At 25.7% G+C, this 72,089-nt stretch overlaps 9 protein-coding genes across 9 annotated transcripts; 5 read left to right on the forward strand and 4 right to left on the reverse strand.

Moving 5' to 3' along the window:
* Nucleotides 1-3,924: 3,924 nt before the first annotated feature.
* Nucleotides 3,925-5,082, reverse strand: OCT59_003681 (uncharacterized protein). Its single transcript, XM_025315316.2, has 4 exons — nt 4,828-5,082; nt 4,636-4,747; nt 4,357-4,550; nt 3,925-4,280 (listed from the first exon to the last, which is right to left on the reverse strand). Exons 1-4 carry the CDS (start codon nt 5,043-5,045, stop codon nt 4,226-4,228), a joined length of 579 nt encoding a protein of 192 aa, XP_025183097.1. The 5' UTR covers nt 5,046-5,082; the 3' UTR covers nt 3,925-4,225.
* A 2,755-nt stretch (nt 5,083-7,837) lies between these two features.
* Nucleotides 7,838-9,883, reverse strand: OCT59_003682 (uncharacterized protein; the record flags this gene model as incomplete). The annotated part of the gene is made up of 6 exons (XM_025315315.2): nt 7,838-8,133; nt 8,224-9,002; nt 9,094-9,398; nt 9,488-9,539; nt 9,624-9,722; nt 9,806-9,883. 6 exons carry the CDS (start codon nt 9,881-9,883, stop codon nt 7,968-7,970), a joined length of 1,479 nt encoding a protein of 492 aa, XP_025183096.1. The 3' UTR covers nt 7,838-7,967.
* An 11,232-nt stretch (nt 9,884-21,115) lies between these two features.
* OCT59_003683 (uncharacterized protein) lies at nt 21,116-22,698 on the forward strand (the record flags this gene model as incomplete). Its single annotated transcript, XM_066147806.1, has 6 exons — nt 21,116-21,132; nt 21,208-21,433; nt 21,512-21,623; nt 22,058-22,384; nt 22,464-22,583; nt 22,676-22,698. 6 exons carry the CDS (start codon nt 21,116-21,118, stop codon nt 22,696-22,698), a joined length of 825 nt encoding a protein of 274 aa, XP_065996474.1.
* Nucleotides 22,699-24,489: 1,791 nt separating this feature from the next.
* OCT59_003684 (uncharacterized protein) lies at nt 24,490-25,179 on the forward strand (the record flags this gene model as incomplete). Its single annotated transcript, XM_066147807.1, has 3 exons — nt 24,490-24,583; nt 24,755-24,879; nt 24,946-25,179. The coding sequence occupies 3 exons, from the start codon at nt 24,490-24,492 to the stop codon at nt 25,177-25,179; spliced, it is 453 nt and encodes a 150-aa protein (XP_065996475.1).
* A 3,341-nt stretch (nt 25,180-28,520) lies between these two features.
* On the reverse strand, nt 28,521-30,370 carry OCT59_003685 (uncharacterized protein; the record flags this gene model as incomplete). Its single annotated transcript, XM_066147808.1, has 6 exons — nt 28,521-28,683; nt 28,768-29,546; nt 29,712-29,932; nt 30,003-30,054; nt 30,126-30,224; nt 30,293-30,370. The coding sequence occupies 6 exons, from the start codon at nt 30,368-30,370 to the stop codon at nt 28,521-28,523; spliced, it is 1,392 nt and encodes a 463-aa protein (XP_065996476.1).
* A 17,379-nt stretch (nt 30,371-47,749) lies between these two features.
* Nucleotides 47,750-48,364, reverse strand: OCT59_003686 (uncharacterized protein; the record flags this gene model as incomplete). The annotated part of the gene is made up of 2 exons (XM_066147809.1): nt 47,750-48,007; nt 48,131-48,364. The coding sequence occupies 2 exons, from the start codon at nt 48,362-48,364 to the stop codon at nt 47,750-47,752; spliced, it is 492 nt and encodes a 163-aa protein (XP_065996477.1).
* Nucleotides 48,365-50,070: 1,706 nt separating this feature from the next.
* On the forward strand, nt 50,071-51,445 carry OCT59_003687 (uncharacterized protein; the record flags this gene model as incomplete). The annotated part of the gene is made up of 3 exons (XM_066147810.1): nt 50,071-50,166; nt 50,427-50,694; nt 51,078-51,445. 3 exons carry the CDS (start codon nt 50,071-50,073, stop codon nt 51,443-51,445), a joined length of 732 nt encoding a protein of 243 aa, XP_065996478.1.
* A 33-nt stretch (nt 51,446-51,478) lies between these two features.
* On the forward strand, nt 51,479-51,871 carry OCT59_003688 (uncharacterized protein; the record flags this gene model as incomplete). Its single annotated transcript, XM_066147811.1, has 1 exon — nt 51,479-51,871. The coding sequence occupies one exon, from the start codon at nt 51,479-51,481 to the stop codon at nt 51,869-51,871; it is 393 nt and encodes a 130-aa protein (XP_065996479.1).
* A 211-nt stretch (nt 51,872-52,082) lies between these two features.
* Nucleotides 52,083-52,466, forward strand: OCT59_003689 (uncharacterized protein; the record flags this gene model as incomplete). Its single annotated transcript, XM_025329652.2, has 1 exon — nt 52,083-52,466. One exon carries the CDS (start codon nt 52,083-52,085, stop codon nt 52,464-52,466), a length of 384 nt encoding a protein of 127 aa, XP_025183086.2.
* Between the last annotated feature and the right edge of the window lie 19,623 nt (nt 52,467-72,089).

Genomic DNA, 72,089 nt, shown 5'->3' on the forward strand with positions numbered 1-72,089 from the left:
TATCAGGTAATATTTATTAAAGACTTTTTCTATTGCAAATACTTAAAACTATTTTAAATTATTGGGAGCTTGAAGAAGGAGTCTGATCCTATTATTTGGTCTTAAATTAGTATCAAGTGTTGAAAAAATATATCTCTCTCCTTCACGTTGGAATATTTATTCGATTTTTGCTAAAGATCAATATGCTTCTCTAGAAACATGTCCCTTATCCAATGATTTAACTACTGCTTCAACTCGTTTTATCTTTTCAACTTTATCTAATTGCCAAAATTAACATTATATACATTTGAAATGTTACTTGCTTAAAGTTTATTTCATCTGTCTTATGAAATATATTTTTCTTTTTCTGATTCAACAACATTTAATATGCGTTGTGATAGTGTTACCAGTATATTATCGATCGACGATAATATTGCCGGAAATTGCTCAAAAGTAAGTGTTTAACTTATAAAATTAATAGAATCTAAAATTTCTAAATTTCAAATTTTTAAATTAGCCAGAATTACGCATAATTCTGGCCGGAATTAAGATTGCGCAAAATCGCATTTTTTAAAATGAGCATCCTTAACTTACAAATCATGTGTACGATATTAACGTACGCACCGGCCGGAAGTTAAGTTTAACGTTATCACGTGTAAGTGCATAACTCCCAATCTTGGGCCAGTGCGTACGTTAATATCGTACACATGATGCGTACATTAAGGAACCTCTTTTAAAATTACATGCCTCTTTTTGAATCACTAGATCAACCACTTTAACTTATATATTATATTTGTATAACAAAATTTGCATATTTGACCGATGAATTAAAATCCGCCGATATGTTGTAATGCTGTATTAAATAAAAGTTTTATATTTATACGAATTGTATGTTTATTCATTCAGCCTTAAATAAAATAAATTATAAAAATATATGATTTAGAAAAATTTATTACTGTATTGTATAATTAAATTCTTATATATTTTATTTAAATTTTTACGAATTTGTAATTAGTGAACACAAGCCAAGATTTATCATGTGATTTGTCATTTGTAAGAATAAATAGGGTCGATCAAACTTTGTGCGTAAAATTGTGTAATACAAATTTCTTTTTCTTAAAAAATGTCCTTTGAATATTCTCAAGAAATAATCAATGATTTGGAAAAATTATTTGAAGCAGAAGAAGAATATAATGTTATTATCTATTCTGGTGAAAATAAAAATATGAAAGAATTTCATGCACATTCAATTTTATTACGCATTAGGTCTCAATATTTTCGTTCAGCATTCTCTAAGGAGCGGTCTGAGAAGAAGGATGGAAAATATGTTTTTAATTTTCCTAATATTTCTCCCCAATTTTTTAAAATTATTTTAAGGTAATGAGAAAAATAAGTATTGAAATAATATGTATTGATATAAACTATCACGATAACTTCAATATGTATATTTTTTTAATATTTAGATTTATTTATTGTGGGAAGATCGATTTGTCGAAATTACAGGGACCAGATATCCTAAAACTTTTGATAGCGGTGGATGAACTAAAAATCCAAACATTAATTCTTTGTATTCAAGAATACTTGATTAAACATCAACATGAGTTTTTACAACAAGATCCTTTAGAAATTCTTGAAACTGTCTACCAACGTGAAACTTTCACAAATTTGTGGAATTATTATCTTGAAGAAATTTGTGCTAAGCCAGATACATTGTTTAAATCTGATAAGTTTACAAATTTAAAAGCACCTTTATTAGAATTACTTTTAAAAAGAGATGATTTATCATTGAATGAAATTGATATATGGGATAGCTTGATCAAATGGAGTTATGCTCAGCATCCTTCTATTCAACGAGATGTTAAGAAATGGAATAAAGAAGAAATTACAATTATGGAAAGAACTCTTCATAAATTTATTCCTTTAATTAGATTTTACCATGTAGATTCGGAAGATTTTTTTTTAAAAGTATATCCTTTTAAAATACTAATACCTGAAGATATACTTGATAATGTACTTGCATTTCATATGGCACCAAGTAAGAAATCTAGTCTTAATATACAACCCCCTAGAAAGTCAAAAAATGTATGTGATTCTGTTATAATTGGACCACAACATTTTGCTATTTTTTCTAGTTGGATTGAAAAGAAAGATGCTTCAAGAAACATTCCTTATAATTTCAATTTACTTTATCGTGCTAGTAGGGATGGTAACACAGCTGCAGCCTTTCATACTAAGTGTGATAATAAAGGAGCTACTATTGTTATATTAAAAATTCCAAATTCGGAACATATATTGGGAGGTTATAATCCACTTCAATGGGGTTCAAATGCATGGAAGTCTACAAGGGATAGTTTTTTATTTTCATTTACGAATAAAAATGATCATAACAGTGCAAAAGTGGGTCATGTTAACACAGATTATGGTAATGCTATATATTGTCGTCAAAATTGTGGACCAGCATTTGGCGGTGGTCATGACTTATTTCAAGATAGTGATAGTAAATGGAAAAACTATCCAGGCTTTTGTTCTTATTCTAAAGTTGATATGCCACAAAGTTATATGTCGGGTAGTTATAATTCTTTTGATGTAGAGGATTATGAAGTTTTTCAAGTTATTAAAAAATGAATAATTTGATTATTGATTTTAGTCCAACCGTTTTATGGAGGAAATATTTTATTATTTGTTTAAATAAATATAAAAATCTACAAATTCCAATAATTATTCATCAAGTTAATCTGTGTACTTAAAATCGCAAGTTCGCATTATTATAAATTTAATCAAAATTTATTATATTATTATTCTTTTAAGTATATTATTATGCCGTGAATAAGTTTTGAACTAGCTAAAAATTTTTAAAAAAAAGCAAATATTCACGTATGTTATTATTAATATTGACTGACTGATAGCTTGTTAATGAAATAAGCGATAAAATTAAGTTTCAAAATATATCTCAATTTTTTGAAGTTTGTTAATTTAGTTTTCACTTTTATTAATCTATAAATGTGACGACAGACCAGAAATAATCTAATCACTAATCATTATAGCTTAGTGCTTACTAAACATTTCATTTGAATTCTGTTATAAAGACTATAGAGGCGCTAGGTAAAATTATAATAAAATACTTACATAACGTATGTAATAATATGATCCAGTAAATTTTTGCTCAATGTCAATTTACAATAATGAATTAAAGTTATACATTGAAATCTATCGAACATCATTTTTTAAATATAAAATTATGAATTTAAAAATTTAAAATTAATTAATTAATTCATAATTTTAAGGTTGGTTACTGGACAAGTATTATTATTTGAAAACAATTTTTTTTTTTAGAAATTTGTTATTTGTGCCAATGAATAAATTATTAACGCTTATTATTTTTAGGAATGCATAAATCAACCTAGATAAGCGATTACTACATTATATCCATCCATCTTCAGTTTCAATAAAATTTTTTTTAATTTATCTATTTTTTGTATTTTTTTTATTTTTTTTCCTTTTTTTTATTGAGTTAGAAAGAGAAATGAAGATATGTTTTGGAGACGTGCAAATAAATTTACTTTTATTTTCAATCACGTGATATAATTATGTTAGATTTGGCCGCAGGCGCAGTAATGTTGTAAGATCGATCAGCGTCACTAGCCGCAAGTTTACTGCACCTGCGGCAAACTGCAAAATAATGGAAACATTTCCACATTTGTTAATCAGTATGGGTGATTATTAAATGAAATATTTTTATTGGAGATTATCCAAAAAATTGTATAATTAATGGGTCTCTTCAAATTTCTACTCCAAGTCTCTTCATAATGCGCAATAATCTTAACGAAACTTTTTTAATTTTTCTTTAAATATGGACCGGATATTTGAAAACTAGTTCGCAAATTACCAAAAGATTAATTAAAAAATTATAATAATAAAAATAAATATACAATATACCATAAATATAATTTATACGACATTAAATTTAATTCGATGAAATTTTTTATTACTTTTAATATTTACCATTGTATATGACGTATTATCAATTTGTAACAATACATATACAGTATATACATATGAAAATTAAAAAAGCTTTATGATATTAAAAAGGTCAATGAAAACCTTCAAGTTTGTACTTTTTTTTTTAAAAAAAATAACTAAAGAAATAAATTTTTCGTGTCAAATCTAACACTACTTTCCTTTCACTTATAGAGTTTAAAAATTTTTTTAATATGATTTAATTCCTATACAAAAATATTTAAAATATTTAAAACGGATTTCTGCGATTATGATCAAAAGTAATTATGATTTTTGCGTTACGCCTAAAATAGAGAGAAATTATTATTATTAAATAATGATAGGAATACTTTCAATGCTGACACAATAAAGTATACATACTTTGTATCCACTGTTCCTCCGATACTAAAAAAGGCTCCGTTATTGTATGTAGGCCACTCGGTTTGACCTGCATTTCTTTTATGCAATTCCTTGTACAAGTTATACTTTTCTTCTAGAGACTTATTTTTAAGTGGATGGTCTTCATATTCAAGGACATCGATACCTATTGAATTACTGCCTCCGTTTAATTTTACCTAAGCATATAAATAATGATTAACTATTGTTCAAGCGTAACATATTCAATAGTCGAAAATAATAAACCGTCCGATAATTACTTACTTTCCATGTAACTATAAGATATAGAGGACTCCCATTTGGTCCTCTTTGTCCAAAGATTTCATATGTTATCATTCCTTGTGAAGTGAACTTACCGATTTTAGCAAAGAATTTTCTACAGAATGTTTGTATTAAAAAAATTTATTGTTTAAATGCACACTCTTATTTATTACGAAAACCTATAACATTTCTTACGATGGTTTTGGTGTCTCTCCTGGGTTTATACTCCAGTCCAGTGGGTTTTCGATTTCTCCAGGTGAGAAAATTTCAGGGGCGATAAGTTTCATTTCTCTATGTTTGTTATTAATTGTAACGGTTGCACTTGTTTTAAAACCTTTGAATTTTTTTGCAAATTGTCCTAAGAAAGTGAGAATTAATGGGATAGCAGTTTTAGCGACCACGAGTTCCGCCATTATTAGTATTATTTTATTCAAGGAAATTTCTAATTTTCAGATATTCAGGAAGAGAGAGATTACTATATATATACAGTCCATATCCACATAATCAAATGTTACAATAACATAAAACAGTACATATCGGGTAATCTTGAAAGAAATGACAATAGCCACTTCGCAATATCAATTCCGATTTTTATGTACGATACCATGGTTTCACATTTTTGACGTCGCACAATAACATAATTTTACATCATATTGATTAACAAATAAACTTTTTAATACTTTCATAAGCTTTAGATCATGAATGAATAACTTTTAGAATTCTTTTGCTCCTTTCTTTAAAATTAGATTCAAATTTTAATATTAAATAGTCGTATAATTTTACAATTGATGATAATTAATTCGCATTTTAATCATCACGCTACTGCGTATTAAGCAATCACGCCATTTTAAACGAAATCCGCTGTACGTTTATTTACAGTTGACTTAATACAGGAACGAGTGTTTCAAAGTTCGGTGGCTTTAATTTTGATTTATTCCCTTTTCAGAAATGATTTCCATGCAAAACTTGTAATGGACATACATGATGCGCATGATTTTCATTGATTTTGGATACAAAAACAATTATTACAGTACACAACATCATTTCAAGACCATATTTATAAATTTCATTCATAAATATTTTCGTTTTATATAAACTTGAATCTGATGTTATCAAACGGTCAACGGTATCGAGACGATCAAATAAAAAATAATCCATTAATAAAAAATTCATTTTTAACGTTAAAACATTAATTTTTTTGAAGATGAGAAATGGTAATACACGCAACTATCACACTTTCAAAAGTGATAATAAAGAGGTTATTATATTTGTGATATTGTACTTGCATAGATACTACATGCGAATAATGTAAAATGATTTTTATATTATAATTTATAAATTTATTTATTTATTTATTATTTTTTGTAACGAAAAAGTAACTTTGCTTTTTCTTGTATTTTAAGTTTTTCGCATTTTTCGCAAATATAATAATATATTTATTTTAATATTTATAATTTTCAATAAACGCCAATATTTCAATATTTATACTATGTATAGTGTATACAGTATAAGTTGTAGGTAAGAATGGAATCCGGTGGATTCCGAATCTACATAATGTGGATTTCGGATTATATCATATCATGTGGAAATAGAATATTCCGTTTCCACATAAATTGTTTAATTAATAAAATGCAAAACATTACATTGGATCCCAATTGTAACTGATAATAAGACCATAGTCACAACTCACGAGGTTCCTTTTCAAGATATTTATTAGCTAAATCATCATAAAGTCTTTTTTTTAAAAAAAAAGAAAATATTCTTCTGGTTTGACATGGAAAGAAATTATGTGTCAAACTTCCAGTACAGTAAATACTGTAGGTTGGATCGTATGATATTCTATTTCCACATGACTTGATATGATCTGACACCACGTGAATTCGGAATATACCGGGTTCCATTCCCACATATATTATTATAAACGAAAAAAAGTTATCTTTAATAACCTGATTCCTTTAATCCTCTTCGCTGAATTATAAACGCCCCAAAAATATACCGAAAAAATTAATTGATTAAAAGAAAAATATTTTAGTTATTTTAGTTTATTTAAAATTTTAAATTTTCTTTTGAATTGTATCGTATTAAGAAAAAAAAATGTATTGTTGATATATATTTCTTAAAAAAATTTCGTATTTCAAAAAAAAAAAAAAAAAAAAAATTTATTTTCTTAGAAATCATTTATCGAAATTCTTGCACATAATCAGAACGAATTATGTAATTTAAAATCTTATTTTTATTTTATTTTTTTTTTTAAATAATTCGCGTGAATTCTAATTTAAAAAATATCAGGTTTATCGATATGGCGAAAAGAGACCTTTAATTTAATAGTTAATTTGATTTTAGTTTAGGATTTACATATTTAGTTTAGTTTTTTTTTATATATATATGATTAGTGAACCTTTAAATTAGAATAGTTTTAGGATAATTTTAGGATAGTTTAGATAGTTATAAACTTAGTTATAGGGTTTAGTATTTCGATACTTTGCTCTAAGTATTTTAAAATTAATTATGTAAATTTTAAATTTAAAATAATTAATAAAATGCGTTACTATTTCTTTTTTTTTTTAAAAAAAAAAAGATATGGCGAAAAGAGTACGATGCACTGCAAATCCATTATAATCAAATTTCAAAATAGTTATTATATTTATTATATGACAAAAATAATATATTATAACTTTTCCAACTTTAAGATATCAGAAAACAAATTTGAACAATACATTTTTGCGATTTCGATAAATGAGTGTTGAAATATTTTCTGATTATATCAGTTAACTTCAGCCGGAATCAAAATTTTTATAATTCTGGCCAAAATTAAGAACAATTGCTCCAATTTTATTGGTTCTCGAACCATTTTGATTAAGGTCACGTTTGATCCGATATAGCGAATATCCGTTATGTCGAATAAAATTCTGATAATATAATTTTAGAAATATAGTATTATATCATAGTTGTAGAAAAGAATTTAGCAAGATTTTTTAATTTTTAAATTATATAAAATTTTAGATTTGTTTGAAAAATTCTAATTGAACGTACGAACGAAATTATTTAAAATTATTTACGTCTAAACTTTAATATATTCTTTACGAAAACTTAATTCCTCAATATGCAGTAACTGCATATTTACTAACAATGTAGTAACAATGCAGTTACTGCATATTAAGAATCGTATTTCCATAAACAGATAAAGGTTACTATCGAAATTTTTCTATCAAGATTGTTTTCTTTTTATTAAAAAACAAAAATTAAGGCGTAAAATATTTATATTAAATGCAAAAATACTTAATGAAAAGAATTAATTAATTAAAAAAAAAAATGTTGATGTATATTTTTCACAATTATTTTCTTTTTTCAAAAATAATTCCAGCATCGCTTGGACGTTTTACTGGACCAAATATGTTTGGTCCCTCAATTTTACCACTTTCAGTACGTAAATTATATTTTAATATAATATTATGTAAAAAGAATTTAATTTCGTTTACAGCAAGTTGTCTTCCAGGACATCTAAATAATTTAACGATAATTAGGTTATTTTATATTTGCAAAAGATATTTTTTTTTTAAAAAAAACAAAATTAAATTAAATGATACGTACGCGTGTTTACCACCTCCAAATATAACAAAGTTTTTACCGATTTTTGAAGCCGAAGCATTCGTATCTACATGTCTGAATGGTTCAAATGATTTTGGATTTGGTCCTTGTAAAGATTCATCTAGGTAAACATCATTCACATAAAGAAAGACTGGACGATTTTTTGGTACTTGTAATCCATTAGAGAACGTATAATCTTTTAATGCAATATGTGGAATTGTTGCAAAACCATCAGATAATCTTAAAGACTCTCTAACAAAACTGTCTAATTTTTCCATATTATTAAGTGCTTCAAATGGAAGTAAACCATTTTCATCTGCTACTTTTTGAACTTCCAATTGTTCTTCATATAATTCTTGTACATATTCAGGTCGAGATGCTAAATTCATAATAGCATGTGTACAACTATTTGATGTCGTATGAATCGATACGAAAATAAATAAACATAATTTATCTGATATTTCTTCATAATTAATATTATTAGGATCAAAACTTTCTTCTTCCATAATATCTTGAATGAAATCATCAGGACGTTTCCAAGAATTTCCATATTTTTCTTTCTCTTGTAACCGTTTAGTAATTTGATTTTTAAGGTGTTTAATAAGTACCTTTCGATGTTTAACTGCTGGATTATATAATTCTAAACTTAACAAAATATGTTTGACGAAATATTGAAGTCCTGGATAGATAAAATCAAGAAACGGTGGAATTCTCATAATTTTTACTGCATCAGTCGTAAATTCTGAAAATGTACTTATAACATCATCATATTGTGATTCCTCCTTTATAAAAGAAATATATATAAAAAAATGTAAATTTATAAAATTTTTCCAAAATAAAAAAATATATATATTAAATTATAAATATACTTACTTCACCAACAAACATATTTGCAATTGGATTAGCAATAATTCTAGTCATTAAAGGATATATATTTCTAATAACTTTTGGTTCATCACAATCACCGATATATCTTTGAGTGGCCAAATTGAGACATTTTTGCATACGTCCAGTATAAAATTTTAGTTTATTTATGATAGATTCTTTAAGTACTTTTGTCGAATTTGTAAATTTAATTAAACTTTTAAGCAATGAAGCTAATGGTAAAAATTTTTCGAATGCTCGTCCAAAATCAAATGAATCATCTCTTGTTAACACTTCTTGTATATGTTCTTTTCCTATAAGATCGTAAAAGAAATTTATTAATTCGATTATAAAAATTTGTTTGTTTTATCGTTGATTTATCATAAAATGACATATATCTTACCAACAAATGTATTTACTTCACCCCAAATATATAAACTGAAAATATCACCGTACTAATACAATAATTGAAAAGTTAATTAACGTTAATTAAATTTTTTGACGCCAAAAAATTCGTAAGTTTACAGAATTTAACAAACCTCTTTTCTACATTGTTTAAGGAGTCCTTCACTATTGGTCACAAAATCATAAGTATGTCCAATAATTGGATATTTATAACGAACGAGTGGTGGCATATCCTAAAAATATATATATATATATAAAATAAATAAAATAAATTAAAATAAAAAATAAAAATAAAATTCGATAATTTTTATCATACCAATTTTGGATCACGCATACGCTTCAAAACGTAAAGCGTTACCAATAGTACAGATCCTAAAATAATCGTTTGATACATTTTTTTTCTTTTTTTTTTAAAAAAAAAGATATTTAGGAAGAGTTTAATTTTTTTTTTAACAAAAATGATACACGCTTTTATATATATCTGATGTTGAATTTTATCATCAAATGACGCAGTAATTTCTCATTGCTAAATGAGAATCTAAAAATAACGCCAAGTAAATAAGTAAAGTTTTTTTGTTTGTAAATATAAGGAATAATTAATGTTTCAGCATATTGATTCACCAACTCCTAAATACGGAAAATTCTTTCTATATTTGGATATTTCAGGCCGAAATTTATCCGTTATTAATCACGTGAATATATAAGAAGTTACATTTTATTATATTATAACCTAATTCGAATAGTTTTATTTCCCAAATCCGGTAAGTAAAAATTACTGCGAAATTTGCGGACCGCATGATTTTGATCCAATAACATTCAGTTATCCACTATTTGAATATGTATTAGAGTATATAAATATAGGAAAAAACTCGAGACAATGGGGTGTATCATCTACCATCAACAACCTATAACATGATAACCGCTTATTATTATGCTATTTTTAGCATTTAATAAGCATTTAATTATTATCAAATCTTTTATTACCTTTTTATGTACAATAAATTTATTTTTTAAAATAATAAATACAATAAACTATGCGTTTATTAAATGCTAAATGTTATATCACAAATGTTAAATAAGCGGTAAATTTTGCGCAGATTTGTCTAAAGTATCATAAAAGTTTTATTATTGGAGATTTTTTGACGATCACGGTTGTCTTGCTTCATTAGTCATTACGTAGTTCGAAAATTATGCGCACGTCTACACAGTACAATTTCTAGTATAATTTAATTTATTACGAGTACCTCGTGAATCAAATAATATAGTCGCTCCTGTTCAACAGCTCATAAAAATTTTTACATAAAATAATAAAAAGTTATAGTTCGAAAAATGTATTCGCAACTGGTTAATTCTACTATATCCGACAAAGAGATAAAATGAGAGAATTTACCTTTTAATATTACTAAACGTGAATATTTTATTATAAATATATTATAACCGGGATTATCAGACAATCTTGTTGGCATAAACGTATGCAATTGCACCATCGGTGGTTTCAGTGAAACTAGATAAATCTATTGTACTATATTCCATACAATTTCTAGTCATACCTTTCGGGATCTATGTCTCAATGAGTATATAATATTTACACCATAATCTCGTATACTTTTGTATAATTTTATTCTATCTTAAAAAAAATTTTTTTATTTTTATTTCTATAAAGTTATTTGATTCTATCTTAAAAATGTGTATAGTTTTAATTTATCTCATTACATTGAATTATTTTCTGACTATGTGTTAAATATTTTCGTAAAAATATTATTCCTTATTACAACAATGACTATTTCCTGTTCCATAATTTAATTTTTTTGTTCCAGTGATTGAATTTTTCCTTGTAACGAGTTTATAATAGAGTTCGTTGTATTCTTATTTAAAAAAAGTAACGCCTTCTTGTTTCAATTCTCTTCCAACGAGTTAATTTTTGAAAAGAACGGCTTTGGAATGAATATCTGTTGACACTTGACATATTAGAGAAATTAGTCGTGTCAGATGCAAGGATTGTTGATGATTGAGAGCGTTCGCTTGGAATATTATTTGTCATTTGATCAATTAATAAGAGTATAATTAAAGATTACAGAAAATATTTACTTTAATATACTCATGTGCACAAAAATCGTCTTTACCACAGTCTCTTCTTCTATTTAAATCCTACCAGAGAAAAACAACTCTAATATTATACACCCGAGAGATTCTTTGGTAAAAGCTTCAACATCTATATTAGGTACTACTAATATATAAAATATATTAGCCTTTAACATTAAAATATTTTGTAACTTCATTTTCATATCCGTACTAAGGATTCAATCTTATGAAAAAGGAAAATATAAAATAAATTACATTTGCACTTTTAAGCTTCATACAAAGATTTCAAATGTACCCTGTAAAAATTTGGTAATAAATCTAGAAATATGTATATATAATTACCTAAAAAAAGAGATACCTAAAGAAAGAAAGTTCATTGCTTTAAAGATTTTTAGATTTTTAAAAGATACTAAAGATAATGAAAGAAATAATTTCCAGATTAATGGATTTGTATATATAATAAACGCGTGATTAAAGCCCTACTTTGACTTGACTCTTAGACTAATTCGATTAATAAAAAACATCAAAAATGCTTTTTAATAGAAACGACATTAGAAATCTAACTTTTTTTAGAAAAAAAGCTTTTAAGGTCGATTTTAGCCAAAAAAAAAATCGATCGGAATTATCTATCCATTCTATCCATTAAATTATCCGCAAATCAAATACTTTAAAATCGCTTTTCTTAACCATTACAAAAACATGTGATATCGATTAAGCTTTTTCCCTAAAAAATGTCAAAGAATGACGTACATTTAACACTGGAAAAATGGGTGGTACAAAAAAAATTTTGGGCTCATTTTTGACTGTTCACTAATAAATTTAGGGACTTAAATAAAATTTGTGACTAAAATACTGTCAAATATTTATTTAATTTGACATGACGGGCGAGGCATTTCATAAATCCGCCGTGATGAGTTTTACTTAATTAAAATTTAAAAAAAATGCATGTTAACGTTATATTAACTTAACGTTAACGTTAACTTTTTGTTCATTTCTTAACGTTAAATTAACCATCCACCACCCACAAGCCACAAAGGCCACAATACCAAAGATCTTTTTTACTTTTTAATTAATAATTATTAATAAATAATAAAAAAAAAATATCAAAAGAAATTACCATAGAATTATTTCATAAAACAATTTGATCGGTAAATTTATATTGTAACAAGATTACCAGGTTGAGCTGGTGGTTTTAATTTTAATCTGTCCTCATGTTTCTAATTTTGACCTCCACGATTCTCTTTATGTAGTAGTTGGTGGGTTCTGGAAGTAGAAGCTGATCATGCTTGATGTTTATCTTAAGACTTTTGGTAAGACTTTTGCTGCCCCGCATCGCCAACGGTTTTGAGACATTATGAAGGTATCACGTGCTTGATATTTTTTATCTGTACGTGCTTTGATGTTTTTATCTGTACGTGCTTGATGGTTTTATCCGACCATGCTTGACATTTTTATCCGTCCGTGCTTTATGTTTTTATCTGATGTTTTTGTCCAACTGTGTTTGATTTAATCCAACTATACTCGATAATTTTATCTTTGTCAAAAATTAGTTTCTTTGTCAGCACAGGGTTGATATTTTGTCGGTCACATGTTTTTAAGTTTAGCGTAGTTTTAAAAAAATTTTTTTGTTTGATAGAATTTCTTTGGGAGTTTTTTTTAATAGGTGAAAGTATATTTTGACGGAGAATTTTATTAGAGAATTTTTTCTTAATAGGGGGATTGTTTTGATAGAGAATTTCGGTAAAGATTTTTTTTTCTAATAGGAGAGGAATTTTTTTTTTGATATAGAAATTCTTTTTAAAATTTTTTTAATAGGTAAGAATCTTTGAATTTTTTTAATAGGGAAAATGTGTTTTTTTATGGAAGATTTTCGTTAGAAATTTTCTTTAATCGGGGATATTTTTTTGATTGAGATTTTCATTAGAGAATTGTTGGTTGAAAAGTTTTTTGGCTTGAAATTTTTTTTTTAATAAAGAATTTCATTAGAGATTTTTTTTTTATAAAAAATTGATTCATCTTATTTCCCATCACTTCTTTTCATATCGGAATGTCGATCATTTTGGCCAAAATTAACGTCTCCCATCACTCCTTTTCATCTCCCATCACTTCTTTTCGTCTTCCATCACTCCTCTTCATCTTCCCATCATTTCTTCGTCTCCCATCACTCCCCTTCGTCTCTCATCACTCCTTTGCATCTCCCATCAATTCTTTTCGTCTCCCATCACTCCTTTTATCTCTCATCATGTCCTATTTCTCCTTTTGTTTCCTATCACTTCTCATTACTATTTTTTACTCCCTTTTATCTTCTATTACTTTCCATTACTCCATTGTTATTTCATTTTTTTTATTAGCATCTTTCCCCTTGATCATTGTAATTTAATTATCTTTTATTTGTAATTATTGTTTCTTTTATTTGTACACTTCAATAAAGTGATTTTTTTCTTTAAAATCGTAAATGTGTGACTTGAATTTTGATATTTGCAAATAAAATTTCATTAAATAAGATTATTTTGAATAAATATGTTTACAAAAATTTTTTTATAAAATATCTTTTGAAATAATAACCGATCAAAAATTAGATACATCAAAGTAGGTGTTTAAAAAGCCAATTATTTAATATTATTAATGATAAAAAGAAAAAACACTTCAAACAAATTTCTGTTATATACTTTTTTAAAATTTAAAAACTTTTTATGTAAATTTGTAAAAAAATTTTTATGAAATTAAAAAAATATTAAAACTAAAAAAAAAAATGTTAAAAATTAAAGTTAAAAATGGAATCAAGAAAAACCAAACTAAAGAAAATTATTAAATAAAGTAAGATAAATTTTTTTAAAAAAAATACAGTCAGACCTCCATAATTGCACACCCCTTGGGACCATATGCATAATTTTCAAATAGTGCATTTAAAGAGGGTGTGCATTTATAGAGGTAAAATAATTAGAGATCATAGTATAAGCTTGGGACCGAACTAGAGGGTGCATTTAGGGAGTGGGTGCAATTATGGAGAGTGCAATTATAGAGGTCTGACTGTACCATAAAAATAAATTCTAGAAATTTGAAATTATTAAAATGAAACAAATAAAAAAAAAAAAAAAATACTAATGATTAATTTTTATTTTATTACTTTGTAGGCGAGCCATCTTGAGCTTTTTTGAGCCGGCATCAAGCCAATTTATTAAGTATGGCTCGGCTTGCAAGCTGGCTCGGCTCAGTATATAAAATTTGCTTAATTTACTATGCTATTTAGGATTCTATCATAGTTTTTTTTTAATTTTATCTTAATCTTATTTATGTTATTAAATATTTTAGTCTCTAATGAAATTCTTTATTAAAAAAAATAAATTTCAAGCCAAAATTCTCAATACTCTTATTAAAAATAAACTGTTTTCAATAAAATTTTCTATTGAGACTTCTAACAAAATTCTCCATCAAAAAAATAAAAAACTTTTCAACCAACAATTCTCTAATGAATTCTCAATCAAAAAAAATATCCCCGATTAAGAAAAATTTCTAACGAAAATCTTCCATAAAAAAACACATTTTCCCTATTAAAAAAAAAAATTCAAAGATTCTTACCTATTAAAAAAAATTCTCAAAAGAATTTCTATATCAAAAAAAAAATTCCTCTCCTATTAAAAAAAAAATCTTTGCCGAAATTCTCCTAATAAAATTCTCCGTCAAAAAATACTTTCACCTATTAAAAAAACTTTTCAAAAGAAATTCTTTATCAAGGAAAACTCCCTCCTATTAAAAAAAAAATTCTTACCTCATTTGTTAAAAAAATATCTGACAAAATTATTTTTATCAAAAAAAATCAAAAATTCTCCAAAGAATTTTCTGCAAAAAAAAAAATTCTCAATGAATTCTCTATCAAAAAAAAAATCCTGTTAAAAAAAATTGTTCCAACAAATTAGGTATATGTCCAAAAAAAAAATCTTATTGGAGAATTTTTTTTTAATAAGATTTTTTTTTTAATAATATTTTTTTTTAATGAAATTTAAATTTTTTAACGAAATTATCCATCGAAAAAAAAAACTCAGAAATGTCTCTATTAATAAAAAAATTCTCTAACGAAATTTTTTATCAAAAAAGTCTTTTATTAAAAAAAAAATTCCAAAAGAATTTTATCAAAAAAAGCCTTTGCCTATATTAAAAATAAACATTCTCTACAAAATTTGTTTTATAAAAAAAAAGCCAATAAAATAAAAAAAAATTCTTCGTGTAAAAACTATGCTAAACTTAAAAAACATGATTGACAAAATATCATCCCTGTGCTGATATCATCCCTGTGCTGACAAAGAAACTAATTTTGACAATAAAGTTGGACAAAAACATCAAGTACAGATAGATAAAACCTCAAGCATGGACAGATAAAATACCAAGCACGAAAAGATAAAAACATCAAGCATCATGTACAGATAAAACATCAAGCATGTACAGATAAACATCAGCACAATGTCTGATAATTTTGTCGAGGAATTACTTGTGAAGTTATAATTATTTGAACCTGATAAGCATGATTAGAGATGGCAACGGTCGGTCATGGTCAGTCATCGGTCGGTCATAACTGGTCAAGAACCTTTGACTGACCGACCGACCATTTGACTGACCGGTCTGACCGACCGGTTAACCGACCATTTGACCGACTGGTTAACCGATCCTGAAAACGTTTGCGAAATGTAATTTAATTGAAATACTTAATAAAAAACATTTTTGCAACGTTTTCTATTAAAATAATTAAAAAAACATTTGCGAAACATTTTTTTTATTAAATTACATTTCGCAAACATTTTCAGGATCGGTCGAATGGTCGGTCAAACGGTCGGTCAGAGGTCTTTGACCGACCGATATCGGTCACGGTCATGACCAGTCATAACCGGTTAATGACCATGACCGTTGCCATCCCTAAGCATGATCGACAAACAAGTTACTTGGTTTTATTTATTAAAGGATCAACATTTTATCAAAATTCGTAATTTCATATGATTGTACACCATGAAAGATCGTACAATGCTACAATGACTAAAAAAAATGTGGTGTAACTGACACAAATATATAAATGTTAATTTGTGCAAATACTAAGCATTCTTTATCCCGTACGAAACAATTTAGTTCAAACTTTTGTTAAAAAATGCCTTTCGAATGTCCTCAAGATGTTGCCAATGATTATGAGAGTTTACTTACTAATACTAATATAGTAGATTATGATGTTATTATTTATGCTGGTAATAACAATAGAGAAATTTATGCACACTCATTTGTATTACGTACAAGGTCTCAATATTTTCGTACAGAATTCTCTAATGGATCGTTTAATAGGGAGAATGGAAATTTTATTTTTAATTTACCTAATATTACCCCTCAATTATTTAATATGATTTTAAGGTATAGTAAAAGTTACTTGTACATGGATATCATACAAAATGCTAATAATTTGCTTGCTAAATTTCAGATTTATTTATTGCGGAAAGATTGATTTGGATCAATTACTAGCTGGATCTGATATTTTAAATCTTTTGATAGCAGTAAATGAGATTAATATTCAAAGATTAATCGACTATATTCAGGAATATTTGATTAAAAATAAAGATGATTATGTACAACAAAATTCTATTGAAATTCTTGAAAAGATTCATCAAAATAATGCTTTTATAGTTTTACAGAATATTTGCATCAAGAAAATTTGTGAAGATCCTCAAAGATTACTTAATTCAAGTAATTTTAACAGTTTAAGTACATCTTTATTGGCGTTACTATTTAACAGGGACGATTTACCGCTAGACGAAATTGTTATCTGGGATAATTTGATTAGATGGTGTCGGGCTCAACATTCTAGCATTCCACAAGATCCTACACAATGGAATAATGACAATATCACAAATATGGAGAGAACTATTCATAGATTTATTCCATTGATAAGGTTTTGTCATATTTCTCCGGAAAATTTTGCTACCAGAGTATTTCCATTTAGAGAAATATTACCAAATAATTTAGTTAATAATATGATTCAATTTAACATGACTAAAAATCAGCAATTCAATAATGATAGGCGACCTCCTAGATGTTACATTGATTCTGTTATAATTGACCGAAATCACATTGCAGTTTTTGCAAATTGGATTTATAGGAAAGATAATTCTGTGGATACATTCCTTATAGGTTTAATCTTTTATATAGAGCCAGCAGGGATGGTAACGAATGTGCAGTATTTCATGAAAAATGTGGTAATGGTGCTACTATTGTTATTGTAAAAGTTCTAGGTTCGGAACAAATAGTTGGAGGATATAACCCACTTAGTTGGCATCCAAATGCGAGTGTAGAATGGAAATCTACTCGCGATAGCTTTTTGTTCTCATTTGCAAATAGAAATAACCTTGACAGTGCAAAAGTTGGTTATAGTAATGGTGATGCATATTCTATAGGTCGTAATTCTGATGGTATTCATGGTCCAATATTTGGTAGGGGTATTGATTTAAATCTTTATAAAAATGTTTGGTATAGCGATAAATCAGTATCTTATCCTAAAATAGATATACCAAAAAAGTTTATTGCAGATGACTATGAAGTTTTTCAAGTCATCAAAAAATAACTATTTAACATTCAATGCATGTAGTAAAAAAAAAAAATATTAAATTATCTAAGGAATAAACTGTATTTTATTTATACTATTTGATTAAGTCATTTTCTTTATCATTATTAATTTTACGTTATATCTGTTAAATGATTAAAAATAAATCCTTTTTTTTTAAATAATTCTAAATTTCTAATTCCAAATTATTATTTATTAAAAGAAATATTATAATTTATTTCAACAATCTGATAAATAGTCATCAATCTAATGCTTGTAATCATTTTTATAAAGTGATAATTTGAAAATTTTTCTTCATACTTACTTATTATTAGGAATAATTTAGTGTTTCGTCAAATCATCAATACTCTCTCTTAATTTTTTATCTCTAATACAATTTCTTACCTAAAATCTCAAAGATTTCAATGATCTTCTCAAGGCAAATAATATTTATATCATTTTTCCTATAATAATTATATGAATACTTACTAAACAATTCATATATGGTGAATTTCTTCCAGGCTATTCATGTATTTTATCTGGTTTACACAGTGAAATTCGATAATCCGGATCACGTGAACATTAACCAATAAAATTTAAGTAACATGATGTTGTGAATCTTAACTTTGGCCAGAATTATAAAAATCTTAATTCCGGCTGAAGTTATGTATTACTTATATCTTCAATTAAAAATATTTTATATTCATTTTCATGAACTCTGCGACTTAAAACTAAGATGAAAAAATTAAATTATAGCGTATATTAGTTTTATTAGTATGAATTTTTTGAAGATTCAGTATAATAGTAGATTTTCAGTATATTAAAATTTTTTCGCTATACCGGATATTCCGATAAACCGGATATTTTTAGTGGAACCGATAGATCCGGTTTATTGAATTTCGCTGTGTACATTCTAGTTATATAAAATTTGTTTGTCATATAAATGGTGCAATGCTTGTACTTGTGATCAATGCTTCTATATTATTTTCATATAATAAAGGGTGTTTAATAAGAAAAAAAGAAAAAAGATATTTACTTTATCTTTTTCAATTAGGGAGAATTTTGATATAGCAATGGACCAATGTATTTGTAAAGGTAAAGCATATAACATGAATAATAACTAATATAAATTAGAATCATTCAAAATTATTAAAACAAACTTGCAATATAATAAAACTAGTTTTGTGTGATACCCAAGAACCTGAAGGTAAATATAATATACAAAGTAAAATTGAAATATTAAGATTTTTATTTATTAAAAAAACTTAATTATAAATAATCAAATATAATTAAACCAAATTTGCAATATAACAAAACTAGTTTCCAGTAATATTGAAGAAATTGGCACCGGTGAATCTAGAGGTATATCAAACAGGCTGAAATATTAAATTTTTATTTATAAACAATTCAAATACTATCTAGGATAACTATATTATATAAAAATTATAATAAATATTTAGCTCGTAAGTTAATAATGAATTACTCATTATTTTTATTGTATTCCATACAACTAAATAATTTATTTAATAATAATACTATAGTTGGTAAGTTATCAGTTATTTAAATCTTTAGTCCTTTACTTTATTTATTATACAAAACATTCAAATAACTAAATTCTTTGTTTAAATAACTATTTAATAATTAATTATATTACAGATGGTAAGTTACAATATATTATATTATATTTATTTGTTTAATATTTTAACATAATTCAACTAATTATATTCTTAATTTAAATAACTAGATTGTAAGTAATATATTTAATTTACAGTAAATACTTTTATATTATCTATATTTAACTAATTAATAATTAATAATACTACAGGGTGTAAGTTATATGATATCTATATTTATATTATTTACGTAATTTAACTAATTTCTTTATTTAAAAAATTATTTCATAGATGGTAAGTTATTTATTAATTTTATTATTACTTATTGTTATAATATTTACATATAATTTAAACTAACCAATTTATTTATTTAAAAAATTATTTAATAATATAGAATGTAAGTTATTTATTTAATTCTATTATTATATATTGTTATAATATTTACATATAATTTAAACTAACTAATTTCTTTATCCAAAAATTATTTTGTAATTTAATTTAGTTTGTAAGTCATAATTTATTTATTTAATTCTATTGTTACTTAGTATTGTTATAATATTTACATATAATTTAAGCTAACTAATTTTTTTATTTAAAAAATTATTTTGTAATTTATAAGTCATAATTTATTTATTTTAATTCTATTATTATTACTTATTGTTATAATATTTGCATATAATTTAAATCAACTAATTTCTTTATTTAATAGAACGTAAGTTATAAGTATTTTTATTACTTATTGTTAAATATTTACATATAATTTAAACTAATTTCTTTATTTAAAAATTATTTATGATCTAGCTTGTAAGTAACTCTATTGTTATATATTTTATATAATATTTATTTGTTAACTGAATTCTTTCATTTAAAAAATATCTGTTACTTTAGTCGGTAAGTTGTAAATCATAGGTTATTTTATGTATTTATTTAAAAATTAAGACTTATATTTCATTAAATTCCTATTTAAATTTTAGAGTAAGTAATAATTTATTTTGTATAAATCATAATTAGGGATGGCAACGGTCGGTCATGGTCGGTCATCGGTCGGTCATAACCGGTCAAGAACCTTTGACCGACCGACCGACCGTTGACTGACCGGTCTAACCGACCGGTTAACCGACCGTTTGACCGACCGTTTGACCGATCCTGAAAACGTTTGCGAAACGTAATTTAATTGAAATACTTAATAAAAAACGTTTTCGCAACGTTTTCTATTAAAATAATTAAAAAAACGTTTGCGAAACATTTTTTTTATTAAATTACGTTTCGCAAACGTTTTCAGGATCGGTCAAACGGTCGGTCAAACGGTCGGTTAACCGGTCGGTCAGAGGTCTTTGACCGACCGATATCGGTCACGGTCATGACCGGTCATAACCGGTTAATGACCGTGACCGTTGCCATCCCTAATCATAATACAATCTATAATATAATTTTAATTTTTTAAATTTATAGATTTGGGAAAAGTGAAAATAAAATTATAGATGATTTTATTCTTGAAAAAAAATTAAGATGGATTCCTTATAACAAATTTAAAAATTTTGTATATCTTAATGAAGGAGGATTTGGTACTGTAATATACAAAGCTATTTGGTTAAAGAATAATGATGATGATGATGTAGAAGTAATTCTTAAATATCACAAGAATTTAAATGAAAACTTAAATGAATTTTTGAAAGAAGTATGATAGTTATAATTTGCTATTTGTAATTTAAATTAAAATTTAATTATATTAATAAATTATTATTATTTTTTCTAGTGGGAATATAATGCAATTGTTTTAAGTTCAAACGATATTATAAACTTTTATGGATTCACAGAAGATCCAAATACATCGAAATATATGGTAGTAATGGATTATGCAAATAAAGGTAATTTAAGAGAAAATTTAACAGGAATAGTCGAAAATAATTGGAATCAAAAATTACTTATGTTGTACGAAATTATTTCTGGACTTAATAAGATACATGAAGAAAAACTTATTCATTGTGATATTCATGATGGTAATATTTTAAATCATGATGGTGAAAAATTTATATTAGTGATTTAGGATTATGTCAACCTGTAAAATCGTTTTTGAAAAAGTATGATATTTATGGTGTTATATCATTTATGGCACCTGAAATTTTAAGAGGTAGATCTTATACTCCAGCTAGTGATATATATAGTTTTTCTATGATTATGTGGGAGTTTACATCTGGAATACCACCATTTAATAATAGAGCACATGATCTTCAACTTACTTTAAGTATTTGTAAAGGTGAACGTCCTGAAATTATTGAAAATACTCCACAATGTTATGTAGATTTAATGAAAAAATGTTGGAATGAAGATCCATTAAAAAGACCATCTTCTGAAGAAGTATTAAAAATTATTAAAAAATGGATTTTCCATCCTGATGATGATGAAATTAATGAAAAATTAAAAAGCAACATTATGGAATTTATAAATGCACCAATTGGGAGTAACAAACTTGCTACTAAATCTCATCCTGAAGCATGTTTTACAAGTCGCTTACTTGATTTTACTAGTAAAAAATTGAATGAAATTCTTGAAAGTGAAAATTCACAAACATATCATGCAAGACATTCAGATTTGAATGTTTGTGTAATTAGAGATTTGAAGTCATTAGGTATATATTATAATATATAAAAATTAATCTTGCAAATTATTTATATGAAATTAATTAATTTATTTAATTATTAAAACAGATGAGAATACTAGTAAAAAGTTGAATGAAATTCCTGAAAGTGAAGATTCACGAGCTAGTGTAAAAGCAAATGAAGTGCTAGTAAGTGAAGATTTAAATGATTATATAATTAAGGGACTGGGTCATTAGGTATGTACTATGATATATAAAAGAATTAATCTTGCAAAATTGCTATTTATGTTAAATTAATTTTATTTAATATTAATTATTTAGATATTAAAGCAGATGAAAATTAACTAATCATTGTTTGTAAATTATAGTTTTATAACTTTTCCAATTATGAGATATAAATTATCAAAATAATATTTCCAATAATAATGTAAAATTTTTTATACTTATTCCAATAGCTGATTGTACTTAACTTAATTTATATTTCAGTTGTTGACATTTATTTTTAATATTATTTAAATATTTTGTTAAGAAACTACACAAATGATATCTGCTGGATTATACAAAGCATTTTTTTTTCTTGATAAACAAACTTTATTCTATTTTGATGTACAAGTACAAATGTACTTACTAAAATGAACATATATATTAATTTATTGCTTGATGTAATCAAATTAAAAAAAATTCAAATGTATAATAAATTATTATGTCACAAATCACAGTAAATAGTTCACTTGTTTATCAATAAGAAACCTTATCGTTCATCATATTTTTATTAAACATGATGGCAATAACACATGATTGATATAATAAAGTAAATGAATATTTTGTAGGAAAAGTTTAAATAAAGCTAATAAAGCGGACTAAAAATAGCATAAAAATGAAGAAGCTTATTTATGATGTTTTATTAATTAATGCACGATCAATAACGTCAGAATGATAACACCATTATTGATATATCGGTCCTGTGACCAATAAGTCAATAACTATTTAATAAATATTTTGCTGTTGAGAAAATATAGGGCGTAACTAGATTGTTAGGTATATTTTCGAGTAAGTGAGTAACTGAGCTATTTTAAAAATTTGTTTTTATCTAATAATTTAAATAATAAAAATTAGCGAATAGTAAAATTTTATCAATAAATTGTATAAATTGACTGACATATAAAAAAGTCATTTTTTTTTTGCATTTTACAAAAAGTCTATCTGAATTACCACCGGCCAGTATTAACCTAGAAAATCTTTTCCTTGTGTAAAAAAATTACATATACTTTTATTTTGGAATCATTTAAAGAGTCATGTTTTAAGTCAAAGTGATGGGCTTTCAATGATTTTTATTGGAATTGGAATTGGAAGAATTGGGAGTCCACTTCCAATGTCATTTGCGATGATTGACACGTGAAAATCATCAAGTAATTAACATTTTTCGCTTGTTATCCCGATTGATAAACCGTTAATTGATATTTGTATGACATATAATGACAGATCAGAATTCGGTACTTTAGGAAAAAAAAATTATTCAAACATACATTGCATCGTAATTTTTTTTTTTTTTGATACTGCGTTTCAAAATTCGATCTGCAGACTGTAATTTGGCGTTAAATAATGCAGGCTTGCGTAAACTATGAATGCAAATCTTTCTTTTTGGATAGCTTCAATCTCATCACACACATATTCAACATACATTGCATCGTAATTTTTTTTTTTTCGATACTGCGTTTCGATAATTTGATCTGCAAGACTGTAATTTGGCGTTAAATAATGCAGGCTGACGTAAACTATGAACGCAAATCTTTCCTTTTGGATAGCTTCAATCTCATCACACACATATTCAACATAGATTGCATCGTAATTTTTTTTTTCAATACTACGCTTCGTCTGCAGACTGTAATTTGGCGCTAAATAATGCGGGCTGGCGTAAAGCCATACAGAGCACACAAAATCTTTCTTTTGAATAACGCAGTCAGCTTCAGCCCCATCATATACATCATATTTAAATATAAAAAGTATATAACATAGGATTTCATAAATTTTATTCTTTATCTCCGATATTTTTATTTTTATTTTATTTATTTTAAGAGATGGATATTTTCTCAATTATCTCAATTATCTGTCTTTTCTTTTTTGGCATTGGCATTATGTTTTGTCAAATATTAACTGCATTAGTTAAATTTATTATTCGAAGAGATTTTTGCATAAATTGTATATTTAATATATTTGATAATAAGGGGTGTAAACGATGCCAAATAAATTATTTAAAAGAAAATTTTACTAATTGGAGCAGTGGGAATGAAAAAATTGATAATTTTATTCAAAAAAGACAATCCGAAATTAATGATCCTTATGAAACAGTACTTGAATGGATACCATATAATCAGTTTCATGACATTAATCTTTTTACAGCAAATTGGAAAGATGGACCATTATATTGGGATAGATATATAAGAAAATATAACAAAAAATCAAATGAAGTGGTTCATTTAAAATATTTGTATAATTTTCATGATATTGATGAAATTCTAAATGAGGTATGAAAATTTTACACAAATTTAATTTAAATCTTTTATTTTAATTTATCTTTTAATACTTAATAGGTTGAAACACATTCACCTAATTTTAAAATCTATGGAATATCACAAAATCCAGATACGATGGTTTACATTATAATTTTTCGAGATAAAGATTATTGTATAGGATGTAAAAAAATATATTCAATTGCGCAAAATAAGTGGTGCGAGAAATGCCTAACAAATGATTTAGGAAAAATTTTTGACAATTTTATCCAATTAAAAAAAATGGGGATTATGAATGATGAAAATTCCTTTTGATCAAGTGCCAAAGTAAATATTATGTAATCTACGTTCATTTACGTATTGTTTTTTATATATGGTACTCTTTTATATGTATTATTTTATTTCTTATATTTTATGTTATATCAAAATCCCTAGATTTTTCTTACTAGATTTAGTTTGTATTAAGTTAGAGATCAACTTAAAATAAACTCTTATTAGGTTTTTGAAGTCATCAAAAAATAACTCATGATTTCTATTATAAAAATGAATTAAATTACTCTTTATTGAACTAAAGGATATGCTATATTTTATCAATTTTACTTGCGTCATGATCGATTTATTTATTTATTTATTTATTTTATTACTAAAAGAGTGGTAGAACCCAGACTATTACAGATAAAAGAAGAAAGAATTTCAAAGAAAAAGCTTAAACCCAATATGTGTGTATAGAACTTTGTTCTTCATTCCCTACAGAACCTCACCCTTCGATCTGAACTATTTGGTAAAGTAGGACTACGCTAATTAATCAAATGGGAACCATAAAAACCCACCGAGAAACTAGCAAAAATCTACAAAAAGCAAAAGTAAAAAGGACATAATGTAGTCTAACCTAAACAAATAGTGTTCATGAGTAGAGCGGAGGGGTTATATATTGTAATAAAACAAATTGTGATCAAAGGTTATAGTATCCAAAAAATTAATTGATAAAGAATTTATCCACGGTAAATTATGGCGGAAATTGGAGCTTGTTAAATAGATCCAAAATGTGGCATTATCAAGATTGCGTAACGATGTCATGAACGGGTTATTATATCCCACATTCACCATAGTATTATAGTTGCGAATATTAGAAGAATCATTATCGTTATCGATTCTACACTTTTTACGTTGTTGTTTTGGTCGTTTTACGAAAGACTTTTTGATAATACCATTGGTTCTTTTATATTCTTTCCACTCTAGATTACGAGTTTTCCATAAAAGTTCATAAATATCACGGTGAAGATCGAACAAAAAGGATAAGAGTAATTTTTTGATCAGTTTTTTGTGAAATTTGGCAGCTTTTAAAGGTTCTAAGATGCAATTAGGGATCATATTGATCAAAAGACAATGTATTTCAGGAGCGTCCAAGATTGAAGTGATAGGCGAATTAAATCCAGTAAATAGTGGGATGTTGAAATTAATGTCATTTATGTTAACTTTATCTTAGATCGGTAAATTAATTCATGTTTTTTGAAAATGGTCGTTAGAATGTCAATTGATCTTGGACAAGTCCAAAAATGTTCATTAGTTTCTATATGCGTCATGATCGATGATTTAAATCACGCGTAATATATTTGATTGGATAAATAGCACGTGATTGAAGATCCCCACTGGTTCAATATCTACAAAATCTAACGCTGGAAACTGGAATTGGACAAGCGTTGCGTAAGTTTGACGAAAAGTTTTTTTAATAATTTACTAGCAGTCACCCGTTGCTTCGCACCGGGACCAATGATTTTGTTTAAATAGAAAAATTTAGTATTATAATGTAATACTAAGTAAAATTAATTATAATTAGGAATTTAATATAGTAATAATAGTGTAATAATTAGTCAACAGAAGTATTTTCGAAAAAACTTTAATATTATGAAAATACTACAAATATTTTTATTAATTAATTATAAAATATTGTAAAAATAAAAGATATCAATTTTTTCTTGATTTTTATGAATTTGAAAATCAAACTAATTATCCAGTGTTCAATTTAACTAAAAAATTTCAATCATATTTCTCATATTTCTATCAACGTCGATCAATTTTCCTACATGTTATATTGATTTTAAAAATAAAAAAATAATAATTTTGTAAATATATTTAATATATTATTTTATTTCTTTATTTAATAATAAAAAAAAATTGAAAGAAAAAGAAAAAAAAATTAAAAAAAAAATTGGGGGAAAGAAAAAGGATAAAGAAAGAAATTGGTTTAAAAAAAGGGAAATTTCTGAAAAAAGGAATCTGAAAAAAGAATAAGTACCGAAAAAAATTCTGACAATAATTCAGTCCAAAAAGAGTGAAAAAAAAAATAACTTAAAAAAAAGGTCGAAAAAAAATAATATAAAAAAAATTGGTTTTAATAGACCGAAACAATAGGATAATCATAAAAAAAAAAAATTTTTCAGTTTGGGAAAAAAAAACTAAACCGAAAGAAGAAAAGGGAGAAAAAATTTTTTTCGGTTTGAGCTAATAATATTTGAATTAATAATCAGAAAAAAAAAATTCTGATTAAGATAAAATTTCATTAACTGTAATTGGATTAGTTGATTGGAATGCACATGGATCGAATAGTTTTTGACCATAAATAGATCAGGCGGAGGTATGTCACGGGTTTTTAATATGGCATGTTACATAATTCAAATTATTTATGCGGAGAAACAATATCTATTGACTAAAAAAAAATCTCTAAACATCGAAAAAGCCGTAGGACATAGTTCTAATCTGATTATAGTCTTGACCCAAACCAAAAAAGAATAAACAATATTTTTTGGGTCAAAAAAAAAATCCAACAAAAAAAAAGAATAACAAAAAACCGGTTGTTAACCAAAAGAAACAATAATAATAAAAAGAGGGATAAAAAAATTAATAAAAAAAAGACTAAAAAGGTAGTTTTGGTCTTTACGGTAAAAACTGAAAAATAAAAAAAAAATTATTATTATAGAAATGGTTAGTTGTGGTAATTAAGAGAGCGGAAATGACCGCAAATAAAATACGATAAATACGAAATAGATCGAACGCACACTTTTCAATGTTACACAATTCAAATTATTTATACAAGGTAATCTAGATATGACAATTTTTTTTAATTAGATTGTTATCATATAAAATAAATTTGTGGTATTAACGAAATGATTAAAACGAAACAACATTAGGTACAAAAATATAATTTTGTAAACTAAATAAATAAATAAATAGTAAATAGTAATTCACCAAATAATCGATACTCTCATACTCTGTATTAATTCTTATATTTTAAATATAATTCTTATCTAAAACTCTCATGATATAATAATTAGTCTATTATTACGAAATATAATACAAAAGTTACGTTATTGATGCATTATTAAGTAAAAATCAACTCAATCCATATTTTGCAAATTTTACGTATATTTTCCATATTTTACCTAAATATTTATCTTTTTGACGATAACAAAAAAAAAAAATTTTCTTAATATTCCACATTTCCGTAAACAGATAAGTGTTTATTTAAAATAAATATTTTTGTTACAAACTGGTTTAGAACAAAATTTATAGCTATACAAAATGCGAAATAATAAAAAAAAATAAATAATAAATGATTAATTGATACTAATGTAACTAATGTATATATATATTTTTAATTATTTTCTCTTTTCAAAAATAATTCCAGCATTGCTTGGAAGTTTTATTGTACCAATCATTTTTGGTCCCTCAATTTTACCACTTTCGGTTCGTAAATTATATTTTAGTATAATATTATGTAAGAATTTAATTTCGTTTACAGCAAGTTGTCTTCCAGGACATCTAAATAATTTAATAATAATCAATTAGGTTATTTTATATTTGTAAAAGTTTTAAAAAAAAAACTTAATTGAATAATACACTTACGCGTGTTTACCACCTCCAAATACGACATAGTTTTTGCTAACTTTTGATGCCGAAGCGTTCGTATTTAAATGTCTGAATGGTTCAAATGATTGTGGATTTGGACCTTGTAATGATTCATCTAGGTAAATATCATCAACATAAAGATAAATTGAATGATCTTTGGGTACTTGTAATTCATTAGAAAATGTATAATCTTTTGATGTAACATGGGGAAGTGTTGCTACATGTTCAGATAATCTAAAAGATTCTTTAATGAAACTATCTAATTTTTTCATATTATTAAGTGCTTCAAATGGAAGTATACCATTTTCATCTGCTTCTTTTTGAACTTCTAATTGTTCTTCATATAATTCTTGCATATATTCAGGTCGAGATGCTAAATTCATAATAGCATGTGTACAACTATTTGCTGTCGTATGGACCGATACGACAATGAGCAAACATAATTTGTCTGCTATTTCTTCATAATTAATATTATTAGGATCAAAACTTTCTTCTTCCATAATATTTTGAATGAAATCATCAGGACGTTTCCATGAATCTCCATATTTTACTTTCTCTTGTAACCGTTTACAAAATTGATTTTTAAGGTGTTTAATAAGTACCTTTTGATGATTAATTGCTGGATTATAGATTCCTAAGCTTAATATACTATTATTAATAAAAGCTTGGAGTCCCGGATAGATAAAATTAAGTATTGGTGGAATTCTCAAAAGTTTTGTTGTATCGATCGTAAGTTCTGAGAATGTAACTATAACTTCTTCATATTGTGATTCTTCCTATATAAAGAGATATATTAAAATAGCAAATTTATAAATTTTCCAAAATATATAAGTACATATAATAAAAAATATAATAAAATACATACTTCACCGATAAAAATATTTGCAAGTGGATTAGAAATAATATTAGTTATCATAGGAAATATATTATGAATAAATAACATTTGGTTCATCGCAATCACCAATATATTTTTGAGTAGCAACGTTAAGACTTTCTTGCATACGCTCAGTATAAAGTTTTAACTTATTTAAAACATAATCTTTAATTACTTTTGGCCGATTTGTAAATTTAATGTTATGTTTAAAAATTGAATCTATATCGACTTGTTTTCCAAAAACAAATGAATCATCTCTAGATAATACTTCTTGAAAATGTTCTTTTCCTATAAGATTGTATAATATGGGTTTAAAAGAAATTTAATTAATTCGAACATAAAAATGCACACAACTTACCAATAAATGTTCTCACTTCACCCCAAACATATAAACTGAAAATATCACCGTACTAATACAATAATTGATATAACGTTAATTAAATTTTTCTGACGTCAAAAAATTCTTTAAAAGTCAACAAACCTCTTTTCTACATTGTTTAAAGAATTCTTCACCGTTGGTCAAAAAATCATAAGTATGTCCAATAATTGGATATTTATAACGAACGAGTGGTGGCATATTCTAAAAAAAGAAAAAAAAAATTGAGAAAAAACAACAAAATTCTCGATAAATTATTATTATTATCATACCAGCTTTGGACTACGCATACGCTTTAGAATGTAAAGTGTTACTAATAGAATAGATCCTAAAATAATCGGTTGATACATTTTTTTTTTAAAAAAAAATAACAGATAAAATTTTTAAAGTATTTAAGAAGGATTTTTAAGAAAAAAAATTCCAAGATAATAAGATTACTTATATAATTTTTTTCCTTTATCAAATGAGTATAAAAACGCTTTTTTATACTTGGCTGTAAAGGTTTTTCGCATTGTTAAATGAAAGTTAAAAATAACATGCTAAAATAGGCATGTGTGATTGTTATAAAGTATATTAATACAAGGACTAATTGATTTCCTTTATTGTCGCAGCAATAATGTTAATTAATTCAACAACTTTCCAAATACAGGAATTGTGATATACCGGAGATTGTTAGAATGTTTCATGCCGAAATTTATCCTTAATCACGTGATGATTCAAGAATGGATTTGAGTTACTTTAATAAGGTAGTATTTTGTAGCACTTTAATCATCGATTTTTTTTTTTGTCTTCCAAATCTAGTGAATAAAAACTATTTACGGAATGCATATTATTCGTAATTTTGATCCATTCAAGTTTTGCGTAGTTCATAAAGAACGCAAATTTGGTTGTTTTATTTACATACTATATACTGTACTGTACAACCTTTATTTCGCAATTTCATTTCCTATTAATTTCTCGTCATAAAAGTAAAAAAAAAAAGTTATAATTTGTTTATTATACAATATTCAAAATTCAATTAAAAAAATATAAACATATAAAATAATTAAATACTGATTATCAATCTAAATGAATAATTTTGGATAATAAGAATAAACAAGATTATTGAGTAATTATTATTTGGTCTGAATAAATATTAAAGGTTTGATAATTATCTAATAACAAAAATATCGAATTAATAGTAATTATAATATCATAAATTTAAATGTATTTTTTTTAATCATATGTCAGTTATTTTTTAATGTAATAAATAATTAATTTCCAAGAAAGAATTTCTCTATTTGTTGAAACTGATAGTAATGATTTTAATGTTTTACTGCGGAATAAGTTAAAGTTATGAGTGTAATTATTTGTTTTAATTTGTAGTGATATAAATTTATCATACTCTTGGGAACCTCGCAAGTCACATCTAAAAAAATGGTTTTATAGGATATTTTCGTTGCAGTAAAAAATGTTGCTGGATAATTTGTGTTGAAGAAAGCGCGTTAGGTATAAGTTCGTTGAAAAATAAATGTTTGTCAATAAAACATTAGTATAGCATATCTGCAACGCCAAAAATTGTCCTAAAATGGCCTTTAATATAAATAGGTATGATTTTTAAGAGTTTTTTAGTTGCCTTATTTCCAAATCATCTCTAACCTTCTATAAAAAATAATAATGTATTATTTTGTTATCAAAATTAGCTTGGCGACTCTTTGGAACATGAAAACTTCTTGAATAGATTTCAAATACTATCATTTACAATAAAATTTACTCTATTATAGTATATTGTAAAAAAAATAAACTAAAGGAAACATTATATTTCCAAAAATAATTTTTCATTTTGGTGTCATTCCATAAGTAGTAAGTTTCTTCCAAATCCATGACATTTTTTTTTGTAAAAGTAAAGGATTTTGGAAGGTCATGATGAACGTGTCTAGTAGCAAATGAGAACACATTCAAAAATGTTAGGTGATTCCTTTTTGGATGATTAATTCATCATTGTTTGAAGCCACAGAGGAAGGTAAAGGAGAAGCACATGCCTATTATAAAGGTTTAAAAGATCTTTGGCTGTTTTTTGCTTAAAATATTGTCACAAGTCATTTTATTTATGTGAAGAAGCCTCTTCATAGTTCATCTTAGCTTTGATTAAGTAGTCATATAAAGTGGGTCAATTGGTGTAGAGGATATTATCTTTCATGAAATTTTCATCAATAAAAAGTTTGCTGTTAACTTTTATATCGTAACTAAAGTATTGTTATTGACTGTTCAATGTCGGGAAGACCATTTTTCGGTGCTTCCTAATAGGTGAAGTATCCATGGTATAACTGGCCAAACTATCACATACAGTATGTTGTTTATAAGCACTTAGAGATTTTGCAAAAAATAAAAGAAAATAAAATAAAATGTTTCAACAATTTATTTTGGGGTTTCCATTTTTGTTAGGTCACATTTACCAAATATCAGCACCTAAAATAAGTGTTTTCGCACTAAATTTGTTTAAATTTTTGTACATATATGAAATACATTAAAAATATTATTAAATTGAATAATAAAATAAATTTGCTATAAAAATACTTACTTTAAGATGAGGAATAATAAATGATTCAAATGTCCACCAAATAAATTCATATAGTGTTTCGTTATGTTTTAATGCATCTAAATTATTGAAAGGTTTTTTGCTGTAAGGTGGATATTCCAATTTTCAATTTCTTCTAATAAAGAATTCCATTCATTGACAGTTATTTCTTTCCAATAACTAGGTGCAACATTGCACTTTTCTCATGACTTATCATCACAATGTGAAATTATGAAAAAAAAATGACTAGATTTTCTGGTGCTGTAAAGACACTTCTACAAGCATAGAAAGAGACTATATAAATATTTGTATTAAGAAAGCTTAATAAAAATAAAAATTTTTAAAAAAATTATTTGTGTAAAAAAATGGTCGAATGTGCAACTGGAAAGAGATTTTTCTATACTTTTGGACAATTAACATCATATTATTATTGATGAAATAGTATTGTTGATATTGAAAAAAGTATTCTAAATGCTGAAAAAATTATGAAAACCATGAAAAATAACAAGTTACAGATGATAATTAAAATAATTGTATTGTTTTGGATGTACATTTTGACTAAATTTGAAATAAATATGAAATGTTTGTTGTGCAATATAATCAATTTTTCGCCAATTAAGCAAAATTTTGCTATACATTTTAGTACTTTCTCAGACAGCATTCACTATATAAAAAATTTTCATATTCAGGGGTCCTGAATCCTTGTTGCAGACTTGGCATACTTTTGTGGCATAAAATTTGTTATAAATCTAACACATTCTTCTAAAATCTCTTAAGGCATTGTCATGGATCAACTGGTTTCTGAAATGAATATAATTATTTTATTTATAGATAGTAGGAAAAAAAATCTGGATTATCTTTCTACTAGCTTTTACCAACAATGATGAAGAGATAGAATAATAGGTGGAAGATTTATACTATAAATTTTTTTTTGTTTCTTTGATAATTTAGATACTAGCAACAAATTATCACTGATAACTTGGCTGGCTAAAGGGACTTTCCAGGTTAGTTCAGATATTGTTATTAACCCTTCTAAAATAACTACTAATTCCTGATAAAGCTCCAATGTTTCTCTTTAAAATAACTGAATATAAATAAATATCTCATATAAACTTATATATATAGTATACCAATAAAAAAAGTTTTCCTTTTATCTTATTTAAATTATGTTTAATCTGCTCTGAGGTAAGAGGCCTCTTTATTCTACAGGTAGAAAGACCATGCTCATACAATGCATTCTTCCTTAAAGCATACTGTTTTTATAACTCCAACATCATACCCCATTCACTTTTAATGACTTTTTTATATTCGATTTTTTCTCAATACACATTTTTTTGAATATATTCAAACATCCTACAAATTGCTAATACAATTAAAAGTGATATTAAACTAATAATGTTATAGATCATTTGTGGTGCAGTAAATTAAATGACTATCAAATAACTAAAATCACAGATATCTATTTGACTTATTTTCTATTCTAATAACTCTCCTCCTCTAAGTTTTGAGCTCCTGTGAAAGGGTCTAATAAACAATCATAATTTGGCATCCAAACTTCACATTTAATAGAAAGGTAAATTCTGAATAAGAATCAAGTTCAGATTTATTATGTAGCATATCAACAGCAGTTCTACAAACGTCGAAAACAATGAATAAAGAAGACTAATATGCAAATACAAAGTAGAGAAGCCTTTCCACTTCTCAATAGTATTTGTTTAACTGATTTACATCATCTTCTATATAACTTTCAACATTGATCAACTTAGAACAATTTTTATCTTAATCCAATACATTCTAATAAATGCTCTTCAGACTCACTTCTTAACAATTTATCTAATTTTTCAAGTTCCCTTAATATACCTTTCCTACTGTTAAATTACATTTATTAAATCTAATATAGAAACATTAGAAATTAATTGTTTCTACTAAAACTAGATCATGTTCTGTTTGCAATTATTTAAATAGTATTATTATTACTATTGTAGGCTAATAAATTTATAAAATTTTTGAGATCCAAAATAATTTCCTATTATTTCAGTTTTCATATGATTAAGCTTGCAGTTTTAAGTTTTCCCATTGTATTTATGCCCATTGAGATCTTAAAATACAAGAGAATAAGAGGATAGGTAAGGCCAATAGGATCAACTATGCAGTTTTTTATATTTGATCCATTATTAATTATTAATGCAATAACTTTTTCCCCTATATTTCACTTATCAAAATTTTTAGCTAATAGTATATTTTCCACTTAAAAGACTTATTATATTTTCAAAAAGCTTAAAAGATCTACCATTTCATTGATTATTTTCCATTTAATTTAGACATTTACGAAAACTACATATTTTGAAAATTTGGAATCTTTGAAAATATATTAATTTTTGTGGATAATGGAGGTGAGCATTTTTCATACAACTATAACTGTATATGAGCTTAATTTTGAACTTAAATGTATTCTGAATTATATTCAACTCTAAAATTGTTGGTTTAATAATAATAAACCAGAAACCAACATCTTGGTTGTATTTATTTCCCATCATCATACAAGATGTTCCTTGTCCTACGAACCAATTTTGATTATATGTGTAGCACATCATTAATTTGAATTGAATTTCTGTCAAATTTTTTATTTCTGAACTTCTTATTTTTTGAAGTTCTGATCTTTGTATTTGCTATATCAAGAAAGTAGGTATTCCAGCTTCTTTTTTGAAGATTTAATATTATTTGTTAATGCATATGTGCATGGAATTTCTACACTAACTTTAAGATTTGGTGCATATTAACAGTGGAACTTAGACTAATATTATGAGGTGGATTTAAAACAGCTTTTTCTAAATTCTAACATCTGTATTATTTATAGATTAAATAGATTTTACATTTTTTTATTTTTCTTAATGAAATTTTTTTAAAAAACAATTCATTGTTCATTGATCTTTGTAGATATCAATTCACAAATTCTTGTCAAAATAAAAGTTAAGATTTTTTAAGAACAAAAATATGATGTAAATTTTCTATTGATAAGTGACATCAATATACAGCTATAGATTTGATTCAAATAAATTTTTCTAAGTCCAATTATGTTGCATAATATACTAACAGTAATCTTAAGTTGGAGAGTAAATAAATATTTATAGAAAAAATTTATTATATTTCCATTGGCAGGAAGTCCAGAAAGAACTGCTACAAATTCTCTATGAGCAGCTTTTTGATCAACGGAGTAATGACAGGGGGTAACACGCAGACAGGTGGAAAAGCAGTAAACTGCCCATTGGGTCGTAAACCAGGAGATGGCGTTGGCATGGTCATAGACAATGCGAGCTTGCTGCATTTTAGCACCTTTTCTTGAGTAGAGGTGTAGAGAGAGCAGATTGCTGAATTTCTTGAAGTAGGATTGGAGTTGAGGTTTCGTGATGAAGAACGGTATATAAGTGACTTGGATGGCACAGAGATCTTCATCAGATCGGAGTTGTTTAGGGTCGTATAAATGGAATTGTAGGTCCGGAAATTCAGAGTGTGTACTATTAACACACATGTCACGAGCCTCCGCAGTGTGAAAGTGGATGATGAGACGTTTAGCATCCCCTGAACCAGTCATACAAGCCCGACCAGTATACGATTCATAAGTTTCTAAAAATAAATTGTTAACGGCATCAATGATTGCCTTATTAGTTTTAAGTTTCTCAAGAGTTTGGGGAGCGGAGTTGGGCGCAGCTGCAGCAAGGAATTCTTGACGATTAATGGTAATGGTGGGGAGGGATCCATATAGTGTTGAAGAATTGTTATACAGATCTAAATAAATGAGTTATTTTTCATGTTAATTAAAGTCTTTCAAGTCAAGTTTTAGGATTACTTCTTCCATTTCTTCACTTCTAATCTCCTCATGTCTGATTTCTTCTTTTTTCTCTTCTTCTCCCCCCTCTTGACCCTTTTAAAAATATGCACTCCTAACCTCCAAATTGATTAAATGTGTTGTTATGGATTAACTCCCTATTGTGTCTAGTTCTAGTTGCTTGAATTGTGTTTTTCTCATGATCTTTAAAACTTTTCTGATTTTGTCTTCTCCAAGTTCATTTTTAATATTACCCATCCATGTCTAGGTAAAAGACACTTGTTCATAAAATGTGCTTTTTGGTATCTTTATATTTTTTGTATATGATATATTTTAAGAAAGTGAGAAGCTATTCATGGCAAGTAAGGTGATATGTTCTCATTGTACTCTTTTGAGGCTTTTGAAATTCTGCGAAATCTATTTTTAATGGCAATGTCAATTAAAGACTTTCTTCTCTTAAGAATTGCTCAAAAGTTTACAAATTGTTACTCTTTGATTTTTCTATAGTATCCAGATTGTTAGGAAAGAAACAGATATTTCTTTATTTGCAACTAATATTTCCTTGTGATTTGACCAAATTTATTCACTTTCTTTTTCCATTAGAGTAATAATTCCTTAACCAGGTTTATTATACTCTTTGAAGATAATTATAATAAATTTATTACTTAAATTTTTAAAATGTTTGTGTCAAAATAACAATGATCTCTTGAGTTCCACATTTAGTTCTTCCATAATAAGCTTCTATTCCTCTGGTTTTAAGGTATTCTATCAAGACAAGTCTGAAATAAATATAGCCAGGTTCTGGACTCCCTTTCAGCTTGGTTATTTTATGTCTTTCTAAAACTTTATCTTTACAAACCATAAATTCAGAAAAAATTCTTTCATCGTGAAATATAATATCTTTTCATCAATTCTTCTACCATTCCAGGACCATATAATACACATTTCATACACTCCAATTCATTTCAATAGTTTAGTATAAATAGTATGCATAAATTAGTGAATCATTTATCTAGTAATTTTGCTTATTATAATTGGTATGCATATTTTTTTCTTTAGATTTAAATTGTTTGTATAAAAAAATTATTTTAAGTCATCTAAAGCATATGATTTTGGACCCTTAGCTCTGTATTAAACCCATATTCATCATTATTTCTTTCAGTATTATCTTCTATGGAATTATTATAATATAATTAATAATTTTAAGTTCATTCATGTAAATTTATGAACATTTTGATCATTATTAAATTCATTATAGTTTTTTTTGAATCTTGAATAAGCCCATCTATAATATTGATATCATATATATGGCCTTAAATAATGCTCTTGTATTTATACATTTTGTTGGCTGACTCTTTAATATGAAAATAAAATGACCTTGCAATATTATTATTTATTATTTTTCCTTTAAAATAGAAATAGTATATTATATTTGTTAATGATAAAAATATTTTGTCTTAAATAAATTAAGATATTTGAATCAGAATCAAAGTGGAATTTGACAATTTTAAACTTTATCAAAGATTATGTCCTGATTTCTGTACCACTACTCTCACTACCCTTGTAAAAGCCTTTATACCTTTGTCCACTACTAAATATATATTTATTTTAAAATATGATAATTGAGTAATATTATCTATATTTAACCACCAATTCTATGATATAAAGCACCTTGAATTCTAAAAGTATAAACACCTTCTCTAGCATTTGGAAGATTTTCATCAATGTTTGCCCAGAATCTTAGCATTTATTGAAATACTTATAATAATTTCCAGAATGGATTTTCAATCTTATGTAATGAATAATCTTTGACAATCCATCTGTTAATATACCTTTCATCATATTGGGTGTGTGTAATTGAATTGTTGAATAATTAATTAATGGGTTATTATTTAATTCATTTTTTGGTATAATACATATGGACATGGCATCTTGCTAATGATGTAAGTGCAAGGTGTGGAAATTTTTTAATGTTCAAGCACTTTTCCCATTCTTGCCAGTCTACATATCTATTTAATTTATTATTAAGAGTTATTACTAGTATATTCTCTTAAGACTAAATAAATATAGATGAAACACATTTGAGTATTAGTTTGTAAATAATATTTTTTAATGTTGAACCTTTTTTTTCAATAACAAAACTCTACTTTTCAATACTTCTTTTTCTTGTAGGCTTTTTTCCAATAATAAAACTCTGCTTCTCTTTTTTGAAGTATATTTATTTATCAGGCTTTATTTTGCAAAGGGTGTTTTTAGTAATTTTACAACTTCAATGTATTGTAATTTTTTATATTTTCTTCTTTTTTTCTGTATATAGAAAAATCAGTTATCCATATATATTTTTCTTTATATAGAATGAATACTGAATTGATGTATTACTATTAAATATTCTGTCTTATTAATTACTTAATCCATGGACTATATATACTGTGATATCTATGTATGATGATGTATTTATTCATCTGGTCTGCATAAAATGCTAATTTCTTCCTGTAACTATTCAGAAATGGTTTACTGCTGGAGCAGATTCATAATTATGTCATGGATTTCAGCAGATACAATAGAGTTGTCCCTTAAAATATAATATGCATTGAAAAAAATCTTGTGATAATTTTTTTCAGCATCTTGGAAGAAGGAGAGGAAGTTTGACAAACAAAAATTTTGCAGAAGAACTGCTGGTTGTGAGGAAAGAGAAAAGGACTTTCTAAGATTTTGATCTTTAAAAGGCCTTACTGTAAGTTACAATCAATTAAGTCAGTTTTCGAAAAATGTAAAAAACTTGCATTTGAAATCTTAACTCTTTTTTAATATTTTAATGTCATAATCAACAATAGACAATTTTAGAAATTAAATCAAATCTTCAGTAGTGCAACTTCTTATTGTGCTTTTATAATCCATGCTAATAAAGCTTTTTTTTTAGATTACTCATTCAAAATGTGTAGGATAAAAACCAATAAAACTTGAAATAAAGAATGTAGAAAACATAAGTATACAAGTACTTTCAATTCCATCATTGGAATTTCTATTTATAAGTTCTTTTTTGAATGTTGCAAATAGCCATATAGTTGTATTTTAAGGATAGTATATAGTTGTTTATAAACTAATAAAATGGTATTTGTTCACAAATATCATTTGATTTGGTAAAAAATATTGCATGCAATTTTTTTTTTTTTTGCTCTTTAATTTATTTTTTAGAGAAATATTCATCTTGGTAGGCTGTGAAGGTAAGTAATTATTAAATAACAAATTTTCTAATTTGAATTTATTGCTTAGATTTCTGATTTGGGCTGACAGCCATGGTAAGGCTTATATAGGGCTTATTCCCATTTGATAATATTAAATCATGAATTCATTCACAAATAATATTGGTATTTTTTTAAGTTCAATTACTTAGATTACCAAAGCCTTCTGGCTTAGACTGGTGGCTATGGTAAGCTTAATCAATTTTTCATAAAATATTAATATATTTTGGTAATTTTGATAATCTTTTGTAAAAATCTACAAATAACTGCCACAAAGCCATATTGTAAAGCCATGCTACAAAGCCACCTTAGATGAGATGATTAATTATTTAATTCTAAAGTTTACTATGATCCAAAATAATCAATCCTTAAGATAATAGCAATTTTGTTATTTGAGTTTGCCAATTACTTATTTTTTAGTTAAAGATCAATAGCATAAAATGTTTGTTTAGGAAAATTTTTTAAAGTTGATTTATGCTTAACATTATTAAATAAAAATTTAACATTAATAGTGTAAGTTACTTTTTTTAATACAAATGAAAGTAAATATAATAAAATAATTTTATGAAAGAGAAATATTAAAAATTTTACATTTTTATTCTGTTTGTAAGTGAGAAATAGAGAAAATTTTTTAATAAAAAAAAAAAAGATGTAAATAACAAAATCTCTAACCATTTTTGTTTTCAATTGCCTTCTTTTGGTTACACAAATTTTATTCACGATCACGTTTATTACGTGGATTTTAAATGGTTCATTTTATATCAATTGTTTATTATTTGAGGATGAGTTTTGTGTTAAGAGAACTTTTCCTTAACAAAAATCAAGTGCTTGATTCCATTACACTGATTACTTAGGATTGTGTATGATAGATATAATAATTGATTCAAACAAATTCATTAGCTTGAATTTTGATCGTCTTTAAAATGATTTTTTCTATTTTACTCAACGTTTATTATATAAAATCATTACATAAAAAAAAATTTATCACACATAACAGAATATTCCAAACATAATTTTTTTTTCTTTAAATATTTAATGTCTATTTAGAGCATCTCAAAATCGGTTAACCCAGTTAAATACTATTAGAGTCATAATTTTGGAAAGGATAATTTGTATCTTATTTACTTGTTGCCGCGTGTGTGCCGAAATTGTTATTAACCAGCAGTTAAGTCAACATCATAACATTGAATCTTTCTTTAATAAAAATGAGTTCATCTTTTATCTTAATACTGTATGTTCAATGAATAGATACTTCAAAAATATATTAAAACATAATACGTAAAATATTTATATGTTTATGTAATTCTTGTTTTTTTTATTAAGTGAAATTTTATAAATTGTATTATACATATAAAATGCTTAACCACATACAATAGACTTGAATTGATAATAATAATAATAATACTTTGATTTTCAACAATAATTTATTATTAAAGTTCGTCATAAGGCGAGGATTTCAATATGTCGAGATTTAATTTAAAAAATATATTTGGATTCTGAAGATCATACTGCATTTTATTTACAGAATTAATTCATGGACTGCGAACTTACAGTGATTAAAAATTCTAGCTGCTTTATAATTAGGTTATTTACAAAGTAATAAAAATGATAATATTACTCATTTGTTAGTTGGTCAACGATGGTTTTAAACGCACAGTCATGAAATAAAAATGGAAATTATAAATGATAGTTAAATCTAATATGCATTTGTTCATAAAAATTTAAAATGTATATTATTATCAATTAAAAAAAGTGAATCAAGTTTTAAATATTCAGTTTGATAAATATATCATTTGGAGGTTCAGATTCAAAATTATAATTGATTGTACTTTATGATAAAACATTCTCGATTTGTAAAAGATCAATTTCAAGTGATTAAAATGTAATTTATACATACCACTATAAATCATTATTTAAGTTTAGGACCTATTAAATGCTCCATATACTACATGTTTATTCAAATTTTCAAATTAATTTAAACCAGAATCTTATTTTATAATCTGACATATGAAAGGGAATAAATGTACCTATATATTTCTGAACTGATTTTCTTAAATAAAAAAACCACATCAAAATTGGAATGGCAAACTAGTTATTTTTTAACAACTTGAAAAACTTCATAGTCATCGGCTTTAAACCCATATTCTGGTATACCAATTTTAGGATAAGAGCATGAAGTATTTGTATAGCCATACCAATTCCCACCAGAAAATACTAAATCACTACCTCCACCAAAGTATGCACCAAAATTTGAACTATAACGTATAGAATATTGATTACCAGTACTATAACCTACTTTTGCACTTTGAAGGTCATCTTTATTTTTAAATGAGAATAAAAAGCTATCATAAGTAGATGCAGATGTAACAATTGGATCCCAATTAAGTGGATTATATCCTCCAACTATTTGCTCTGAATTGTTGATTTTTACTATAACAATAGTAGCTCCTTTATTATCACATTTAGTATGAAATGCTGTAGCTGTATTACCATCTCTACTAGCACGATAAAGTAAATTAAAATTAAAAGGAATAGTTTTTTCATTATAATGAAACTGATTTTTCTTTTCAATCCAACTAGAAAACATGGCAAAATGTTTGTTATTAATGAAAATAGAATCATAAATACATTTTGGTTTTCTAGGAGATTGTATATTAATATTTAATTGTTCATCTGGAGCCATATGAAATACAAGTAAATTATTAACTAAATCCTTTGGTATTACCTTTTTAAAGGGGTATACTTTAGTTATAAAATCTGCTGAAGAGATATGATAAAATCTTATTGATGGAATAAATCTATGAATAGTTCTTTCCATAATTACACCTGCTTCTTTATTCCATTTCTTAACATCTTTCTGAATAGAAGGATTTTGAAAAAAACACCATTTAATCAGGTTATTCCATATATCAATTTCATTCAATGATAAATCATCTCGTTTTAAAAGTAACTCCAATAAAGGTGCTTTTAAATTGATAAATTTATCAGATTTAAATAGTATGTCTGGCTTAGCACAAATTTCTTCAAGACAATAATTCCATAAATCCGTGAAAGCTTCGTGCTGGTAGACCATTTCAAGAATTTCTGTAGGATTTTGTTGTAAAAATTCATGTTGATGTTTAATCAAATATTCCTGAATACAAATGATTAAAGTTTGTATTTTAAGTTCATCTACTGCTATCAAAAGCTTTAGAACATCTAGTCTTTGTAATTTCGCCAAATCAATCTTTCCACAATAAATAAATCTAAAATATATAAAAAAAAAATTAGTTACCGTGGCAATAATTTTATATAAATATACATTCTTTTATATTTGTTTTTTTCATTACCTTAAAATGATTTTAAATAATTGAGGGGAAATATTAGGGAAATTAAAAATAAATTTTCCATCCTTTTTCTTGGTCAATTCATTAGAGAGTTCAGTACGAAAATATTGAGACCTAATACGTAAAATATTTGAAAACGCATGTATTTCTTTTCCGTTTTCATTTTCACCGGCGAAAATAATAACATCATATCCTTCATCAGTTTCGAACAATTTTTCATAATCACTAATAGCTTCCTGACAATATTCAAAAGACATGGTTTATAATTTTTTTTTTTTTTAAAAAAAAGAAAAAGAAAATTTGTATTACAATGTTTGATCGACGTTTATTCATTTATTCTTTATTAGGTAATCACATGATAAATTTATAATGAGTAACAGTCACACAATCGTACAATAAGCTTTTTAAATTAACCAATTCAAAGTTAAAAATTAAAATGCTCTGCAAATTCTAAATTTTTAATCTTAAAGACGTAACAAAATAGTAATTTAAAAAATTAGGGAGAAATATTAGGGAAGTTAAAAATAAATTTTCATTGGTCAATTCGTTTAAACAAAACATTACGCAAAAATTTTGAGTGTACATGTATTTCTTTTCACTGACACGGATAATAACGTTATTACGTTATATTCTTTATCAGATTTAAAGGAGCTTTTACATAAAATTTGAGAAATCATATATTAAATAAATAAAAAAATATATAGAATATACATTTAATTTTTGGTAATAATATAATTATATAAAATTTGGTCTGTAGACTGTATATACAATTATAAGATGTTTAAAATTACATAAAAACATGATAAAGTTTAAGCTCAATAAATCAATTTAAAACTTAATTAATTGATAAGTAGGAGGTTTAGTTTTATAAGCATAATATTCACAAACATCAATACAAAAATCTGAATATATTTCTTTGGTATCATCAGATAATTTGTGCCACTTCTTAGAAATAACTAATCTAAAATATTTATTAAGTTTATTATTTTTTTTTTTTTTTTTTTTTTTTAAAAAAACTGTAATGCATCTTTATTAGAATCTCGATAATCAGATTATACACTCTAATATAAAAGATACCTAGAGCCAGGCCGTGTCAAGCACGAGCCCACCCTATAACAGAGTAATTTTCGGACAAAAGATACATTACAAAAATAATATAATAAAATAAATACTTTACCTACTAAACCTAAAAATTGCAAACTATCTATTTGTGAAACCTAACTACTTAAATCTACTTTGAAATAATATAGGAGAAAGGAATGAAATATGTAATAACGCTAGGTCAGCTAAATGCTGCTACAAAAGATGAGCTCAAAAGTCTCACACCTAAACTATTTTATTTCATCTATTCCTCCTTAATCCTACAAAATGTAAAAGTTAGTATTCTAAAACTAATAATAAAAGGAAAAGAAAAAGAAAAACATTTTTATATTTTTATTTTATTATCGGAAAATTTTTAACGTGATTCACATGACTTCGATTAAAATGTAATTCACTTCTTCTTCTCCATTAGTTCTTCTTCTTATTCTTCTTCTTCTTTTTTCCACCTGCCTTCTTTGGTGATGATGTTGATGCTTGCGCTTCTACCTTTTCCTTCTTCTCTTTTTCGATTTCATTTCTCATGGTCAATTGAATTCTTTGTTGCTGCTGATCTTCTCGATAATTGATTGCCCAGCTATCCTCTGTGAGAGATATATCTTCTTCGTCAGAAGGCTCAAATTCCTCCATGTCATTCTCTCTTTTCGGAAATTCTAATAATGGTCTTTTTTCCCCAATTTTCTTATCATCTTGGTAGCGATTGTTATTCTCCAATCTTTGTTTAAAATTATCGTTTAGGGTGGTATATTCCAAGAATATTTTCATTTTTTCCGCTAAACTTATAATTTTGTTTCCAACTAGGAAAAAATTATTTTTGTCCATGGCCCATTTTCTAGCTTCCACATGACTCGTAATTCCATGTTCACTGCGTATCGTATTGATGGCCTCGTCATTAATTTTATTCCATTCCATTTCGTTGGACGTTTGATTGAAGATTTCTTTCACTTCCTTCAGTTTGTCGACCAAACCCTCGTGTGTTGATTCTTGATACTGAACATAATTAATTTTTTTTCTTTGTTCTGTAATCTTTGATGATTTCAACCACTTCCTCTGGTGCTACATTATCTTTCTTTAAAGAAACTTGCTCTTCTTTTTTCCCTGAGGTGTCAATTTGATCTTGCGTATTGTCTTCTCCTACTCTCCAATTTTTGATCATCTCGACAACTTCGTTTTCGTCTGGCGTCTTACTTATCCTTGATGGTTGTTCCATTTTTGATGGGTGTAGTAAGCTTTCTTTTCGTGAAGCGAAGTTCCCTAATTCTCTGTAGATTCTCTCTGGTGGTGTGGTAGGTGTCTTCGGTTCACTGGCGGTGAGCTTGTTCTTTTTTCTGGCGTTATAACCTTTGCTTGAGCAGTCTTTTCTTTCTTCGATCTTGTCTTATCATCACCGTCTTTATAAATTGTCTTCTTGTTTCTCACAAGCCAAACTCTATTGATGTCTCCATGTGTGCATGAATCCTCCACTGCTTCTTCCATTTCTTTGAGGTTCTTGAAATACCCAATCACTTTCCAATTTTTTGTGATTTTGATAATTTTAATGAATGCCGTTTTGGAAGTTTGTTGCAGTTTTTTCGTGAAGTCGTATGTAGTTCCCTTCTTTATGGATTCCATTTCCTTGTTAGTTAGGTCTCTTACAGTCTGCCATTGATCCCGTTCTCGTCGTCCTTTCAAACCTAGTTTCACGTCGTACCATCTAATAAAGTGTTTGCTAATACAAATACCGAAATGTCCATCCAAGAACGTTTTTTCAAAATTTTCGTTCAAAGCGATTTTTGCCTTAACGGTTTTGTATTTATATTGCCCTCGAATTTGCAGTCTATAAACCGTTCCTATCTTCATCAGGTTTGTTCTTACGTCGTCCTCACTCCAATATTTTGGTATATCGTAGAAAAATATGTCACATGCCTCCTTGGCCTGCTGATCATTACTGATATTTTCAGGTAAAACTGGTATCTCTAAAATTTCTTCCCGTTTTCTCCTGTTTGATGTTGATCTGCCTTTTTTGGATTTATTCGGCTGATCTATTTCTTTGTTGATGCCTGTTTTAACCTTTTTTAGTTCTGATTTCGTTTTCTCTACTTCTTGCGAAATTTTCCTTATTTGCTCATTTTTCTGCGATATTATTTGTGCTTGTTGTTTCTCCTCATTGACTTTTCTGTCCATCACGTGATCCTTCCTCCGCAGTTCTTCTCGCAATTTCGAATTTTCCCATGAGAGTTGTTTTATTTCGTCTATGTAGACTTCGAAAGACGTTGCTGAACACTTTAAAACTATATCCTTTATCGTTTCTTTTCTGCGTACAGCGTCATTCTGTATTAACTCCAGGAAATTTTGTTCAGTTTTGCTAAGACCGCCGTCTCTTGGTGCTCTTTCTTGACTTTTTGCTGTGGTTCTTGGGTTCGCACTGAAAATATTTTTTGTTTCTTTCAGAAACCTATATCTATATTCTGTAAATTTGTATGCTGACTCCATTTTTGAGGTTTTTTATTAGGGTTTTATTAGTAAAAACACTCGTAAAAGACGTTTTTCCTTCCGCTAAAAATTTGGGCAGAATGATCGTCAGAAAGAGTTCCCCATTAAGTTTATTATGTCCTTCAAGTTCCAGATTTAATTGTTTATAAAAGACAATATAGCAATTTGGTAATCTTGAATATCTTCCATTACGTAATTTTCATGGACAGAAGGTGTTGAATGATAATTTAATTGGATGATTTACTTGAATATTCTTATAAATAATTTTACGTTGATTTTTAGCTAGTTCGACTGCAGAAGCTGCAGAAGTTGAGATTATATTCTCTTCTTGCGACATAATAATTTTTTGTAAAATATTAAAATTTCTTGAAGGAAAATAAATTTATTATGCACGAACGGGACTAAAATCCGATTGGTAATCCTTTTATATATGTACAAGTTACACGGAAAAATAACGTTTCATTTAATATTACTCAGATGATCGTTTGTGAACGTTTTCTGCAAAAATAGATATTTTAATGTCAATCAGTCGATCATCGATTATGATTCCATCATTTAACGAATTTCATTTAATCTTAGATATACGTATTGTAGTTTAATATACAAAACACATAAGAAAAGACATAAGACCATGGATAATAGATAATAGTGGCATTTGAACAATCTTATAGAAATTTTTAATGCTGAATTTAAATGTGCTATTAAAAATGGTTGTTAAATAGATTTTAATCTTTTATTTTATGTTAATCAATTTATCTGATTATTATTAAAGCAAAACACTTAATTGATAACATATTTGAAATATTCCTTCAAAATTTTGATTGTGTCTATAATTTATAAAAAACAATTACGAGTCAACTCGGCTAAAGCGCATAAACTTTTAAACTAAAATAGAATAATGAATCTGAGTCTTAAAATATGAAAATTATTTAATGTCATTCTTTAGAATATTTTTTTTTTTTTAAAAGGAAAAAATTTTATTAGTATTGAGATAATTAGCAAAGTAATCAACCCAATGTCAAATACACCATGTCAATAAAGTATCTAAACTAATACAAAATTTTGATCAATACTACAAAAAAAAAACTAACTATGTTGTAATTAAGCTAATTATAGCATATAAAAAAAACTACTCTATTGAACGATTACTCTCTATCACTATTTATTTATTTATTTATTTTATTTTTTTTATTTCTAAAGAATGGTAATCAAAGTCTATTATCACTATCACTATCACTATCACTATCTTTCCCATTACCTTGAGTTAGAGCAACACGTTTTTTGTTAGAATTTAATGTATCACTACCCGTTTCAACTTCTTTACCTTTAACACTAAATTCTGAATTCAATCTATTAAAATCTTCAACCAGATTCTTATTGTGAACCGTCGAACCCGTTCGATTAGTCGTCCCTCCAAAAAACTTTGGCGTCTTTGGAGTTCTCCGTTTTCTAAAGATCCATTTTTGCTTATAATTTTATCCTGTGTTTCAATCGGTAAACCTGGTCCTAAGTCATCTTTTGTCGCAGAATCATTATATTGCCTTCATCAGATCATTTTCATTGTTAAAATATATTAGAATACATCTCACTTTGTTTATTCTAATAATTTTACTGAAGTGACCTTCATAAGTTCTAACATGTTCCTTGATGATTATATCGTCGGATTTCTCGTTATCTATCTTCACTTTCTTTACCGCTTGCCAACTGTACATATCCTTGATGTCACGTGGTGATAATTTAGAATCAAACATCCTGAAAAAATATTCACGTCCTTTTCTTGTTACTAATATGTTAGAGGCTCCTCGCAAATATTTCAACTCCATTATTTTTGTTTAGCGAATTTTAGCCCGGATGGTTTTATATTTGTAGCAACATTTGACCTTTAAATTTTCTACGTAACTGTCGTAACCCGCTTCTTTAATATTTCCAATACCATAGAACGTTAGATCACGTGTAATATCAGAAAAATTTTCTTCCAGATAAACCGTGTGGCTTGTTAATTTAACCGGAGTTTTGTTGATCATCCCATTTTGAGATTTTTGTGTATTCGATTTTCTCTGATTATTACACCTCCTGCGTGATGACTTTTTTCTTGAGCTCTACTGTGAACTCGTGATTTAAAGAATATTTATCCATAATGCCTTAATAAATTAATAAATTAACAATCAGAGTACTGACATTAAATTTGATCATAAATCGTACATTAATAATAAGACTCGTAGGGTTGGATCGGTCCGGTCCGGTCCGGTCCCAAAAAGACCGGTCTTTCAACCTGGACCGGACCGGACCGGGACCAGACCGATTTAAATTCAAGAAATTTTGTCCCCATTATTTTAAGACCTCTAAAACATTAAAGAACGTTGCGAAACATTTTTTAACATGTAATTTAACAAATAAACAACGTTTCGCAACATTTTTTAATTATTTTAATAGAAAACGTTGCGAAAACGTTTTTTATTAATAAGTTCATAAAAAAAAACGTTTTTCGCAAACGTTTTTAATTATTTTAACAAACAACGTTGCGAAAACGTTTTTATTAAGTAATTTACGTTTTGCAGCGTTTTTTATTAAGTAATTTAATAAAAAAACGTTTTCGCACGTTTTTTAATTATTTTATTAATAGGAAACGTTACAAAAACGTTTTTTATTAATAATTTCACGAAAAAAAGGTTTTTGCACATTTTTTAATAAAAAACGTTGCGAAAATGTTAAAAACCGAACTGATAATCAGTTTTGGCAAAAATCGTGCCCTAGAAGTACATGAGCACAAAAATTTGGCTCATTTTTATTGGATATTAATAATATAAGATTGGTCCCGGTCCGGACCGGTCCTCAGATCTTGGACCGAAGACCGTGAAGACTGGTCCCAAGACCGACGCAGGACCGGTCTTTGCTAGGACTGATCCAACCCTAAAGACTCGATATAATAACGATATACTCAGACTCATAAAATTTGTGAATAAATGTTAAAATTTTTCATCGTACTTGAATTTTTATTTTATTTATCGTTTATTCCTGGTCGAAATTAAATGATCAGCATAAAATTTTACCTTTTTTAAAACCGATGTTTCCCATGTACAAATAGAAATTGTCAAAAAAAATTAAATATTAAAAAACGTGAACAAAATTGTATAAATTCCCCATAGTTCTTTTTTATTTTCTCTGGCATCCTCAATAAAATTATTAACCAGGTGTATTGGTTCGTTTATACATTCTCTGGGTAACCTGCAATAATTGTCATGATTTGGGTTCAAATTTGTCAAACGTAGGCTACTACAGGTTATTGCCCCAAAAATTATTGCCGATCAGTAATTTATCCAGATAGGAACGTTAGAAACGTATATTACACACTACATATACTGTACATATACAGAACTTTGATGCACAGTGACATCATATAAAATTTTAGCCAACTTTAATTTCTTTAAAAAAAAAAATAATAAGTATATTTTTTTTCACATTAAGTTTTAGAAAAAAAAGCCAATATTAAAATAATTGAGAAACATGTCACACAAACAAATATTGGATTATGTTTTTAATCCAAAGAAAAAAAAATAATGACTTACGAAAAAAACAAATTTCTATTAAGGATTATATCCCTGGTACTAGTGATGAATTAAATTATGTACGTGAATACCCAAATTTGGAGAAATTAGAAATATTTGAATATTTTGAATATATTAATAATTCAAATATATCAACTACTGAATTACTATATCTAGATTATTGTAAGAATTTAAAAGAATTAACTTGTTCTCGTATTAATCTAACTATTTTAGATCTTAAACAAAATAACGAATTAGAACGTTTAAATTGTTATAATAATTTAACCAGTATTAATTTTTTAAAAAATTTATCTAACCTAAAAATCTAAAAATATTAAAGATTGATAATAATAATAATATTAAACCAACTACTCTTGATTTCTTAAGACCTTTCGTTAATTTGGAAAATTTATCTTTAAATTCTTATGTAAATTTAAAACAATTAGAAGGAAGTTATAATCAATTTTATGGTTCTTTAAAACCTTTAGAAAATCTCAGTAAATTAAAAGAATTAAATATTTCCAATACTGATATTGATAGTGGATTGGAATTTTTATCAGAAAGTATTGAAATATTTCGTTGTTCAACAGATTATTATAAAGCTAAATGTAAAGTTATTGCTGATATTTTTGCCAATGAACAAGGAATATTAGAAACAGATATGAATGGAATAAAGCATACAAGCAAAAACTTCAATATGAATCTCAAGAATTAAAAACTCAATTGATGGAATTGAAACAAAAAAAAGAGGATTCTGATCGAAATCTTCTTAATTTAGAAATGATTGCTGAAATTTATTATCAATGTTCTCAAATGGAAATTAAAACCAATCAAAAAAAGTATCAAATGATTTAAATGGAATTAATTAATTTGCAACAACAGATTTTTTAACTTGAGCAAGATAATCAAGAATTAAAACTTTTGTCAAATAGGCAAATTATGGAATTTACAGAAAAAGAAAATGCTTTTAAAACTCAAAATTAATTGAAAGACAAACTTAATTTACAAGAACAATTAGATCAATCAGAAGCAAGAAATCAAGAATTAAAACTTTTATCAGCTAAACAAATTAGGGAATTTGCAGAAAAAGAAAGTACTTTTCAAATTCAAATTGATTTCCTGCAAAATGAAAATCATACCTTGGTTGGAAGTTTAGCTATACAATTGAAACAAAATAAACTAACTAATAAGCAAGTACAGTCTCAAATTGGAAAATTAAAAAAAGATAAACTTGAACTGCAAGAGAAATTGATTAAATCAGCTGCTTGCATTCAAAAATTAAAATCTCAAAAAGCAAACTTGATTAAACAGAAAGATTCATTGGAAGATAAATTAAATCAATCCCAAACCACTTATTAACAAATAGAAAATGAAATTATCGATAATAGTAATATGTTGAAAGCTCTCTTGCAATCTCAAGACCTTAATGGTAAAGAGAATGAATTAAAAGCCGAGTTAGAAAAAGAAATTTTACAACTAGAAGGAAAATTGAATAACGAAAAACAAATCAAAGCACAATTAAACCAAGCTTTACAATTTAAAGAAAACAAAATAAATGAATTGGAACGAAAATTAATTTATCTAGATCAAGAACGTATTGGACAATTAAAAGCAAAAGAAAGAGAACTAATTGAAATCAAAAAAGAGTTAGTGGATAAATTAACCAGAGGAGAAGACACCAAAGAAATTCATAAAGAAAAACAAGCTAAGAAAAAAGAGTTGAATGAGATCAGACAAGAATTAATGAAAACTTCAGCTTCTTGTGATGCTAATAGAAAAAAATAAATTCTCAACCAAGCTAATAATTTTCTAAAAGCCAAGGATGACTTCTTAATTTCTCGGGGAAAAGCTATTAAAAAACTACAAAAGTGTTATAATAACTTAGAAGGCTCTACTAATAAAGGAAGACACGCTCGAAATGAAATAATTGGTGATGGTGTTACATCACTTGGAAAATCTATTCCAGTTGCTGGGAGGGCTTTTTGTTTTCTTGGATATGGTTAATATAGAAAATAAAATCTCTAAAGTAAAATTTGCTAATAAACGTACTAAAGAATTTCAAAGTATTCTTTTAGAATATAATGAAGCTGGATTATTTCAGCTTAATAATGATCATATTCATTTAACAAATATTATTCAAGAAAATGAAGACTTGAAAATTAGTCAAAAAATTAAAGATATTTTTAAGTTGGATCTGTTTGATATTAATGAATACAAAATTTTTAAATATGCTACTAATTCTTGGGAGGGAAACAGGGAATTCTTAGATTCTATTGCAATGCTAGCAGATATAACTTCTTTAAGAAATAATTTTGATGAGTTGAAATCAGAACTTAGACAACAAGAAAAAGAATTTAAAGAATTTAACACAAATGAATAATGTGTTATATTTTAAGGCTTAGTAGTGTTTGGTTTTAAATTCATGTATATATTTTTTTGAATGTCAGTTGCAATTATGTAACATATAAATATTATAATTAGGATTGTATTCTTTATGTAATAGCTTTCCGATTATTATATCTGATGTTTGTTAAAGAATTTCTGTTTCAAATGCAATATAAGTGGTCATTTTATTTTGAACTAAATATTATTTTATTATAATAAATTTTTAACCATTAAATCCTACAACTAGATAGGGATTGAAATCTATTATATCAAAATTGAATTAATCGTTTAATACGAATAAAAATCGAATCTAAAATATCGGAGGTAATTTTGGCCAAATATGTAATACCGGCCTGCATTATGAATTATATAAATCACGGAATATTGCAAAAAAATTATTTTGTGGAACGGAATCGACAAATAAGAGAATGGTCTACCATATACCACGTGATCATTTGTTTCGTCAATATTTAAATATTTATGTAGTCTACTTTGAAGAAGTTAGTTCTGAAAATGTATTTCTCGGACTTAAATAAATGAATAAAATCCCAACAGGAACTGCAACATTACATGATCATCATTGATCAAAAATTAAAATTATCTATGTATAGAAAACATATATTGCTAAGTTAAAAAAAAAATGTATTACTAAAAAATTTATAGTTAAAAAATGTAATGCTAAAGTTATAGTTAAATTTTATCAAATTTTTAAAAAAAACGATTTAGAGGAATGCACTTTAAATGTAACGACTTATTAACACTTTAAAAGCCAACAATATTTATTATATAATTTATAATTCGTTACAAAAAAAAATTGATGTATAATATTCATTTAAAACGATAATTAATTTAGTTTTTTGTTGTTCTGTTTCTATGTAAGTGTTACACCTGATCCTAAAATTTCATTGGCCATATAAGCGGCGTGACGGACTCACGGACAGACATCGCATGCTTTCAAGTCCAAATTAGATGCTAATATTATTTATAATATATATTAGTATAAGATAATTGATATTTTTATGAATAATTAAATATTACTCGCATGCGATGACTATTATGATGAGTCAATATTAAACGATTTATAAATAATACAGTAATAAAAAAATTATTATTTTTTTTTATTTATTTAATAAAAAGGAGTATTGAAGACAATAATCATAATTTCACTTTGTCAATTGTTAATATTACAGAATACAGATTAACTGTAAGGTAATGCGTCAATTTTAAAATTGCATAATACTTTAAAGAAAAAGAGCTTAAATATTTATACACTCTCACATAGTATATATTTCTAATTAGATTTGCATACGCACATGTCTCTTTCCATGTTTTTTTTGTAACTATTAAATACTATGTTTTCAGCAAATTATATTTAAGTTTGAGAGATAAAAGCTATAATATTTATTAGCGGTAAATAAGATTTACGTGTAAAAATTGACTAAAACAATTTTGTAAATAATATTAGAATACGAAATTGTAGAATTTTAAAACCGCATTTTATAGTTTATTGTTTTCTCTTTAATAATATGGGATAATAAACATTTTATGATAAAAGAAACATATAAATAAATTAGATAAAATTCCGATGCCGAATTTTTACAATTATTTTGATATGAATTAGTTTACTAAATGATATAAATCAGATGATTAAAAGTAAAAAAAGAAAAATTACAATTTATATGATCATTAGTAATTATAATGCAGCAGAAAGTGGAATTTAATAATAATGATAATTTCATGTCATTAGAAATAAGAATGATTCACTAACCGTGAATCATATTAAATTTAAAGATTACCCACCAATTTAGTTAATGAATCTGTACGTTAATTTTGTTAAGTAAAACGCTATCCCAATAGATTCTCCTAAATGTTAATAAACAATTATAAGAATTCCAACTGGATTTTGCACAATAATTCAGTTCGATGATCAATTAAAATTTCTTAAATGTAGGAATTCAATGAGTGAATATTAATCTAACCTATAATTATCAATAATTTTAATTCATCTGATTCTTATGATCACATTATATGATAAATGGACCGTTCCTTTTATCAACCATTCGTTAGAAAATGCAGAACAAAATATTGAGTTCTGGTACAATAAATATTTGAATAAGCAGACATGAATTCCTTTAACATTTTGTTGTTCTACTGCATAAATAATAATATCATGCCCAATTTCTGTTTAACAAAATTTTCATAATCCTTAGATAACACTTTCAAAAATTTTAAAAATATAATTGATGTTAAAATTTAGAGCCAAAGCCTTATTTTTATTAATTTATGTCGAAAAAGGAAATTATTAATGCATAAATTGTTTAAATTTAAATTTTCATTTTAGTATTAAATAGTCAGTATAGATTATTTATTATATAATATAATTCTAACAAATATAATATATATACAAATGTAAAATCAATCCTATTTTCAAAATAACTTCTACTTTTATACTGTCCATACTGATACATACCGTAAAATACACCATACACTAATTAGTTGTAACAGTACTGTAAAATAAAAGTCCGTTTTAGAAACCATGTAAAAAATCTAAGTATATCAATTTCAAAAGATCAAAAACTCCAACATTTTAAGAGGCATTAAAATACTCCATGTACTGTGTTGAATCTTTTTTTTTAGTAACTGAACCTAACATAGATTAGAAATATACCATATAATATATATATATATATATATATATAAATAAGAACACTTAGACGACGTTTTATATAAAGAATTGTATAAATATATACATTAAAATTGAATAGCAAACTAGTTATTTCTTAACAACTTGAAAAATTTCAAAGTCATCCACTTCAAAAATCTTTCCTGGTATACCAATTTTGGGATAAGAATGAGTATCATCTCTATAGCTATGCCAGTTCCCTTCATAAAAATATAAATCAGTACCAAAGACCACGCCATGATCTGAAAAGAAACCTATAGAATACTTATTATTATTACTATAACCTACTTTTGCACTTTGAAGGTTATTTTTTTCTGTAAATGAGAATAAAAAGCTATCTTTTGCAGACACCCATAAGTTACTTGAATTCCAATCCAATGGATTATATCCTCCAACTATTTGCTCCGAATCCTTGATTTTTATCACAACCATAGTAGCTCCTTTTTTATCACATTTAATATGAAAGTCTGTATGCGTATCACCATCCCTACTAGCACGATAAAGTAAATTAAAATTATATGGAATATTTCTTTCATTATAATAAAAATGATTTTTCTTTTCAATCCAACTAGAAAGGATAGCAAAATAACTACCATTAATTATATTAGAATCATATTTAGGCATTCTAGGAGGATGTAAATCAATATTTAATTCCTTATTTGAATTCATATGAAATGCAAGTAAATTATCAATTATATCTTCAGGAAGCAACGCTTTAAAAGGATCTACCTTTAAAATAAAATCCTCTGAAGTTATGTGATAAAATCTAATTAAAGGATTAAATTTGTGAAGGGTTCTTCTCATGATTGTAATTTCCTCTTTATTCCATTTCTTAACATTTTGTTGAATAGAAGGATGTCGAGCGAAACTCCATTTAATTAGATTATCCCATACAACAACTTCATCTAATAATAAATCATCCCGTTTCAAAAGTAATTCTAATAAAGGTTCTTTTAAATTGATAAATTTATCCAATAATACAGCTGGTTTTTCACAAATTTTATCAAAACAATAATTCCATATATCAGTGAAAGCTTCATTTTGATAAGCAGTTTCAAAAATTTCTATGGCATTTTGTTGTAAAAAGTCGCATTGGTGTTTAATCAAATACTCCCTAATACATTGAATTAATGTTTGAACATTAAGTTCATCCACAGCTATTAAAAGATTTAGAATTTCTGGACCTTGTAATTCCGTCAAATCGATCTTTGCACAATAAATAAATCTAAATATCAAATATTACATTAATAATCATAAAATTATTGTTATATTCAATTTTATACAAAAAAATCTCCTTTATTCTTTTCTTATACTGTACCTTAAAATAATTTTTAATATTTGAGGAGAAATATTGGGTTTATTAAGTATAAATTTTCCATCTTTTTTATTTGCCCATTCATTAGAGAATGCTGCACGAAATATTGAGACCTAGTACATAAAATAAGTGAATGTGCATGAATTTCAACTTCATCTTCACCAGCATAAATAATAACATCATATCCTTTATCAGTTTTAAATAATTTTTCATAATCATTTATAAGTTCTTGAGAATATTTGATCGACATTTCCATAATGAAATTTTTTTTTTGCAGTGTGGGTATGGCAAGCCGTACTAAGTCAAAAGGTTGATAACTTTTCATCATGTTTTATGATGATTTTTCATCATGTTTCATGATAACTTTTCATCATGTTTCATGATGACTTTTCATCATGTTTTATGATAACTTTTCATCATGTTGACATGATGACTTTTCATCATGTTGATCATATTTTTCATCATATTTTATGATGTTTTTCACCATGTGACATGAAATTTTTTCATCATGTGTTGAATAATCTTCATCATGTTTCCTAATATGAAATTAAAAATGTCTTGCCAAACTACTGGTTTTTTGATGTTCAGATTTAGAAAATAAGAAATTTTTTTTTTACAAACTTAGAAATTTACCGATTTTCTGGTATTTTGCCATTACACAAATATATATCACATAAAAAATTTTATCACATCACGTTAACAGTATATGAACAAAAGAAAAATAATTCAATAAAAACAATACATATACATAAATATAGGTTGTAAAATTTTTCGTATGGGAAGAGTTCGTATGGGATATCTTTGATAGAAAATATCTTTTTTGAGATTTTTTGAGTTCGTATGGGAAGAGTTCGTATGGGACTTTTTAATAAAGATTTTCTTTTTGTAGGGTTCGTATGGGATATTTTTAATAAAATTTTTTTTTTTTTTTTTTTTGAGATTTTCTTAGAGTTCATATGGGAGGATGTCTTTGACAGAAAAGCATTTTTTTGAGAGATTCTAGGGTTCGTATGGGATATTTTAAATAAAAATTTTTTTTTTTGAGATTTTCTAAGATTCATATAGGATATTTTTGATAAAGATTTTTTTTTAGATGGTTTTTAATTTGATAATTCATCAAATAACATTGCGAGAACGTTTTTAATATATAATTCAATAAAAAAAAAGTTCACAATGTTTTTTTCAATAATTCATTAAAAGCATAGCAAAAACGTTATTTAATATATAATTCAATAAAAAAATGGCTCGCAACATTTTTTTTATTGAATTATACATTATAAACATTCTCACGGCGTTATTTGATGAATTATCAAAAAAACATTGTGAAACTTTTTTTTTATTGAATTAGTATACATTAACGTTCTTGCAGCTATTAATGACATCAGGAAATTTTTTATGCACAGTAAATGCACAAAAATGTTGCAAAATTTTGTGCATAAAAAAAATTGATTTGCATACCCTGAAAATGCACAATGATTGTATATTTAGTAATGTGTAATTAATTGTTCAAAATTTTGCACATTTTTATATAATATATTGTAACTTTATTGAAATGTGCAATATTTGCAACTTTAATAACATAACATTATAAATTGCGCAAATTTGATATTACTTAATTGCATAATTTGTATTCTAACCTAAAAATACAAGCTAAGGCTAAAATCTAAGGCTAAAATCTAAGGCTAAAATTTAACACTAACGCTAAGCAAATTGACAAAATCTAAACCCAACCATAAATATAAAAATTCCAAGAATAGTAAAATCGAAATACGCGAAAATATAAAAAATAACCAAGTAAAATTGTTAGTAAAATTGAAATTAACCGAAATCAATAAACGAAATCAAATACAACCGCAAATATAAAAAATCCAAAGAGTAAAATCAAAATAATACCAACCGTAAATATAAAAAATTCAAGGAAAATTAGCAAAATCGAAACGCGCATGTAATAACAATTAAACAAATAAAAAGTTGAAATTTACCAAATTGTCACATCCAAGGAGACCGAATAATGTAAAAAAGAATCGTTAGAAGCTGTTTGTGAAGATAAAAAATATTAAAAGAATAAAAAAAAATAAAAAACCATACCGAAATATCGCATCTAGAATAATATTTTAATAGGTAGTAAGCATTAGTATACTTCAGAAGGTTCACTTCCTACAAAATAATGAAATGTTAGTACATTTCTTCAAAGTAAACATTAAACAAACTGACCTCCACACACTTACCCCATATTCCAGGAAGCTGAAACCCTGTAAATTAAAGAAAAAAATTAAAAAATAATTTATTTTTTTTTATTTTTTTTAAAAAAACAATAAGTTTTGAAATGAAACTTACCTATCGAACATTCAAGAACAGAAGCTGAAACCTACAAAATAGAAAAAAAATAATTTTTTTTTTTAAAAAAAATAAAGTTTTGAAGCGTGTTCAAAATGAACTTACCTATCCAAAGTCCAAAAACTGAAGCCGAAACCTACCAAATAAAAGAAAATAAATTAATTAAATAAAAAAAAAATTTAAAAAAAGACTCGAAGCTTTTGCTTCAAAACCATCTATCAAAGCCCAAAACTGAAGTTGATATCTACAAAACAAAAAAAAAATCAACATATAATTTTTTTAAAAAAATTATTTAAAAAAGTGTTTACTTCAAAATTCACCTATAAGAGCCCAAAAACGCCAATATCTACAAATAAACAAAAAAAATATTATTAAAAAAGTATATTTATATTGAATAATAAAAGTTTTGAAGCTTACACTTCAAAACTTACTCATCCAAAGTCTATGATCCAAAACCCGAAACCTAAAAATAGAAGAAAGAAATTAAAAAAAAAATATTTTAAAAGTTTCAAAGCGAAAGCAAAGCTTCAAAACTCACCTAACAAAGACCAAGTATCAGAAGACGTAACTTACAAAATAAAAAAAAAGAAAATTATTAAAAGTTTAAAAAAACTTTTTTAAAAAAAAAGTTTTGAAGCGTTTAACCACCTAACAAGGCCCAAATATCAGAAGGTGAAACCTATAAAATAAGAAAAAAAAATTTTTTAAGTTTCAAAGCCAATATCTATACAATAGAAGAAAAATATTTAATAAAGAATAAATAATAGTTTCAAAACGAAACTTTGAAAAACATTAAATTAAAAGAAAAAAATAAATAAAAAATAATTTTTTTATAGTTTCGCAACGAAACTTTGAAAAGAAAAAAAAATAATTTATTTAGTTTTGCTGTGAAACTTCAAAGAGTTTTAAATAAAAATAAATTAAAGAAAAAAAATAAAATAAAAAATAATTTTTTTTATAGTTTCGTAACGAAACTTTGAAAAGAAAAATAAAAATAATTTTTTTAAAGTTTCGTTGTGAAACTTCGAAAGAGTTTTAAATAAAAAAAAATTTTTAAATTAATTTGTTAAAGATTATCACTTATCTATTATATACGTGATAATCATTCTTCGGAAAGATATCATATGTCAAAATTTTGGTCGAAATTTCGCACAGTCTGAACTTTGGCCAAAATTTAGCCGAAAGTCATATGACCAAAATCGACTAGTGGAATGCAGTGGTTATAAATAGTTTTAATTGGCTATATTTCTCTTATGTGTATATGTGCAATATTTTGTGCAAATTTTATGCAAAAATGACATATACAATATTTTACAATAAATTGCAAAAAATTTTGCTCATTATTGCATAAAATTTGTGCAATTTAAAATTTTGTGCAATATATTGAACAATATTGAACTTATTGCACATTAATGTACAATATTGACCCCTCCGAAATTTACTGATGGAATTATCAAAAAAACTCTCAAAAAAAAAATTATCAAAAATATTTTATATGAATCTTAGAAAATCTCAAAAAATTTTTTTATTAGAAATATCCTAGAATCTTTCAAAAAAAAAAACTTATCTATCATCCCATAGAATTCTTAAAAAAAAAATCTTTATTTATCAAAAATATCCTATACGAATCTTAGAACATCTCAAAAAAAAAAAAATTTTATTAAAATATCCCATACGAACCCTACAAAAAGAAAATCTTTATTAAAAAGTCCCATACGAACTCTTTCCATACGAACTCAAAAAATCTCAAAAAAAATATTTTCTATCAAAGATATCCCATACGAACTCTTCCCATACGAAAAATTTTACAACCTATATTTATGTATATGTATTGTTTTTATTGAATTATTTTTCTTTTGTTCATATACTGTTAACGTGATGTGATAAAATTTTTTATGTGATATATATTTGTGTAATGGCAAAATACCAGAAAATCGGTAAATTTCTAAGTTTGTAAAAAAAAAATTTCTTATTTTCTAAATCTGAACATCAAAAAACCAGTAGTTTGGTAAGACATTTTTGGTTAGTTAAAATTTCATATTAGTAAACATGATGAAGATTATTCAACACATGATGAAAAAATTTCATGTCACATGGTGAAAAACATCATAAAATATGATGAAAAATATGATCAACATGATGAAATGTCATCATGTCAACATGATGAAAAGTTATCATAAAACATGATGAAAAGTCATCATGAAACATGATGAAAAGTTATCATGAAACATGATGAAAAGTTATCAACCTTTTGACCAGTACGGCTTGCCATATGTGGGCAGTGTGGCCAAGTGGGTATATATAACAATTAATATGGTTACACCATTATCAGAATGCGGAATTATACAGTATTTGTCTGACAATATATAAATGGGTAACAAGAAATCGGCACTTATTTACTGCCGTAGCATTATTCAAAAAAAGAAGGATCTACACATTATTTGGTTCATTCTACTTACCTTTTTATGTATTGTTGTAGTACATCGATTAAGTCTCTTCCCAAAAGCTTGATCCAGAAAGGATAATTAGCAATAGTAATATCACTGAAGCCGTATATATATACATCAGGAAATTTGTTTAGGCGTAATTTAGTGTAATATTTCGAAGGTGGTGTAAAATTTCGAAATATTACACTAAAAACGTAATATTACAAAAGTTTACGCTCTTAAATTTGAATAATTATAGTAATTTAAGAATATCTCGCTATCTACCGATCCAATCAAGACGATCTATAGCTCATTGGAATCAGCTCATCAAGACGAATCGAATGGTAGTAAAATCGTATCTTTACGTTTGATAGATGACTTTCTATTAATTTAAAACTTTACTGCATACTATAGAGCGTTCTATCAACTGTAAAATGCGATTTTACTACCATTCGATCCGTCTTGATGAGCTGATTCCAATGAGCTATAGATCGTCTTGATTGGATCAGTAGATAGCGAGATATTCTTAAATTACTATAATTATTCAAATTTAAGAGCGTAAACTTTTGTAATATTACGTTTTTAGTGTAATATTTCGAAATTTTACACCACCTTCGAAATATTACACTAAATTGCGCCTAAACAAATTTCCTGATGTATAACTTCTTAATTTCCTTAAATAATAGAAGTGTCTTACAAAGGAGAAAAGAAAAGCTAAAGATGAATCTTTGTATTAAATTTTCATCTTTTCTTGATTTTTTTTAATAAAGGTGGATCGTCAAAGAAAGTGAAGTTGCTCGTTACATAATCGCATCTATCTCAGAGGGTGATATCAGGTACAACGAAATTATTTATAATTTAACTAACTAAATTCTTTATTTAAAAAAATTATTTAATAATATAGGTTGTGAATTATTTATTTAATTCTATGATTACTTACTTATAACTTACAATCTATTTAAATAAAGCATTTAGTTAGTTTAAATTATATGTAGATATTATATAAGTTATTTATTTAATTCTATTAATTTTAAATGTATTTTGCTTCGGCAGTTGGAGAATTCTCAAAATCGCAAAATAAGAGATTCAAATGTTGAGCGTAAAAATGATTATATTTATTGAAAGTGATGAAGAGAGAGATATTTATGAGCATATCTACTTATATATATGGAATCTTGGACAAATTACTTATAATTTTATACAGTATATATTTTGAATTTTGTGTGTGGTTCTAATCGTATTTTAATCTTTATTAAATTCTAACTACACTTAAGGCCCAAAGAGTTGTTGGAAGAATTACCAAAAAACCATTTATAATTAAAAAATGTTCTAAAATTTCAAACCACTGACACTAGAAAATAGAAGAATGATGGCAAAAAGTGGCAAGATTTAATAATAATAAAATGTATTGTGAATGATAATTAAACTTATCAATTTAAGGTTGTTGAATTAATCGATTTTGTAGGTATATATACAATTATTCATTAATTGATGATCTGCGAGTCAACTAGAGAAAATTACATACAACAAGCAATAAAGTATATGTCATACTTTTATTTTCAAAGCCATTATCAAGCGTACAATTTTTTTTTGGCGGCATTTACTATATGTTATAAGGTAAAATAAGTCTTCTGAAAGTGCAATTTTTTTAAACTAAGTTGTAAACAACTTTTATTCTGATTTTCGCACTCATTAGCCAAATCACGATCTGTAGCTCTTTCTTTTAAAACGTAGGCATATGTATTTATCCAATTTTGTATGGTATTTACTTTTAGGATGTTCTCTTCTTCAAGTTCACCAGCTTCAACATGTAAAGAATTTATCAATTATTGTTATTACATAAAAACCGTAATGTTGGAGAAATAAGCCCAAATTCCTAAAAGTTTTGAAGTAAAACAGCGTTCTTTAGACATTTGCCTAGCGAAATTTGTGAACAACTTCACATTCAGGAATGCAGTTTTTAATCAATAAATTTCCATCGAATTTTATTATCATTTTCATCACTTGACTCACGAATCGCCAATTAAATTTCTAGCACAAATCCCAGCTAATACTATATGTCTAACGGTTTTATTCGTTTATTTTTGTTTAAATGCTTTTCATTTCTAAATTTCTCAACTTTACATAAATTATCTTTCAGTGTATATGATATGTTCATACATTCTTGTAAGTTAATATTTATAAATATATAGTCATTAAAGCGAAAGGATTTTTTTTTTATTAAGAAAGTATCATTATATCAGTGAATTCAGCATGCCTAAGATATTAAAGAATTTATGGGCAAATTATTTTATTTTTAACAATAACCTTGAAAGTATATACTGTACTTTCATGTTTAAATGATTAGCTCAGTCTGGTGAATTTGTCTTGTCTTTCTACTTACATTTATTGCACAAATCCCATTTGAAGTGAAAATCTTCAATGCAATCAAACCAGAAATTTGAGTTTTTTAAGTTCAATTAGATGATTTGAATGTATAAACAAAAATCCTTATTTATAAATTTTTTATTAAATAATTTGGAAAAATTACTTAAAGCTAATTAAGAATGCAACACTATTATTTATGCTGGTAAAAATGAAAATATTAAAAATAAAATTTTATATAAACATTATATAAATTATATAAATTATTATTCAAGTTAAAAAGTAATTTTTTTATATATTAATATGACAATAATGATTTTTATTGATTTTACAAAATTACAAAGAGCAGTTTTCTAAATATTTTAGTAACTTTAAAACATTTGTAATTTATATAGTATTCTGCAGTTTTGGTATTCTGTTCAAAACTGCATTATTAAATTTTTTTCTTCAAAGATTATATTGTGATTTTAGCCATTATAACAATGTAATCCATAACTTTATAGTGACTTCAATTACTAAGTAAAAGATTCAAAGAATTACATTGTTATTTCAACTTCCATAACAACAAAATCCATAATTTTCATAGTGATTTCAATTATTAAGTAAGTATATACACAGTGAAATTCGATAAACCGGATCTATCGGTTCCACTAAAAATATCCGGTTTATCAGGATATCCGGTTTAGCGAAAAAATTTCAATATATTGAAAATCTATTATATTGAATTTTTAAAAAATTTTCATGCTAATAAAACTAATATACACTATAATTTGATTTTTTCATCTAGTTTTAAGTTATAGAGGTCATGAAAATGAATATAAAATATTTTAATTGAATATATAAGTAATACTTAACTTCAGCTGGAATTAAGATTTTTATAATTCCGGCCAAATTTAAGATTTACCGAATCACGTTACTTAAATTTTATTGGTTCCTAGTCACGTGATCCGGTTTATCAAATCATTTTTACTATAGCTGGTTAGAAAATTGATCTGTTATAGCGAATATCGAGCTTTTACTAGTAAACTCCGGTATATCGAGCTTATTTTAATATACGTGATTTGGTTCCAGCAAAAAAGTCCGGTTTAGGCCCAAATCCGGTTTATCAAATATCCGGTTTATTGAATTTCACTGTGTACTTACATATTGTTTTTTGTATTCTGCAATTTTGGTATTCTGCTTAAACTGTATTAATGGATTTTTTGTGAAGATTTAGATATTTTTCTTGCTTTAGGCACCTTTCATTGTTATCTATTTCATATTGATTTAACTAAAAACAAGAAAAAGAGTTAATAAGAATCCAAGATTATATTGTGATTTTAATCATTATAATAATGAAATCCATAACTTTGTAGTGATCTCAATTACTAAGTAAAAGATCCAAAAAATTACATTGTCAACCACCATAACAACAAAATCCATAATTGTTATAGTGATTTCAATTATTAAGTAAGTATATACTTACATATTTTTTTTTTAGTATTCTGCAATTTTGGTATTTGTTCAAACTGTATTATTATTAATCTTTGTTGCTTAGATCTAGAGAAAGGATTTTTGTATATGATTTAGATTTCTTCTTTAGGCATTTTTTATTTCTATCTGTTTTATATTGATTTAACTAAAAACAAGAAAAAGAGTTAATAAGAATCCAAGATTATATTGTGATTTTAGTCATTATAATAATAAAATCCATAACTTTATAGTGATCTCAATTACTAAGAAAAAGATCCAAAAAATTACATTGTGATTTCTATCACCATAATAACAAAATCCATAATTTTCATAGTGATTTCAATTATTAAGTAAGTATATACTTACATATTATTTTTTGTTTTCTGCAATTTTGGTATTCTGTTCAAACTGTATTATTGGATTTTTTGTGAAGATTTAGATTTTCTTCTTTAGGTGCCTTTCATTTCTATCTATTTCATATTGATTTAACTAAAAGCAAGAAAAAGAGTTAATAAGAATCCAAGATTATATTGTGATTTTAGTCATTATAATAATGAAATCCATAACTTTATAGTGATCTCAATTACTAAGTAAAAGATCCAAAAAATTACATTGTGATTTCTATCACCATAACAACAAAATCCATAATTTTTATAGTGATTTCGATTATTAAGTAAGTATATACTTACATATTGTTTTTTGTATTCTGCAATTTTGGTATTCTGTTCAAACTGTATTGTTGGATTTTTGAAATTTTCTTCTTACTTTAGGCATTTTTCATTTCTTTCTATTTCATATTAATTTACTAAAAACAAGAAAAAGAGTTAATAAGAATCCAAGATTATATTGTGATTTTAGTCATTATAATAATGAAATCCATAACTTTATAGTGATCTCAATTAATAAGTAAAAGATCCAAAAAATTACATTGTGATTTCTATCACCATAATAACAAAATCTATAATTTTCATAGTGATTTCAATTATTAAGTAAGTATATACTTACATATTATTTTTTGTTTTCTGCAATTTTGGTATTCTGTTCAAACTGTATTATTGGATTTTTTGTAAAGATTTAGATTTTCTTCTTTAGGTGCCTTTCATTTCTATCTATTTCATATTTATAACTAAAAGCAAAAAAAAGAGTTAATAAGAATCCAAGATTATATTGTGATTTTAGTCATTATAATAATGAAATCCATAACTTTATAGTGATCTCAATTACTAAGTAAAAGATCCAAAAAATTACATTGTGATTTCTATCACCATAACAACAAAATCCATAATTTTTATAGTGATTTCAATTATTAAGTAAGTATATACTTACATATTGTTTTTTGTATTCTGCAATTTTGGTATTTTATTCAAACTGTATTGTTGGATTTTTGAAATTTTCTTCTTACTTTAGGCATTTTTCATTTCTTTCTATTTCATATTAATTTACTAAAAACAAGAAAAATAGTTAATAAGAATCCAAGATTATATTGTGATTTTAGTTATTATAATAATGAAATCCATAACTTTATAGTGATCTCAATTACTAAGTAAAAGATCCAAAAAATTACATTGTGATTTCTATCACCATAACAACAAAATCCATAATTTTTATAGTGATTTCGATTATTAAGTAAGTATTTACTTACAATATTGTTCTTTTTTAGTTTCTTTTCATTTCTATCTGTTTCATATTGATTTAACTAAAAACAAGAAAAAGAGTTAATAAGAATCCAAGATTATATTGTGATTTTAGTCATTATAATAATGAAATCCATAACTTTATAGTGATCTCAATTACTAAGTAAAAGATCCAAAAAATTACATTGTGATTTCTATCACCATAATAACAAAATCCATAATTTTCATAGTGATTTCAATTATTAAGTAAATATATACTTACATATTATATTTTGGTATTCTGTTCAAACTGTATTATTGAATTTTTTGTGAAGATTTAGATTTTCTTCTTTAGGTGCCTTTCATTTCTATCTATTTCATATTTATAACTAAAAGCAAAAAAAAGAGTTAATAAGAATCCAAGATTATATTGTGATTTTAGTCATTATAATAATAAAATCCATAACTTTATAGTGATCTCAATTACTAAGTAAAAGATCCAAAAAATTACATTGTGATTTCTATCACCATAACAACAAAATCCATAATTATTATAGTGATTTCAATTATTAAGTAAGTATATACTTACATATTATTTTTTGTTTTCTGCAATTTTGGTATTCTATTCAAACGGTATTATTGGATTTTTTGTGAAGATTTAGATTTTCTTCTTTAGGTGCCTTTCATTTCTATCTATTTCATATTGATTTAACTAAAAGCAAGAAAAAGAGTTAATAAGAATCCAAGATTATATTGTGATTTTAGTCATTATAATAATGAAATCCATAACTTTATAGTGATCTCAATTACTAAGTAAAAGATCCAAAAAATTACATTGTGATTTCTATCACCATAACAACAAAATCCATAATTTTTATATTGATTTCGATTATTAAGTAAGTATTTACTTACAATATTGTTCTTTTTTAGGTGCTTTTCATTTCTATCTGTTTCATATTGATTTAACTAAAAACAAGAAAAAGAGTTAATAAGAATCCAAGATTATATTGTGATTTTAGTCATTATAATAATGAAATCCATAACTTTATAGTGATCTCAATTACTAAGTAAAAGATCCAAAAAATTACATTGTGATTTCTATCACCATAACAATAAAATCCATAATTTTTATAGTGATTTCGATTATTAAGTAAGTATATACTTACATATTGTTTTTTGTATTCTGCAATTTTGGTATTCTGTTCAAACTGTATTGTTGGATTTTTGAAATTTTCTTCTTACTTTAGGCATTTTTCATTTCTTTCTATTTCATATTAATTTACTAAAAACAAGAAAAAGAGTTAATAAGAATCCAAGATTATATTGTGATTTTAGTCAATATAATAATGAAATCCATAACTTTGTAGTAATCTCAATTACTAAGTAAAAGATCCAAAAAATTACATTGTGATTTCTATCACCATAACAACAAAATCCATAATTTTTATAGTGATTTCGATTATTAAGTAAGTATTTACTTACAATATTGTTCTTTTTTAGGTGCTTTTCATTTCTATCTGTTTCATATTGATTTAACTAAAAACAAGAAAAAGAGTTAATAAGAATCCAAGATTATATTGTGATTTTAGTCATTATAATAATGAAATCCATAACTTTGTAGTGATCTCAATTACTAAGTAAAAGATCCAAAAAATTACATTGTGATTTCTATCACCATAATAACAAAATCCATAATTTTCATAGTGATTTCAATTATTAAGTAAGTATATACTTACATATTATATTTTGGTATTCTGTTCAAACTGTATTATTGAATTTTTTGTGAAGATTTAGATTTTCTTCTTTAGGTGCCTTTCATTTCTATCTATTTCATATTTATTTAACTAAAAGTAAGAAAAAGAGTTAATAAGAATCCAAGATTATATTGTGATTTTAGTCATTATAATAATGAAATCCATAACTTTATAGTGATCTCAATTATTAAGTAAAAGATCCAAAAAATTACATTGTGATTTCAATCACCATAACAACAAAACCCATAATTTTTATAGTGATTTCAATTATTAAGTAAGTATATACTTACAATATTGTTTTTAGTTGTTGTTATTATTAATATTTGTTGCTTTATATTAGAATATCCTTGGCATTTTCCTTAATTATGAATTTTTTACGAAACCTTTTAATTTTTAGAAAATAATGGACTTTTTATGTATTTTTCCTTATACAAACTTTTATGCAAATTATGTAAGATATTGTAATATTGTATCAATATTAGTTATTACTATAATTAACAGATTTAGACCAAATAAAATTGTATCATTTAAACATATAATTCCAACTGTTATACAAAATTTAGTAAACACTAATATTTATTAGTCATAATAGTACTATTAATTACATGTATGATTAAAAAATTGTCATTTAACATCATTTAACATGCTTATTTTATGAAAATTCGCAATGACTCATTATATAGTATTATAATCAACAATAGATATGCAATAAATTATTATTAGCAATTATGAGTAATACTCTACAGATACAATAAATCAAGGGATATCAAGGATATAAAAATGACAGTATAATAGCATTACTATTTCTGCAAATTTGTGTAACAAATGGGTCTGTTTTAAGTTAAATCTTTTGCTTACTCATAATGAAATGAAATCAAAATCTCTAAAGAATTACTAACCAAATTTTATCTGTTCAAGCCTAATATCATGCATAAATTAATAAACTTTTCAAATTTGAGGTTATTAAATATTAAAATGATTTATTAGTTTTACATAGGATTAATATGTGAAATTTTTATTACATGTTTATAATACAAAATTTCTTAGTTAATTAACCAATATGATCAAAATTTAAACTAATTCTCTTAGAGCTTATATAACACGTCTAACTCTTTTTTTTTTTTTTAAGATTAAATAACGAATTCTTTATTAATTAAATCAATTTAACATAGATTTTACATTAATTTTAGAAATACATAGAGGTAAACAACTAAAATTTATTAACCCTATAATTAACCAATCTATTCTAAAATAATAATAAATTATGAAATTATTTAAAAAAGATAACCAAGTTTTGTCGAAATAAAAAATTTCCTACAAATTGTGTATATTTTATATTAACTCTGTTAACTCATAATTTCAATAATGATGCTATATCCCACGTGTAATCACTTTCTTTTTTTTACGTTTTTTCTTATTACTATCTTTCGTCTCATCTGAGTCATTTGAACTTTATTATCATCTTTTGGTTTCGTCGAAACTAGTGGCCTTAACAGCAATCTTTTACTATAGTCTTCATTTAAATGTGTAAATTCTTCTACAGCCTCTTTGCTTGTTCCAATGTGTATGTGATGATTGTTTATCGGCGTGGGTGCTGGTGTAGATGTCGCCACTTCTAATTGGTCCGTCACATCAAAATATCGTCCGCCATCTACCAAAAGATCTGCTGATTGTCGTGTAGACGTGGTATTTGTTGACGCAAAACGAACTCTTTCTTTGCTGACTTTTTATCTGTAATGACGCTCATAACTCTTCTATCATCGCCGATCTATATAGCTTTCATAATCCTATGTTCGTTGTTAAAATATATTAATATACTATAAACCGTTGCTTGCCAAGAATATCATTGTTTAATTTTGTAAGCCGGCATTCTTCCACTATAAAACCATCTTACTAAAATTTTTTCATCATTTTTTTTATAAGCACGGTGTTAACACCCCATTCATGGAATTTTTGTCCGCTTCTCGTGTTAACCTTATTTTAGCCTTAACTGATTTAACACGCTTAAATATTTTCAATAGACTTTTTCTAACTATCACCAAGGGTGATGATGATGATCACCATTGACTGAAATTATGACGATAGACCAGCATTAAAAAAATATAGTTCCGGTAAAAATTGATAATTCCGGCCAACGGTAATGATCACACCCAATAAAAACTTTTGTACTTTTGATATTTTAATTAAAAAATTTTATGGTAAAACATACTTATTAATGAAAACATTATTAGAATATTCAAGCACCTTTATCTTAATTAAACTATCATTCAACGATACTTTAATATTCAAAAGTTATTTCTGTGCAATTTCTAGGTTTAAATTGTTGCAATATCATGTGAAACAAATTTCTCTAACTTATATTCAGATTTATGATAAGAGATTCTTCAGTTGTACCAAGATATAAAAGGAACATGAAGCACACAAAATTGGAATAGTTGACGTAAATCATCTCATAATAGAAATAATTATTGCGTAAAGTTGACATAAATCATTTTATAGTAAAATAGTACAGATCGCGTTTAATTGATCATAATTGCTCACATTCACATGTAATCAATTATTTGATAATCAAAGTAAATTTGACCAGCACTATAATAATTTCGGTCATGTTGTTGGCGTTAAGTTGATAAAATTTATTAATTTATCTACAATTGCTTAACTTTATATTTCTCATTTACCAGTTTATAACTCGATTATTGTACAACTTTGGCATTGACTTGAACAGGACCCTCGGAAAAGTCTCGTGTAGATAAGGTGTTTAAGTGCGTGAATAGCAAAAATAATCACGTAGATCTCTCCTTTTATGGATAATTTTTTTTGATACTGGCTGGCATTATAATAATTCCGGCCCTGGAAGAGAATAATAAATTTTTTGCTGCGCCTTACCTATATAAGACTTTCCGGGTCCAATCAATAATCGATCATGGTTGGCTTGATCAAATTCACTAGTGCAAGAATGGCCAGTAATCTGAAATTAACGTCTAACTGATATTAGTTATCACGTAACCAGCTGAAAGACAAAAAAATTTACATAGGCTGTAATTATGTTAATGTTGGGCGACTTTTATGATGATAATTTTTCCAGAAGCACAAACTGTTAATGTACAGTACTGTATAAAAAAGTCAATAGAAAATATTAATGATATACAGACTTAATTAATTTTTAGGCATTTATACAGTAGTTGTAAGTCCAGTTAACTGTTCTTGAGAGTTTAACCATTAATATCAATGGAGTTTCAATTTTTAAGTCTGTAATAATATATTATTCCTTACATACAATGCCTAAAATTCTACCAAAAATTTAAAACTAATTATTATCCTTGTTATAATGACAGCGAGGTATAACGGCGGCAAAATAAAACTTCTTACGAATCGTTGGTTCTGTTGAATGAAGCTTTTAATACAAAAGTAAAGATGACATCTTACTTAACTACTATCCGTTATCACATAAATTGAGTAAAAGGAAAATATAATATATATAGTATATATATTTTATTACTGTATATGTGATCAAGTTAACTATTAAATAATTTAATAATTTTTACGTTAAAAAGATTCATTCTAATTACATAAATATATAAATGATGCTTAAACATCCCTCTCAACTACTAAATCGATTATTTATTCATAAAAATATATTTGTAAAAGAAGTGGTTTCATTCTATCTAAAACAT

The sequence above is a fragment of the Rhizophagus irregularis genome, chromosome 12 (genome assembly GCF_026210795.1).
Source record: "Rhizophagus irregularis chromosome 12, complete sequence".
NCBI classification, from domain to species: Eukaryota; Fungi; Glomeromycota; class Glomeromycetes; order Glomerales; family Glomeraceae; genus Rhizophagus; species Rhizophagus irregularis.

Bases quoted from the DNA above. Each gene is read 5' to 3' on its own strand.
- OCT59_003681 (XM_025315316.2), bottom strand. From the start codon at position 5,045: ATGGCGGAACTCGTGGTCGCTAAAACTGCTATCCCATTAATTCTCACT. The intron at 4,748-4,827 runs GTAAGAAATGTT...AACATTCTGTAG, and splicing joins GGAGAGACACCAAAACCATC to AAAATTCTTTGCTAAAATCG. The intron at 4,551-4,635 runs GTAAGTAATTAT...TTATATGCTTAG, and splicing joins ATCTTATAGTTACATGGAAA to GTAAAATTAAACGGAGGCAG.